Source organism: Chrysemys picta, chromosome 6, assembly GCF_011386835.1.
Source record: "Chrysemys picta bellii isolate R12L10 chromosome 6, ASM1138683v2, whole genome shotgun sequence".
NCBI classification, from domain to species: Eukaryota; Metazoa; Chordata; order Testudines; family Emydidae; genus Chrysemys; species Chrysemys picta.
The window spans coordinates 74,844,536-74,916,624 of record NC_088796.1 but is presented as its reverse complement, the minus strand read 5'-3'; positions in this window follow the sequence as shown (position 1 = coordinate 74,916,624).

Here is a 72,089-nt window from a genome sequence, read left to right as displayed (position 1 = left end):
GTCATCAGATCCCATATATAGTAATCAGTGCTCCAATCAGGTTTATCTTGTTAAGCCACTTACTGCAATTAGTTAAGGAACATTTTCTTTTGAAAATTAATGGTAACAGTCAGCAAATAAGTACCCTTGTACTTTACATTTACCAGAAAGCATCATAAAACTTCGATCTCACCTTGATTATCATTTTTCAACACTACTTCTGTTTTTCTTAGTGTAACATTAGCAAGTTTCCTTTTGTGCATCTTTAGAGAATTTACATTATGGCAGCCAGCACCTGTATCTGTTTCTATTCTCATGTGTACAGCATATTGTTCTCATATGAACATTGAGCAGATGAATCCCACTTACTGTGTACTATAAAGGTTTATAAAATCACTAGCCATCTTGAAATGAACAGTAGTGCTGGGCATTACAGAACCTTTGGGTCCAACAGAGATGCCATTAGGGTGATGTTTCCCCATGTTCCAGTTTCCTTATAAAACAGGCTGTGCACTCCAGAATGAGAGGAAATGTAGGATATATGTAGTTATCAAGGAGCAGGATGCTGCAACAATTGGTTTCAATCATTACGGAGTAGATAGAGAGGCAAATAGGATGGAAGGAGCCTGCTGCTTTAGGGAGAAACATCTTGCCACTACCTCCCAATCTGGAGAAGGCCAAACCATGTATTGTTTTGCTCTTGGTTTTCTGTGGCATTAGCCATGCCTTTTTAGACTAAGCAGCCCAAAGGGTTCCCTCCTCTCCCTTCTAACCCACAGCAGAGTGTTTCCTCGCTTGTGTGGGTGGGTTTCTGGATCGGAATCTCTACCACAGCAGGCATAGACTTATCTTTCACTGAACTCTATTCTCTGATGTGGTGCTTAACAAGCATAAGCCACATCTCCCCTCTTACCACAGCTCCTACACCTCAGTTAAATCAAACCCATTGTTTGTGAAAGTGGACACACTTTTGTTATGCCTGCAATCTTTTTATAATTGTATTTAATTAAGAGCTAGTTCACTCATAGAATGAAACTTTCATTCATGACTGGAACTACTTGAAACGAGAATCACTTTATAAGAAGTAAAATAAGCTGCCATCTTATGTACATTTTATTTGGGCAAGAGATGTCCACAGAGACCAAATTTGGTCCTAAGCAACTTGTTCAGCCACAGTTAAGTCCTGCATTGTACACAGTAAAGGAAACAGATGCCAAAGACTAAGACTGGTGCAGTCATACAGATTAATTGCATGGCAGAGCTACAGAGTCCTGAGTTACAAACAGAACTATAGAGACTTCTACAGGTTCTCCCTCGTGATGGGAAGGAGAGTGATAACTAATTAAAGAGGGCAGAGCTTCCACTATTTTAAATTGCCATAGCTCCATTAACCACTAGTACCCCTGAGTTGACTATTGATGTCCTAGTTCAGCAGACTTACAAAATTGCACCCCACAATCAAAAAAGATCATCCAGGAACTTTTTCAAAGAAAGGTTACCCAGCTAGAGAGACATTTACCCATCCATCTTCAAGATTATTTGTTAGTTAAATAATTTAGACTGTGTTTACAGTACCACTTATTGAGTAGAACATTCAACATCCAACTATGAAATAGTATTATTGAAGAATTTTATGCCATCTGACTGTAAAGGTTAAAAACTCAGCTCAGGAAGTTAGAGGAAACTGTAATGTATTTGAATGCAAAACAGAACTCCCCTAATACTGTTTCTCTGTATCAAACAAGTTACAGAATATTTGTGTGTACAGTTCTTCCTGCTTGTTATTGAAGTTCGTTCAAGACTGGCTAGGTATGGGCAGGTGCTACCCGAGAAACCTAGAGATACTACACAACTTTAGTGACATTTTTATTCTTTTTGTACTTACCCAAGATCAAATAACCTGTGACCGAACCAAAAGTGTTACTTGTTTTGGGTTCCTGTGAATCATTCTGCTTAAGTGGGTTCCTGTAAATCATCAGCTATCTCCAGAATGAGTCAGAAACCTTAATGGAGAGAAAAAGTCATATAGTTTTTCCTTCTTGTGCAATACACAAACTGAAGAGGAAAAATAGGGCCTACAGCTTGCATCAGGAGGGAGGTTTCAGTATTTTTGTTAAATTCGAGGGCATCTGAAATGCACATAAAGGACCTAATCTTGCAGGTCCTCTGTGTGCAGATTTTACTGTACCTGTAGGTCTTGTAGGACTGAGCCCCAAAACAACACACTTAAAAATAAATGAAAGCAAACTTAGAAATTCTACAGATGAGAGTAACATGAGTGCTAAAGGAAGACACTCTGCAATAGTAGAATAAGTAGAGTACTTTAAAAGTTGTTGACTATGGCACAACTAACCAGTTCTCTGCTTCTAACACAACTGCCTCCAAGCTTTCTTTTACAACACCCCCTTATGCATGGAAAGCCCTTCTTGTACTGGTCTGCAAAGCCATTTAACCTCACTTTAATCCCTCCTGAAGAACTACTTCTGTAATGTGGGCAGGAAGCTATCTGACTAAGTCACTTGCTTTATGTATCTTATGAGAAAAATTGCTCATCTATGCTGATGGAAGCCATTGAATGTAAATACACAGGGGCATGACGACACGGGAAATTAAGTTGGAGATTTCCCTAAGGAATACATGAGGGTTAAATGCTGGAGGGAGGATGGTCAGAGAAGAATTCAATGTAACTAACAAGACATGATTCTGTCATCACCCTGATATTTTTGTGCCTGACCCAATGCTTATTAAAGTACATGGAAAAACTCCAGTAGACTTAAATGTACATGGTACTGAGCCTTTTTTCTACATTTCTCTCCCCGCCCCCCCTGTTCCATTGTCTTCCTAAATGTTATACTCTTTGGGGCAGATTCTGCCTACCTCTGCATGTAGAGGTCTTTGCACAGTTTAGGCACTACCAAGATATAAAATAATAAATATTAATGAAGTATTTGTTTTAAGGTAACTGAAAAAGTCCTTGTTGATGCTCATGTTTCCATGTTCATGAGAAGAATGCCATAAATCTGCCTTTGCCAGCAACCACTCTTTCATATGTGTGTATTAAACTAACTTTATTAAACAATTCATCAATACTCCTATATTTTCCATGTCTGAATTATATTCAAGAAGTCTGGCATGTCTCTGGAGAGGAAGAAGCATATTTTTCTTAATCACAAATCAAAGTGCTTTGAATGCATATGTATCTTAAACTGTAACAGCCCACTGGCCCTAGAAGATGGAAATATATTTTCCTAATTTTAGACTAGAACTAAATTAGGAATGCCAGTGAAACACTAGAATTTAATGAGGATTTATTGAGGAATTTAATCTTGAATTAAAGATGAAATTGTCTAGAATTTAGTGAGAAACGTAGACAAGAGGCTGAAGACAAATCTAATCATCTCAGATTCAAGAATTTATGTGTACAATTTTAATTTTTGAAAAATGTGTTTTGGAATATTTTAGTGAGACAATGATTTATGAGTTAACTGCAAACTGTTATTGTCTACAGAGACAAGGTTGGTGAGGTAATATCTTTTATTGGACCAATTTCTGTAGGTGAGAGAGACAAGCTTTTGAACCACACACAGCTCTTCTTCAGGTCTGGGAAAGGTACCTCGCCCGCCTTGTCTCTCTAATATCTTGGGACTATCAGAGCTACAACTATACTGCATTGTCTCTACAGGCACATTCCACTATGTTTTGCACAACAGCAGTATGTTTAGCAGCAATTATTCAGTTTGCATGCTATAATCAGCTACAATTTGATCACTGCAATGGAAATTAATTCTTTAGGAAAGAACATGGGCTTTTTTCAAAAGGGATCTTTTGTGAAATTGTTCTATGTAATGTTAACTTGGTGTTATACTGAGACATACAATAGAATTGATTGTATACAATTCTTACCATAAAAAAAGTATAGCAATGCACTTTGCAAAGCTATGAGGTTGACACAGAACATGCAGGAATCAGCAGACGCATCATTTGGTTTGTAAGAGTAATTGCTATGTCAATGCAGCTCCAGGGATGCAGACATCCATAAGTAGTTTCTGTAACTTATATGATAAGTTAACTATTCAGAACGCTAGCTACCTAGGAAAATCTTTTTCTTACACAAGGTCCTTGTTTGTCAAGTTCTATCATTCTTTTTTCAGTTTACTAATTCCTGATATTCTTTATAGAGAAAGTCTTGTAATATTTGAAGTCCCTTATGGGAGTAATATTGTAAATTTCAATGAAATTCCAAAACCTTAACACTGAATCGCAGGGTGCTCAGGAAAAAGTGAATCTGAATTACACAGCCATTTGTAGCAATACTAAGGATGTTTTGAGATTTGCACTTAAAGGAGGACTAAAATCCATCTGTTTTACACTTTAATGCTAGATTGTAAGGTCTGAATTTAGTCTCAAAATTTGGCACAATAACTCTTCAGAGGACAATTGAATTTTTCAGATAGTTTTTTTAGACAAGTATTTACGGACTTTTGCAGCATCACTTTTTGAAATTTTGCTTTAACAATCTAACTTATTTGGGATTCTTCTAGCATAAACAAGTATAGTCCCAGGTTTCAGAGTAGCAGTCCCCAGCATCACTCACACTCAACTTTAGCTGTAGGCCACATTCAGCTAATTCAAGAAAAACAGATGGAACAGCTCAGACCTACCAGTACTTCCCATTTCCGAAGCTAAGCATGACGGTGGAGCTGCAAATTCACATAGTTCCGAACACATGGGAAGAAAAGCAAGATGCAAGTAGTGTGTTCAATTAGGCTGCAACTTTATTAGCTCATCTGGGAACTATCTGGCAATAACTCATACAGTGCAGGGCATGAATCTTCTTTAATCATTTCCACTTGGTTGAGGGCTGCCTTTAGCCCTCCCCAGCTCCACAGCTGGTCCCCAGACAATTGCTGGGACCCCACTAACTTCATATAAGGGTTAAGGAGTTAGGAAAAGAGGGTTGTCTCTTCACTGTATTAGACTTTAGGAACTCCAGCCTCATTCTGTATCATCTTTAGGGGATGTCTTCCCCTAAGTCTACTTTCAGTTCTAGTTTATCAGGGACCCAGACCCCCTATGGAATGAACACTGGTGACCAGCCACAGAGAGGCACCAGAAAACAGCTAGGCTGCTTCCCCACCAACCCCCAAACAGGTTCCAAATAATTAACAGTTCCTTCCTGAACACTGGTGAAAAATGTAGCAGGTTCCCAGTTGGAGAAGTGTGCCTCATTGTTCCTGGAGAACTCAGGTACCAAACAACATATTTTGGTGGGTAATTACCCTACTTTCCCATCCCCAATGATTCACACATCTTCTGGCTTTCTCAATCCCTGGAGGCCTGGGAGCTCCCCATCATACCCTCCGATGTAGAAGTTCAGACCAATCAGACCCCTAGGAAAAGATCCTGAATCTTCCCTAAATCTCTCTTCAACCCCCTTACAAAATCCCAAATCACTTTTGCCTCAGTGTACAATAATCATTTCAGGCGGCTGCTTTCTGGCTGTCAAAGAGTGTAAGAGTGGCATCATCAGGTCCCAGAACATGCCTATGCTAGCTCAGATTCACCTCACCACCAAGGCCTAGCTCTGAACCTCTAGGGAAACTGGCTGCCCCAATGTCCGATACTGTGCCTGTGGGTCCAAACAACAGCTCTTGTGACCTGTTCCCTTGCTTCAAAAAATGGATAAACATCAAAACTAGCACTGTTGGACTTTCATTTTCACCTGGAGGCCTCACATACATTTGTACACATTTGAATGCTAGCAACTGGTCACCTGTATCCTTCAAGCCCTATGTAATTTCACAATGGCCACAAGGTACAAGATTTGGTTTGCCTTTGAAAGGCAAGAGCTCAAAAAAAACCAACAAAACCCTAATCTTAAGAGTTATACTGAAGTATATGTAGCTGTAAAATTAAAAGAGATATAATTCCGTTTTGTGTGCTTTACCTTTAAATGTAAAGGAGTACCTCCCTGCTGCAGGAGAAGCAGCCATTTTATGTTTTGGTTCAAAAGCAGAGGATGCTTCTGAAGATTAATTTGACATAATCTCTAAATTGTACATATTTCTATAATAGGTTACATATTACATACCTTATGTCAAAATAGTGTGGGTCTAACAAAAGAAGTGGGAGTGATGGGATAAAAGAATTTGTGAATCAAGACTCCCACATTCTTGAGAATTCCTTTTAATAATCAGATGCTAACGTAACAAAGAATTGATCATGCTAGTCATAGACAACATCTTAAGGAAAATTCTAACAAACATATTAAGTGGTAAGGTTCCTTCAGTAGTGTTCAGTAAGGTACCTTCAGTAAGAATGTTAGAGCAGGCTATATGAGCCAACTGGCCTCATACCATTAGGTATTAATGAATAACTATGATGAGCTGGAGAACAATCAGAGGTGAATGAACCCTATTAAGGAGGTGAGATATTTAAGGATAACATCTTCATGTAATCTAGGCTATTGGGAGTATTAAATTCATTTTATATAACAGAGCTATGGCACCATTTTATAGAAGGCAAAATGAATGCAGCAGTGAAATATGGAATTGAATTTTATGTTTGTTCACTGTTAAATGAAAGCTCACTTTGGTGCAATATTGAACATATCTGCTAAAGTTAAATAGGTCAATTATTTGCCCAGGAGAGGAAACACCTGAAGAATCTATAGAATTCTTCACTGATTTTAAGGACACTGGGAATGTTAGCTGGGGAGTGAAATATCAGCTGCTGAGGAGGAAAGTGAATGAGAAAGGGCACGTAAAAGAAGAGGGTGGCATTAGATAGAATTAAGTTTAATAGATATCTGATATATTCTCTACTTAGACTTTGCAGTATAATATTTGGGTAGACAAAAACAAGAGATTACTTACTCAGGGATTAGAAAGCCTTTATGTAACAAAAATAAACATTCAGTGCAAACATTTTAAGACTTAAGAATTATATCTGATCTACATCAGGATCCTATGGGGAAGGCTAAACACGTGTTCAGGGCCGGCTCCAGGGTTTTGGCCACCCGAAGCAGCCAAACAAAAACAAAAACAAAAAAGTCGCGATCGCGATGGCGATCTGCAGCGGCAATTCGGCGAAAGGTCCTTCGCTCTGAGCAGGAGTGAGGGACCGTCTGCTGAATTGCCGCCGAACAGCTGGACGTCCCGCCCCTCTCCGAAGTGGCCGCCCCAAGCACCTGCTTGGTAAGCTGGTGCCTGGAGCCGGCCCTGCACGTGTTCCAGGGACAGCCATGGGGTAACAGGGAACCACATTATGAAGCACAATAGCGCTTCAACCACTTGTCAGTTATTTTCAATTCTCCTCCTGCATGTTTTGCTTTTGCCTTTCTACATCTTAATGTTGCAAATTGGTCACACTGTATTATACAGCATTATGAAGGGACAGACCATGTTTTCTCCCTGTTGTATATTTCTAGTCTGTAAAAAACACAGGGCTGAACAAATACAGAGGAGTGGTAATGGAGGAGTGAATTCAGCCTATAGCATAAGAGTGACCATTTCTCAATGGACTATTTCAATCCTATTCTGCTACATGGAGTGAAAATATCTGCCAATGGCACAGGGCTATTACCTGATGTTCAAAGATTTCTAGGGGATATATACATAGTTGAGATGGCATGTAATTTACCTTTTGGGACAACTGATCTTATATTGTTTTGTTCTGACTCATCCAGGTTGTGGATGGACTCCTTATTCAGAGTTTGACTGAAATATTATAGGGATCACAGACATCACTCCAGCAGCCAGTGCTGCTACTAGCAGCATTGATGGAACTGGAAACACCTTACACTCATTAAGAAATAGGTCACATGTATTTTTCTTGGTTAGAAGCATTTGTCCATAAAATAATAGAACAATATTCTGCCATCTTTGTGCAGAACTGACACACCAGCTAAATTTCACATTTAGGAAAGGACCCTATAGTACTGTATATTTTTGTGGTAAACTGGTTTGTGGTTTTGCTACAGATTGTATTATTTCAATAAAAGGGGACAACAAATACAAAAATAAATGAATGTGGTTTGCAGACAACAAAAAGCCAGTTTAGTCAATATGTGACACTGTGTTACTGGATGCTGTCCATTTAAAAATACTTTGTTTTTAAGTTTCCCACAAGCAGAAGGCAGTCTCTAGCGTGTGCCTACAGAACAGTCAATGTTCTATGTCTAATCAGATCTTTGCCTAGCCCCAATTTTGTTCTTATCGTTTAAATAATTCTAATTTCAGTTGCTGACATGCAATGAACTGAAGGACCACTACAGGAAAAGACTTGCTGCTGGTGCAAAAATTGCAGATAGTCTGGGAAGAAGACAGCCAGAAGCCAGATCTTCTGATTGCAGGAGAATTAAGGTTTCCCTCAAATTCAATAAGATACTGAAATTAGACTGTTGCATTAATATTACCTGGGAATTTCCCTGTTTTACCCCTCCCTAAGCGTACCATTGGCTAATACTAAAACAATTCAGCATGGTAAGAGATATACCTGTGTTTTAATGTCAGAATAGCAGTGACAGCTCTTGGCTGATAGCTTTTGATAGATCAGACTATTCTTATCCTTCAAGTTTCAATCCCAGGGGGAAGATTCATCTTAAACCTTGAATGAGCTGAGAAAAATGTTTTATCCTTACACTTACTTACTTAGCTCACATGCTGCTGAACAAAAGATCACAGCTTTTTCAAACTCTGTATACCATAGCTTATTACCGATATCTATTTCAGAAACCTCAGTTACTTCCAAACACGCTGTTTATAGTTTGAATACGCAGTCTGAACTAAAATCCAAGACTAAAGATGAGAGTGACCATGCTTTCAGCCAGTTGCAAAAACAAAATGTACATGATACCTTAAAACAGGCAATACCTGTAACAATACAAGCCAGATGCATGTTAAGTGTAACAGCACTTTACCTCTGCCAGGCATCAGGACATAGTGCTGCCTCCATTTCCCCTTGCTCTCTTGGTGCTTGGGGAATTTTAGTGCTTTGGGGTTTAGACCTTTAACCAAACCCAATTACAGTCCTCTCCTTTCGGTGTAAAAAGAAGTCCAAACACAAAACAGCCATCAGCCCTCTACATTAGTCTCTCTCTCTTGATCCTCCTCAGGCTTAGTTGTTTGTCCTTTCTCATCAGGATCTGTGCTGATCTCCCTCCTGTTAACAGGCTAAGTTTAAATTGGACACTGGTATTCAAATTAATGTAACACCAGCAAGAACTGTATTAGAACAGATTGGGCTCTGAAAACACCTCACAAACATCACCTGAAAATTGATGATGGAAGTGAGACAAAAAAACTGTGCTGCAGTGTATAAGCACAATGAGGATGCAAAGAGCTAGAATCTCCATTTTGTTTCATGGAGTTGAAACATCAGTTGTGGCGTAACAGAGTGGAGAATCAGGACCACATTTGTTAAACTTCACATTGTAAATAGAGCAACTTGAAATTTTGTTGACATATTTCCTGATTAAAAATGGCTTTTCAAATTATACAAAATGCTCATAAAAATGTACCTTGAAGTTTTCCAATTTTGTCAAAAAATAAAATAAAATAAAATAAAATAAAATAAAATTCATTTCAATTCAATTCAAAATGAAAAAAATCATTTTGATTCAATTTGATTTGAATCAAAATGAAAAAAAATGTTGGAGTTTTGGTTTTCATTTTTTACCCTCCCACCTTTTTCAGTAGAAAAAGGGAAAGGGGGACGAGAGAAAGGAGGAAAAGCACACAACCCCCACCCCCAAGGAACCCCAAAAGAAAGAAAGAACCTTCATGTTGATTCAAATCAAATTTATTTTCACTTTTAATCCAACCAAAACAACATTTTAAATTTTGAATCAAATTGAAATTAATAATTTGGTTTCAATGAAAAATTCCATGAAATTATTTGAAAACAAAAGTTGTTTGTTTCCTTTGTTTGTCTGTTGTTTTGTGGAAAATAAAATTGCCATTTTTGATCAGCTCTAATTGTAAATATAAAAGACCCACTAATGGTTGGTCTGAGAATAACCTGATCAAATTGGTAATGAGAATGGGAATCAGCCCAGCTCCAGGGCCATTACTAATACTAAACCAGATGATCTTAAAATAAATAGGCAAGATGCATTTAATGGATATAGGCAATTTCAAGATTAAAATGGATCTCTGTGGATCTCAAATGCTCAAACAAATTTTCCAGTTTCACTGCGAGACAGATTGTCTAAAGGTTTTGATCAGGGCCGGCTCCAGGGTTTTTGCGATCTGCAGCGGCAATTCAGCGGGAGGTCCTTCGCTCCGAGCGGGAGTGAGGGACCATCCGCCGAATTACTGCCGAATAGCTGGACCTGCCGTCCCTCTCCGGAGCAGCCGCCCCACGCACCTGCTTGGCAAACTGGTGCCTGGAGCCGGCCCTGGTTTTGATATTGGAAAATTGAGGAATGATTGTCAAATTAGATGATCCTACTAAACAGTGGATTACATACTGGTAGTGGAGAAACCAGGACCAACAGAGCTTAGATTTTGCTTAGATCCATGAAACCTGAACTATGAAACCTTGACTCAGGCAGTCAAGCATGAGCTGTAACCAATACCTACATTTGACGGTGCAATAAATAAAATGGCTGACATCCAGTTATTGAGTAACCTAGATGCTATATGTGGGTCCTGGCAGCTACATCTGGACAAAAAAGGTTCATTTCTGACTATATTTAATATACCCCCAAAGAAGAGGCAGATTCACCTGCTTATGCTTTGGTGTTCATTATGCCCATTAAAGTGTTCCAAAAGAAAGGGACTAAACAGATTCCAGGATCTGTGGGGTTGCAACCATTGTAGTTTGGAATTACCTTCAAAAGATCAGAATTGATGTGCCATGATCCAGAGATCTAGAGAAAATAGGGTCAAGTTAAATTTGGACAAATGTATCATGATAGCACTGAAGAAGAGTATGTTGGTCACATTCTTGCAGTGACAGCTATTAAGTGTGATCCAGCAAAAGTCTCAGCAATCATTGCAAAGATACCATTAGAGAATCTGGGGAAAAAAATGGAATGGTGCTGTGCTCTGCTAAGTTTATACAGCACCTTGCAGGAAGCTTGGGAATACTAAAACTTCTATTGAAAATTCAGAATAGCTGTTTCATTTGTGTACATAGAAATTGTATTTCAATATGTTGCATTCTTAAATGCTCTGAATACCCTCTATAAAAAAAGGAACTAAATTCTTTTCTAGTGATCTTGTTCTATAAATACAAATGTCAACTAGTCTAGCAAGGAGCAAAGGTTAATCTGTGGCTTCTGCCTCTGGAACTTCTATCTATTTTTCCAAAGTAAAATGAAGTCATTATTTGTTGTGTATATCTTTAAAGTTACCAGCCCTCAATCCTGCATATTTTCAGGCAAGTAAATGTGTCAATCATTCTGCAGTGACAGTGAGCAGAATAGTTTGCAAGGCAGTGGGAGAAGTCACCAAACCAACTTCTGTCTAAAACTACAGAAATTAATCCCAATTACTGCTTAAGTGACTGCAAATCAATTTTATATTTCTGTATTGGATAAACAGGACCATTTAAATATTTTTGCTCCTTTCTAAGAAGAGGTAAGTTATTTGGGTTGGGAGTGGATTTATCTACTTCTCATGATAAAAACTGCTAAATTGTTGATTTTTCCAAAAATCATGACAATTCTATTGCTGTCTTAGGTGTCAATTTACCAGAACCCATCGAAGAAATTCACCCCTATGCAGAAAGCCTACATATGTCTGAGATGGATGGGTTCCTATTTCCTAACATAAAAAGAAGAACCAATATTCTCTTTCTAATTGCATGAATCACTCAAATCCCCCACTGAGTACCAACCCGCTCCTCAAAGCGGTGAACCTCCTTTCCACATTAGGCCCTCATCCTTCATGAACGGGGTTATCCTAATTGCATCCCAACCCATGTACCATGGACGCTGGGTAAATTGGCATAATTTACCACAAAATAGAAAAGACCAACTTGTGACGTGTGGAAGACTGTATTAAAATTGTAGAGCTATCACTTTGAATGCACAAAGGCTTCCTAGTCTTGCTTGTGATCAGAGTCAGTTTGGAAAGAGCTCACCTAAAGTAAGGCAGGGTGAGTTGTGCCCACATTTTTTATTAAATAGAGCTGCCTGCTTTGCCTTTCTCTGTTTTGGGGTTCTTGTGTGGTACTGTTCTGAATTCTAAGAATTAAAGTAGTGCTACATTGCAACCTTCCAGCAAAAGTAATTTATGTTTTTTATTTTACTTCTCTGTGTGTATACCATGAACATAACACAATGATAGAGTAAGAAATAGTAAAATAACCCTGCTTACAGGAAACGGTCCTCCCAACCCCAGTAATTTATTAATAGTAGTATTGCTGTAGTGGTAATTTGTGCTAAGTACTATACAAACAAGAGACAGTCTCCCACAAAGAGCTTGCAGTCTTAAAGAGATCAGTAGCACAGCCACAATTAAAACACAGGTCTCCTGAATCCTAATCCACTACATTATTCCCCTGGATCACATTACCTCTCTGCTTCTTTCTCTATTTTCCTTCTCATACCCTGTTTTCTGACTCCAGGTAGAAATACTTCTCAGGCCCTTATAGTAGATAATCAGCATGAAAGCTGTTTTCTGTCTGGATTGCTCCTTATAACAAAGAATAATAATAATAATAAAAAACCTCACCATGTCTCTCCTAATGAGTGTGGCAGGAGAAGGGGGAAAGATAAGCAGTGGGTAGGAGGGAGGGGAAGAATTTCTTACATTACAGAAGCACTTTAACAAAGTGGCAGTGCTAAAGTGTATTTTATTAATTATGTGACATGCTGGAGCATCTTAATTACAAGCCCAACTCCTCACTATCTTTTATCAAATTTTATAGTGCAGTTTCTCTTATTTATTATAAAGCATTAATAGTAAAAAGCTGAAATCGTTTATAAAATTTGGGGAAATAGATTCCCAATTAGACGATCTAATGCTCAATGAGGTTTACATTGCTCTAGTTCACATTCATAATTTCTGTATGAAATATCTGATTTCATATTCTATAATGGGAACATTTTATAAAAAGACAGATTTTATAAACTGCTTTTGTGAAAGGGATAAAACTGTCAGAACGAAAGCATTGCTTGTCTCTTCCCTGTCATCTAGAACAAATAGTCCCTTATACCATGCATCAAAAAATCGGAGTAGCTTAGGCAAACCAGGTTGGATAAAATGAGAACCTGGTTCCATACTGAACTATTTGTGATGGTTAAAAAACTTCTGTTAATTTTTTGCTTGCTTTTTTTAAAATTCTCTCATGCTTCTGGCATTTTCTAGTAGTTCCAATGAGGACCAGAAATATCACACCTGACTTTTTTGTTTTATTTCTGGCCCTTCTGGCACCATGAAGAGTTCTTTTTTGAAACACTGTTTTTGCAAGATTCCCAGCAAGAGATTCGACTGAGCTCTACATGAGGGACTGGGGGATTATTTAAACCTCTTATTTCGATGTTTAGATATCCATCTATTGTTTTGTTGATAACCAGATCCCGCAGTCTTTTTTCAGGCAAAATAGCAACTGACATTGGTAAGTAAAGTAATTATTTGGCCCCAAACTAGTAAATTTTCAGGATAGCACTTGGAAATTTAACTGCACAAGTCTCATTATAACATGAAGCCAAATCAGCACGTGACCTCTGCCAACATTCAAGATCCCTTCAGAACTTGACATGTCATAGAGACAGCACTGGCAGCACCACTGGATTAGCTCTTTCTGGCCCTAGACAATTCTGTTAGACTTACTGGTATCTTTCAACAGCTGAGCATTAAGTCTTGCTCACTGGCAGCAGGTCATAGGAGGGTTAGATAATCATGATAAACTGTCTCCTCTGTGGTCATGATTACAGCTATGATTTAATCACGTATATTTTTAGTAAAAGTCATGGACAGGTCACAGGCAAGAAACAAAATATCACGGCCTGTGACCTGTCCATGACTTTTACTAAAAATATACATGATTAAATCATAGCTGTGGGAGCCCTGGGCCCAGTCACTGCTCTGCCCGCCCGCCTCAGGACCACTGCTGGAATCCGCCGAACTGCGGCTGCTCCCGCTGCCCTCAGGACTGCTGCTCAGGCGGTCCCCAGGGCCAGCTGCATCAGCTGCTGCTCGGGTGGTCCCCGGGGCCAGCTACCCTGGACCACCAGACCAACGGCCAATGTAGCTGGCCCCAGGGCCATGGCAGCTCCAGAAGTGGCTGGTTGCAGAGCTGCCACAGCAGCGGTGGGTGTGGCTGTCTCCAGGGCCGCCTGAGCAGCTGGCCCCGGAGCCCTGGCTGCTGCAGAAGTTACGGAAGTCGCAGGAAGTCACGGAATCCATGACTTCAATGACAAACACGGAGCCGTACTCATGAACAGTGGTGATGGCCAGCTGTTTGTCCTTCCTGAGGGTTTTTAATCCAGATTCCAATGAGAGACCTCTAAGAGAGATTGTAGCATGCCATGTGTTGCTGTGTCAGTATATGACACCAAATGATACCAAACTCATATGATTAGCAGAGGAAAACATTTTGAAGATCTGCCAAAAGCAGTAACTGCTCCCTGTTATTGAGGACATTTCCCAGTCATCCCCATTGTCAAAGTTGAGAGCAACCCTAAGATCCTACCAGACTCTCATCTGATCCTGGACTTACAGGTAACAGCAATACCCAAAAATGCCTTCCTTCCATCCGTGTTTAGTCAAGAGATTGTGCCCCCTCCTCTTAGAAAAGGAGTTAGTCAATATGATCCATGTCTCTGTTACCTCCAGGCTAGCCCATCTTAATGACATGGATTTACCAAAAACACTGCAGCCTGCATGCTAAGCAGAGTGCAACTCACCAGAGCTTCTCACACATCTTTTGTTGCCTTTCTAGTACAGAATCCATTTCAAGTTCAGATTCATCTACAAAGCCCTAAATGGCTTGGGTCTCAGAATAGGAATTGTGACCAGCAGGAATCGTTAAAGCTGACAGGACCCAGAGCATGCCTGGAAGGAGTCAGAGATAGAGTTTTCTGAATAAGAGCCCACAGTGGTGGAGCCAGCTTTTGCCAAATATATGCTGAAACTTGAGTCTTGCAACATCCAGAACATATGGGCATGTGTTGTTATAGCAACTGGACAGGGCTACTAGACTCCTCCGGAGTAGAAACCTAAAATCTAAGTTTGCAGAGTAATTAAAAAGGGAGGAGAACCTTGCTGATTCATATTCTTATTACTTTTATACAGCACATCAAGGTATTATACAATGATAGACAAATAAAAATAATGGATATCATGACCAAGAAAGCTGTCTTCGTCACTGTCTACCTGTGGCACTCTGTACCACAAAGCAGCACTCTGTAACCCCCATATTCATGCCTGTCATATAATTATGATATATTTAATGCAAAGCATGCCATGTAAGATATCATGTGAAAAGTCAAGATCTGCTGAAACCCATTGTTCCGTCAGAATATCATTAGTGCATATGAAGTTATGAGATTCTGCTGTATGATTGTTACTGAAATATGTTGTAAGTTTGAGAGTCTCCACTGCTAGTTCTCCAGTGACAACAAAGGAGGTAAACCACTCCTAGGAGGTGTTATATGACCATTAATCAGTAGGGGAGTTGTAATCAAGGGATTTACAATGCTGTAAGAGCGCTGTATAAGCATCACACAATGGGGGATTGCTCAACTCTGTGACTCAGCAAAGTCCACCAGGACATATCTGGGCTAGTGTTTTCCAGGCACACAGACTGAGGATAATAAATAGGGGACCGTGGCATCATGCTTTGACCTTTCTCCTCCCTCACCTACACTGGAAGCAACAAGAACGTTGGAAAGACAAAGACTTGAACTGAAGAGACTGGTCCCAGGCTTAAAGGGGAAGTCCATGTATTAAGAAATATAACCTACCTGCGACATCGACTGGTGTGAGAAAAACTGTTTGCTCTAAATACTGCCTAATCTAATAATGTTTAAGATTTAGACTATGTGCTTACCTTTTATTTTCTTTGGTAACTATCCCTGTCACTTATAATCACTTAAAATCTATCTGTAGTTAATACATTTGTTTTAGGTTTTAGGTAAAACAGTGTGTTTTGCTTTAAGTGCTTGGGAAACCTCAGCTGCGGGCAGGTGGTGGTGCCTGCGGATGGTCAGTGTAAACAAACTGTCTCATGGCCTGCCAGTGGATTACCCTGATGGGCCACAGGTTGCCCACCACTGGTTAAGAAGGTACCCCAGTCCCAGGTTGTATCCTGGGGATCCCATCATACCACTACTGAAAATTACTTCAAAATTGTTTTAAAAGATTCTCCTCCCATCCACTAACAAGTGGCTTCTGTTTTAAAAAAATGTCTTTTTATGCCCTTTTCCCAACCCGTAATTTTAAGATTTATGGAAGCTAATTTTCCAAGACTATATTTAGTGGCCTAGGCCATTCTTTATTAGGCCCTGGCAAATAAACCAAAAAAAACCAACAACCCCAAATGTTATTAAATGTGAAAATAGAACAGGAGGAGAGTAGGGCATGATAAGTTAGAGGAGTCAAATAAGATCTGGACAGCCTGTGGAGTAGAAGGATATTAGAAGTATGGCATGTTCTCTTAAAAATGGCTTTTTAAGGGATCCCAAAAAAGGAATTGTATGTTCAGTTGGAAATACAGTTTCAACCCACCTACAAACTCCTCTGTCCTACACCCAGCGTGTGTCACTTCACATGTTTTGCTTAAATGGTAAAGAAAAAAAAACGATTTTAGGAGATAACAATGCACCTAAGCTATAAATATCAAGTCTCTCGAGGACTAAGTTAGATAAAGTTGGGAAAGTTGACAAGTGATTAAAAATACAGTGTGTTAGAGCTTCTTTCAGTTAAAAGAAAACCAGACCTGCAAGCACAGATAGAGGGAAGGAAACCACTTCTAGGACTTAGACTTTGATTGGTTGTTCCATCTAAAACTGCAACTGAAATGATCATTAGCAGACAGGATAAATATCCATTAATATTTAAGCAGGTTTATTTAACTGCATACTGAAATTTGATACAGATGTTTCATGAATTCCAAAGCCTACAAAATATGAAAAAAATTAAAAGTTGTAAGAATCAAGCCGATGAATACTATGTAATTTTTACTTCCAAACACAAATACTGAAGAGCAGCTTGATATAAAAGGATCCTACATAAAAACTAGAAGATCCAGCTTCTTTATTACACCATTTGCCCAGCAGAACATACCAGCTTATGATTTATGATCATGATTAGCAAGCTAACTCATCCTTAAGAGGTGGATGATTAAGACGGATATTCCCTAGAATTCTATTAATTTTCTTTCATGCTATTATAAAATATTCTCTGATAAATAGCAAATACAATCTATATAGAAAGATTAAGGGCATCACCTCCAGAGGAAAGTGATTGTATGGAGTTAATACAACTGGATATTAAAGGATTGAATTAGAAGAACTCAGGTCTAATAGACATTATGGGAGCAGTGCAATAAAAAAAAACTCTAGCAAAGTCAACAGATGAGGAGAGTGAAGGAGCAAAGGTTTGCTCCTTCATTCTCCATTTTCTTATGGAGGTGTATTTGCTGTACTTGATGTTTATATTTCTGGTATTTAGGAGGAGGAGGAGGAGGAGGAGGAGAAAAAGATGTATGTCATGTCCTGCTTACGAATAGTATGAGCATGAACTAGGATACTACTCACCATTGCTTATACACTCTTATTCTCACTATAAAATTTAATAGGACAGTGTTTGAAAAGTTTGCTGGATACCTATTAGCCACAATGTACTGAAAGAGTATAGTGAGGGGGTATAGCAAAGTCTAGAGACAACACACTTATGAGAAGACCCTGAACCCTGAGGGTGAATGCATGTGTGGGGCAGACAGAAGTGGCTTCATCTTTTTTTATCAACTTTCTGTTAGTGGTATCTGAAAACAAGGTGTCTCTGTATTGTCCCCCCGCCCCCGAGTCATGTGGTTTGGAAGAAGTGATTTACAATACTACACCTGCCTCCACCAGTCTCATTGCTCCTGCCAGGGGGGTTCTGTTATCCTGTTTGACCCTCAGCCTTCCAAGTACTCTGGGATAGAGGTCTCAATTTATCTCTGTTCCTTGATTGGTTCTCCCTTGTAAATGACTCCAGTACATGTCTCTACTGCTCTCCAGAGCTTTCCCAATAAATATGGCATAACAACTGCAAAATTGAGTAGATTCTTGTTAACTTTGTTCTCCATATGTGTGAAAAAAACTGTGCTCAACAGTAAAACCAGTGTCTGCTTGCATACTCAGAGAGTGAGAAAAGGATCAGTACATATTCACTTCACATTCTGACTTGAAAAAAAATTATAAAGGTTAAAATAATTAAGTTTAAATTTTGCAGATGCTGATGGCTTGGGTGTACCAGCTCATTAAAGAACATTTTCCACCCATCACTGATGAGTGTTCAAGTATATTTTTCAAGCCCGATGGTAGGAGGTACTTACTCTGAAGAAGAACAGGCTATTTTGGCAGGTAGGAAAGATGCCTACCTACAATGCCATTTGCATTTACATAGAAGTTTTTAGGTAAGTATTAATTTGATGATAAATGTGGTATCAAACAGCTGCAAAGAAAATCCAAATTCTTACTTTTTGCACAAATGTATTTTAATACATAGCAAAAGAAAAAAATGCAAAAATTACCCTTTTCAATGTATAGTCACTATTCAGTTTGAAAATGATTCTTTGGATTGTAGTTAGTCTTAGACCTCACACATTCCAACTCCATAGTGTTGCCAAAAAGTAAAGTGAGCACCAAGATGCTTGCAAGAGGGCAAGCAATCATTTACCTGCCATTTGAATTATTGACCATGCCTGTCATGTGGAACAACAAGCATCAGTCAAAAGTCACCTTTTCTTACTTTATTACCACAACACAGGTCTTTTATGGTGGTGTGTTGGGAGCACACACTTTGAAGCTAACTTTGCCCCAGTTTTACAAAGAGCTCCATTGTCACTGTTCACTTAATTTTAAGAGGGTTTGTGGGAGTTTTGTTGTAGTTCAAGTTTTGTTTAAGGCTCTGAGTGGGGTTTGATACTAAATGTTTTTGACCTTGTCAAAATCCCTAGGCCCCAAGGAACTGATCCAGATTAATTCAGGAGCGTTCTTAAGCACGTACATAACTTCAAACACATGAGAGTGCCATTGAAGTCAATAGGACTAACCATGTGTTTAAGTACATTCCTAAATCAGGACCTTGAAGTGCTAGATATACTTTTATAAAGGAATAATAATAGTTTTCCTCCATTAATATTAGTAAGTAGGATTATATTATTTTATGTGCCACATTCCTATACAATATTTGTCTCATGCAGGCTTCCTGGTCCGCTTATAAGAGGAGTGGAAGACAGATAGAACTTCTCCCTCTTTTTTATCAGTTTTTAAAAAAAGAGACATTTCCCCCCAAACTTAGAACTTGCTCAGATGTTAGGAGATTGGTTCTATACCTGACTTTGCCATGGACTTCCTGTGTAACAAAGAGGAAATCACTCAAATTCTATACTTTCACCATTTGTAATATTGGAATAATATTATCTATTTCATAGGGTTTTGCAGTGCTCAGAAAATTAATGTTTGTAAGGCCCTTTGAAATCATCAGATGAAAACTAATATGTGGAAGCAAAGCATTATGATTAAAAGTTTTTATTAAAGCTGAGTTCTGTTGTAATAATTGGAACAACAAATTTACCCTAATTGTGAACTCAATTGTAACCATTTATAAGAGGATACAATAACCTATAACAACAAATGTTGATGAAAAATAGGTCAAGTTGCTTTCAATAATGAATGTTGTAAACAGGTACAAGAGAACCAGACAGACTAAATTAGTTCAGACAAAAAGGCCATGTTGATATAATTCAAGGACTATGTTGAAATCGTGCTTGGTAAAAACAGGAGATGTGAAACTGGAAATTCATGAACCAGAATTGGTTTGTTGGATATTATGCCTAACTTGTGGACAAAAGAATGACTGGGGCGGGGGGGGGGGGGGGGAGTGAGGGAGGTTAGTCCACCCATTACTCCCTTTGTGTGTCCTTAAAGAAGGAGACTTGGGGGTGGGGGGGAATACAGAAAGAACAAACAGAGGGGAAGAACAAATGGATGCTACCGGAGCGAGCTTCACCATCATGGCTGCCCCCACCCCGGCCATTTCTTGGGATTCTGAGCCTTCATCACCCTGACCCTGAGAGATGTCCTGACCAGACTGGGCCAGAGAGAGGGACCCAGATGATACCACCACCTCTACTGTCTCAAGCTGAATCCCAAACAGCACCTGGGATGAAATGGGAACAGACTTTAACCACCACCACCAGTAACAGGTCCAGTCCATCTCAACTAACCTTTCGTTTCCCCAAAAAGACAGTTATTACTATCTTTGATACCATCTAAAAGACTGTCAAACAGAAGGGAAAGAGAACACGGGATGTTGTTAAAATGAAAACTGTATTTAATGCTTTACATTTCAAATGCTTTTCTGTATCTTTAATAAAAGGGTAAAAAGGATTTTTAATGGTGTGTTTGCCAGGGTACTAAACAGGCTGAGTCCTGAATATACCAAATCCTGGACCTTGTTTCGCACTGTTTAATGTTGGGCAGTGACTAGGTTATGTTAACACCTTTATCCTATTTATTCCATCTAACTAAATACAACGGGTCCCACCTGGTCACTGAATATGGCAGGAATGAAGGAAACTGGCATATTTTAATAGTTGCTTATGTGACACTATGATCATCTTAAATGGGAACAAAAACTTAAGATAATGACATAAAGTAAGTACAAAAACTATCCTAAAACTTCTAAGTAATATTGTTGTTTGAAACTAATCTCTCAGTGCTGGTTTCCACATTATCAAGCATAATGAAATAAAGTCTGTGCCACCATGTGTTGTTTATCTGGTATTTAGTTTATATGCATTTAATATTTCCCTAGCCTATAAACACCACCCAATTTGTCTTTGTGGCATCCCTAAAATGATGCACTCTTTGAAAGATACATTGCAAAAACTTTATTCTCACAAAATTAAGTTCCATTGGGAAAGGTGTTTTGGGGTTAGTATAGATATAAAGACCTTCACATTTGAAGGTAAAAAACTACTGGAAATAGCCTACTGTTTACGTATGTTGAGATTAAGGGGATATGCCATCACTAATCCAGTTCTTGGTTGGATTCATTTATAAAAGCTTTGCTTCTACTCTCACAAAGAAATGTATTATCTTGCTGAACTGAAATGGGTGGTATACAGTGGGTTGACAAAGGTACACAGATTTTTCTCTGTGACATGTTCAACATTCTGCTGTATAAATCTGCAAGGTGTACAGTCATTTATTACTAAGAGAACGAATCAAGAACACAGTATGCAAGGATCTAGACCAGGGGTAGGCAACCTGCGGCACGCAAGCTGATTTTCAGTGGCACTCACACTGCCCAGATCCTGGCCACCAGTCCGGGGGGCTCTGCATTTTAATTTAATTTTAAATGAAGCTTTTTAAACGTTTTAAAAACCTTATTTACTTTACATATAACAATAGTTTAGTTATATATTATAGACTTCTAAAAACATTAAAATGTATTACTGGCACGTGAAACCTTAAATTAGAGTGCATAAATGAAGACTCAGCACACCACTTCTGAAAGGTTGCCGACCCCTGATCTAGACCAACAGCACAACCACCAGACTGTGCTAAAAAGAACAGTTTTGCTTTAACATTTAGCAATTTGCTTCACTTAATACGCAATTTAAATAGCCATATATTGTGCTTTCCATTTGAAGCACCATAATTTAAAATGATCTGGACAAATTGGAGAAATGGTCTGAGTTAAACAGGATGAAGTTTAACAAAGACAAATGCAAAGTGCTCCGCTTAGGAAGGAAAAATCAGTTTCACACATACAGAATGGGAAGAGACTGTCTAGGAAGGAGTACGGCAGAAAGGGATCTAGGGATTATAGTGGACCACAAGCTAAATATGAATCAACAGTGTGATGCTGTTGCAAAAAAAGCAAACATGATTCTGGGATGCATTAACAGGTGTGTTGTGAGCAAGACACGAGAAGTTATTCTTCTGCTCTACTCTGGACTGGTTAGGCCTCAACTGGAGTATTGTGTCCAGTTCTGGGCACCGCATTTCAAGAAAGATGTGGAGAAATTGGAGAGGGTCCAGAGAAGAGCAACAAGAATGATTAAAGGTCTTGAAAACATGACCTATGAAGGAAGGCTGAAAGAATTGGGTTTGTTTAGTTTGGAAAAGAGAAGACTGAGAGGGGACATGATAGCAGTTTTCAGGTATCTAAAAGGGTGTCATAAGGAGGAGGGAGAAAACTTGTTCACCTTAGCCTCTAAGGATAGAACAAGAAGCAGTGGGCTTAAACTGCAGCAAGGGAGATTTAGGTTGGACATTAGGAAAAAGTTCCTGTCAGGATGGTTAAACACTGGAATAAATTGCCTAGGGAGGTTGTGGAATAAATGTCTATCAGGGATGGTCTAGACAGTATTTGGTCCTGCCATGAGGGCAGGGGACTGGACTCGATGACCTCTCGAGGTCCCTTCCAATCCTAGAATCTATGAATCTATAAACCTGGTATTGGCCACTGTCAGAAGACAGTATACTGGGCTAGACTGACCTTTGGTCTGACCCAGTATGGCTGTTTTTATGCTTGTTCCATTAACAAACAGAATATCCACTTATCGACTGAAGGAACAATGACTCTTAATCCACAAACAACATTTAAATTAATCATATATTCAAGTGAATGCACAAAAAACCCTCTATCCAATGCAGCTTTTGATATTCGCTAGGGGACAGGTACTGATCCAATGACAATTGAAGTACCTTCATTGACTTCTGTGAGCACTGGATCAGGCCCTGTTTGTTCTGTGACCAATCTAAAAGGAGCTCTATGAACCATGGCATACAGTATAAGAAGTAAGCTTCCATGCATGACAAGCCTGATGCATTTTAAAATAAGAACACAATACCTACATGAAGAAGATGGTATTTCTAAATCTGTTACTTTGATGTGCAATGGTAGCACTCTTTTCTCTTTATTTAGGAATAATTGTACAGATAACAGACTTGCATTTCTTCCAGTGCTTCATTCGAAGAAAGGTTTCCTGGGCTGATTAAGAAGAGGGCTATCTAAAATGACATATTCAGGGACAGTTATACCAGGCAAGAGCAGCTGCTGCATTACAGATCTACTGAACAGTATTGTACTTAACAAAAATAAACTTGACATAGATCTGTACTTGGGAGACAGACAGCAAAACAAGCCTGATTTTTTCCTTCCGATAAATTGCTGCTGTAACTTTAATGGATTATTTCTTAAATAAAGAGGTTGGAGGAGGCATATCTAGATTTCAGTTTCAAAGGGTCATTCTCCCTTTGCTGGATGCATGTCATTCTTATTAATGTTAATGGGAGTTAGTCATATACAGCAAGTGAAGATAAGATTCCTAAAATTGCATGTGTATATAGTATAGTCTCACACTGAAACTATTACAGAGTGGAATATTTCCCCAAAGTAGGTGGTGGAGGCCTAGATATGACCAGATACTAGAAAAATATACTTTAAATTGTGTAATGGTTCTTTTCCATTTTTAATGTCACTGATCCAATACCTAGTAGAAGCTGTGCAGTTTGGAGAAGGGAATGGTATAATGAAAGGATTTCTGAGTATGTGGTGGCACCTGATGTTTTCTCACTGCCTCATTACTAGTATAAATCCTTCCTTATTTGGAGTGAAGGTCTAATGCTGCTTTGATATATAGTATGCGCTAATGAAAAAAAAATGATTGAACGTTGTGAACTTTCCAGTCTCAGTCCAAATGAATAATTAAAACTGTAAAAAGCTATGCAGCTACCTTTCATTCCTAAAACAAACCGAGAGGCATCATATTTTTCTTAATCTAGCCCCAGTGTTACTATACTACACATGAGGTTTGATTTTTCAGACCCCAGCATCTTAGACTGAAAACAGAGGCCCAAATTCTCCCCTACATTTTGGGAGCTTGTCTTGCATTGCCAGGTACTGTCATAACTGGAGCACATGGTCATAAGAGGGTTATTCCACTATATTGGATCCTTTAGCAGTGTTGCAGTTAGCATAGTGGCTCCTGCAGTACACTTTTGCCCGCTGCAAGCACAGCGGACATGGAAAAGGGTGCTAGGCTAAGATTGGTTAAACTAGTTTACAGTCCCATTGGGATGGCAAAGTACAGAATTTGGCCCAGAAAATGTACATTACTGTTATTTTTAAAGTTATTAAACAAGATCAGCAAACCATTGAGCACTTACAAGATTCATGGTAGGCAGCTTATGTATTTCCCCCCATTTGAACTAATCATCGCTGCACTGAATTACAGCAGAAACAAAGAAAGATAATTTTCAAAAGAGTTATCTTACCTGTTCAGGACTGGCATGGTGCTGCAGGCGAGCCTTGCCTCACTTCCCATCAGCTGGGTGATAAGTCCAGACAGTCCTTTTTATAAAAGAGCACCCCCTGTTGTTTGTTAATAACAGCCATAAACACAGGTAGGAGTTTACTCTGGGTTACTGCTTTTCACTCCTTCCTTAAGCTTTTCCCTCTAGAAGGGAGCTGCATTAGTTAGTCTCTCACTCTCTCCTTAAACAGGAGTCTCACCAGCTCTCCTGTCTAGAGGTGGGTTCTGTTAATCAGCGTCTCTGGTCCTTCTTAAGCAGGAACCCTTGGCTATCCTCTCTGAAGCTGGGTTCTGAGTTAGCCAACTGTAGGGTCTTTGCAGCTTCTCTCTCAGCTGACCCCTTTTCCTTAATTAGGCTTCGGGGAGCTCAGTAGACCAGCCTTTCCCTGCTGACGTCTCCTGGTGTCTGTAGGGTCTTTGCAGCTTCTCTCTCAGCTGACCCCTTTTCCTTAATTAGGCTTCGGGGAGCTCAGTAGACCAGCCTTTCCCTGCTGACGTCTCCTGGTGTCTGTTCTGCTATGGGACAAGTTATTGGTCCCCTTTTCCCAGCTTATCCCCAATTGGTTGGGCAAAAAGGAAATCTTGCCTCATCCTCTCTGCAAGGCTCCTGACCCACCACCTTAACGAAACAGTGATGAGATTTCCTCACAAACCCTTCTTACTCCCAGAACTGCTTCAAATTGCCCTATATCCCCCAGGTCATTTATATATGATCTGACTTTTCATATTCTTAAAGAGCTATGCCAAGTAACAGGATGGGCTTACCATTACACCCTACATCTCTTAAGGGACAGACTGTCCTATCCCACTAACTAATTCATGTAGCTTAGGAATATAAATTTTGCTATACTCAATCAGACTACTGGTCCATTAAGTCCAGTGACCTGAGTCAACTAGTATCCAATACCTGAAGAATGACAACCTCCCCAAACATATTTGATACCTAACCAATGGGAAACAATCTACTTTTTACCCTAAAATAGGGCATTTTAAGCTCTTTCTCACGTTGCATAATTACAAAACATGAAATGGTTGTGACAGAATTGAGCTGCTTTGTAATAATTTATGAGTACAGTATGTTAACCTGGTTACTGGGATGGGTGCTGTATGAGTTTGTTGGTTTAGTTTAACAGGGGGCTGCAGGAGAAAGCATGCAGGCAGGGGAAAGGATGGACCAAGGTAAGCCAAACCTCTGCAAACACTGGAGGGCTGTTTACAAGACAATGCCAGGGCCAGAAGGGTATGTCTGTGCTGCAGCTGGGAGTGGCCCCCAGCCCAGGTAGACAGACCCACGCTAGTAAGTCTAAAGTTAGCATGCTAAAAATCACAGCCTGGCCTTTGCAAGCTGGGCTTCAAGGCATGGCCAAACTGCAGAGCTTCTAATAGGTTTTGGATCAGTGGTATTAAAAAATGAAAAGAACCATTATATAATCTAAAGTATATTTTCTAGTGTCGTATGTCTCTCAAGCCCACGTGACCCCCTAGATATGGGAACCCAAGCTGCAGCCTGATCTGCAATGTCCACACTGCTATTTTTAGCACACTAGCTTGAGCCCCACTAGCACAAGTCTATCGACGTTGGCTTTTAGGCTCACTCCCAGCTGCAGTGTAGACATACCCAGAAAGACCGAGGAACCAGAGGCTAAAAAAAGGATTTTCTCTTTCCAAAGTGAAAGTAGTTGTGGGGAACTGTTTGGGAAAACCAGACACCAATACCCACTGGCCTGCCAAGGTCTCCATCACAGGGGAAATAGATGTGTGTAGAGTGTGGTTTTAAAATCTCTTTTTTCTAAATACTTTGTTTCTAATGTTAAAATAAACAACACTTTGGTTTAAGAAGGCATGGACATTGAGAAGATGGGGTAACCTGATACTGAGGCCCAAACGTTTAATGCTACATCAAAAATGCAACATTGTGACTACATAGAGTACACTTGAATATGCAATAATATGCATATTTACACACAAACAGGCATTTGTACCTGCAAATATAGAGTTTTGACCTCAAAGGGTATGCACCAGCAAATTAGATGCACTTTCAGAAATATCTTCAAAATGTGGCCCTAAAAGAGTACCTGGCACATTTGCTAGTGTATCAATACCTTCAATAATTCCTGCAGTCCTTTCATACAACCTGTGTTGTAAACTCATTAATTTGCCTGTCTAAGGAAACATGGAGTATTTACAAAGTAAAAAAAAAGTATTTTTGCATATTCAAATCAAATAACTAAAAGGATCTATCAGAGCAATCCCTCAGTTTAGAAATTGATATTAATTCAGAAAAGTTTCAATAAGCAAAGAAAGCCAACATAAATACCAGCCCAGATAACTGAACTTCACATAATATTGTACATTTATGTATACATTAGTTCTAAAGGACTCAGAATGCCCCTCAGTCCCACAGGTGCTGATAGGATTTGTATAGGAAAATCAAGGCCAGTATCTGGCTCACAATATTGGATTTAATTCTGAAGAATAATATCCGGTTTAAAATAACCATTGCACATGGAAATCCTTTGTTCTCTCAAATGAATACTATAAGTTCTTTTACTTCTAAAATCTTATGTATCAAGCAAATCCCAGACATTTACCTTGCAGCATAGATATTGCTAGTGTCTGGAATTGCTAGGTAAAACAAACTGAGCTTAATTCTGCCAGAGGTGACATTGACCTATGAATTAGGTATGCTACTTGTACATGACCTACCATAGTATTTAAATTATTAAAATGTGCCTTCTGTGGCCTTAGTCTCCAGCTGCCTGCGATGTTCAAGTAACTACTAGAGCTGTCCAAGGGACAACAGTTTTGTGGCAACATTTGAGGATTTGAAATTTGCTGTTTTTCCATATTGGAATGAAACCAAAAACTTTCTGAACGTTTTAACAAAACCAAATCATATCAAAATGTCCATTTTCAGACTGAAACCTGAGTTTTTTGATTCAGGAAGGTTTTTACATTCAGAACATTCTGATCACTTTTAGCGAGAGGGGGGAGACTGAGACCAACGCTAGTACTCTGTAGGCTGTGGGTTAGGGCATTGGGCTAGGAGAGACCCACATTAAAGTTCCAGCTTTACCTGATTCTGAGCAGGGACATGAACTAAGGACCCCCAAGGTTAGTTTAAATAATTTAAATACAAGGCCATGCATAGTTAGTATGCCTAAAACTCATTTTAATTGTGTCAAAAATGTTCTGATCAGCTCTAGCAAATACCTTGAAACATGGTCTCTCTGCAATTGTTTTCCCCAAAAATAGTGTGGTAATATTTTCAATTCACTCATGGTATTGGATCTGGAAATCTGACCCTGCATGAGCTTTTGATTTTTAAAAATGTTAACATTATAAAGTAGAAGGGGTTCTAACACAAATCAGAATGCCACCCCAACAGCTTGTATCACCAGTTTAACAGCAGCAATCCCTGAAAACGCAGGTAACAAATGGAGGGATCCATCTGATTCCCGGAGGGAGCAGTGTTGTGCATGGTGGAGATAGTACAAATCCCTGATTAGAAAGACACGTACACAGGGTGGGAGCCATTAAGGCTGGCTATATTGTAATGCAGAAGAAACATGGTAACCACTATGCAGCAACAGTGTCAACATACATGAATCTACTTAATAGTTCTTTGAAGGTTTAACACTCTGCTCAATACATTCAAAAATATCACATCTAACCTCCCCTTGAAATTAAATGCCTAAACCTTCAGAAGTACTTGAGGGCAAACAACAAAGGTCTAGTCATAAGTCAAGTGTTTCAGGCGGCTTCCGTTTTCTTTCTGGATAGCACCTGCCAACATTCTGAACACTTCACTGAGGAAGTGGCATGCCTGCAGCAATGTCTGACTCAGACGTTTCCTCAGATAATGCTGGTTGTTCAGCACACCTGCCTTCCGCTATAACATTATTGATTGTTGCTTCAAGCTGAGGCACCATTTTCAGAACAACTGGTGGCTCCCTGAATTTTACTTCTTTTGTCAGCCATGGAGTCACCCCTGCATCTTACAATTGGTCTTTGAGGCAGCACCAAAATGTATTGGGTCCGTTTATATTGTATAGGACAAAGGACCTGTTTGTGTGCTAAAAATTGCTGGAAGCCATGTCCTGAGTCCCCAGTAATCATTCCCCAACACTGTTTGACTCACTTATAGCTGACGAGGTGCACTGGTCCCTCTTACCATAGCTTGACTCATTAGACATTTTCTGACTTGTAGATGTAGATTGGGCTTTAATAAGTCCAAGCATGACTTGAGATTTCAGCCCATAAACAGCATTGCAGGAGTTTGGTTATTTGGGGCATGTATTGCATTTCAATATGCAAGACACATGCCAGTTTCTGCTGTAATGACCCCTTCTCATCTATCTTGGATCACAGGTTTTGTTTAAAAGTTTGTACAGACCTTTCAACCAAGCCATTTGCGAGTGGATGGTATGGTGCGCAGGTGCTATGTCTAATACAGTTTTTCTTCATGAACCACTGAAAATCTTCTGAACTAAACTGAGGACTGTTGTTACTCACAGCTTCTTCTGGAAGTCCAGTTCTTGCAAACAAACTTCAAAGTTTTTTTTTTACGTCCTGTGCAGCTTTGGTGATTTTCATTCAAAAAACTCTTCTGGCCTTTTGGAATGGGCTTCCACTACTACTAGATACATCATTCCCCAAAATGGTACTGCAAAATCAACAGGCAGACATTGATACGGAGCTGATGGCCATTCCCAGGGGTATAATGGCACTGGTTTAGGTATGCACTGTACCTGTTGGCATCCCAAACTATCCTTAGCAAGTTGCTTTATGTGTTGGTCAATGCCTAGCTACCATACAAAATTTCTGGCGAGTGCCTTCATTTTTACTACCCCTCAGTGACATATGTGGAGCTCTAAGAGTCTTGGGCACAGTTTAGGCATAACAATACAAATTCCCCACATGACTCATTCTTGATGTATGGTGAGCTCACCTTTGTGTGTGTGTAAATGGTGTCAGACTAGGGCTGCCAGTGAATATCCAGCTCTTCAGAGTGACTTCATAAACCTGAGCAAGTGAGGGATCCCTCTTGTTTTCTTGTTCAATCAAAACTAGTCACCAGTCATATCAGAAACAAGTTGACAGATTTAATAGCTTCTGTCTCTATTACAGATTGCCCTTCAATTAGCACAGGCAGGTGGGAAAGCTGGTCTGCATCTGTATGCACGTCAGTTCTTTTCAATTCAATGTCATAGATGTAATCAGCTAAAAAGAGATCCCAGCATTGCATATGTGCTGCAGTTGTCACAGAAACTCCCTTCCTGGGATGAAGAGATTGGGGTTGGTGGTCTGTGACAAGGGTGAATTTCCTCCCACATAGCTACTGATTTAATTTCTTCACTCCTCATACCAGACTTAAGGCCTCCTTATCTACTTGTGCACAGTTACATTTGGCTGTTGAGAGAGATCTGGAGGCAAATGCTATGGATCTCTCACTGCCATCTGGCATGGTGTGCAATATAACTGTCCCAATTCCATGTGAGGAAGCATTACATGCTACCTTGATAGGCAAAGATGGGTTAAAATGTGTAAGCACACACTCTAATGTGACAAAATTGTTTTGCTTCCAGGAAAGCTTCAACACTCATGTCACCATATCTACTTTTGACCAGTCTGCAGCAAACAGTTCAGTGGATGCAGTACAGTTGCTAGGTTTGGTACAAATCAGCTATACTAGTTAATAAATCCTAGAAATGATCTAAGTTGTGAAACATCCTTTGGCAGTGGGGCTTCTCCTAAGATTTATGTAGGCCTTATGCATCAATAATGTGCCCACAATAAACTATCAAGTCCTTGAAAAATTTGCATTGTATGCCATTGGCTCATAACCCATATTCTTCTAGACATTTTAATATCCTTTTCAGGGTTTCCAGATGTTCTTCATCACTTCTGCCAGTCACAATATTGTCATTCAAATAACACTGTGTTCTGGGAATACCTTGCAAAACTTGGTCAATTGCCTGTTTCCGTATAGCAAGAGTTGAAGCAACCCCAAAAACTATTCTGTTGTACTGGTACAGACACTTTTTTGTGTTGATTGTGAAGTATGCCTTAGACGCTTCTTCAGTTTCCATCTGTAGGTAGGCCTATGACAAATCAGTTTTGCTGAATTATTGTCCCCCTGCCAGTGTAGCAAAAAATATCTTTAATTTTAGCCAGAGAGTATTTTTTAGCTTTCAGTACCGAGTTTATGGTGACCTAAAAATCTCCCCATACCTTTACTGCACCACATTTTTTTTAAACTGATAGGATTTTCCCACTCACTCCAGGCTACTTTTGAAAGTAAGTATGCCCTCTTTTTCTAGATGTTGCAATTCACTAACTATCTTCAAGTGAATACTGTAAGGGACAGGTAGAGCTTTGTGGAATTTGGGTTGAGCCTTCTTTGCTCAGCATATTTTAGTCTTCATGTGTTTTAGAGTTCCTGTCCCCTCCTTGAATACTCCCCGTGTCTGACTTAGTATCCATTCCAGCTGCAGCTCAACTGTTATAGTGGGGTCTGCTGAAAGTGACTGCAGCATCTTTATAGATTTCCAATCCAGAGGAACCTTATGTAACCATTCACAGTCCCACAGGGCGAGTCCTCACTTCTCAATGACATACAACTCTAATAGACATTGCTTATTGTTATATTCCACATTCACTTGCATCGCTCCAAAGGACACTTTTTTTTCTCCCTTATATGTTTTTAGCAATATTGATCTCTGTTTGGTATTTTTTAAAGTTTTCTCATAGTCCAAAGGTGACATAATGGACACTGTGGAGCCTGGGTCCAGTTCCATTTTGAGCATTTTTCCCACCATTTTTGCTCATGATATATATCCATCCATCCATCCAGGCTGGCTACTCTACTCTCACAGTCTGTGTCACTACTGCCTCTTTCTACAAAGCATACATTGATATTCCTTTTTCTACGTCCTGACTTGATCTCGTCCTCATTTCTCTGTGATAGACTGCTTGGATATGCCCTTTTGTATTACAGCTTCTGCAATATGCATAGTTAATCTAGCGATGAGAGGGAGCATGGAACCCTTTTCCACACTGATAACATATGCCTGTCTGCTGAGTGGACTAGCTCTGGCCTTGGGTTACAGATGGTTTATACCTTCTTACTCCTGCTTTAGCTCCAGTAGGCAATTCCATGTCATCCCTTGCTGCAGTTTGCATTGCTATGCCAATTTCTGTGTGTATAAAGGCAAGATTTTCCTCAGATAAGAGCCTCTACTGTATGTTTTACTTAACAGTCCACACATAAATCTGTCTCTTGGTACCTTGTTGAGCCCATCCTTAAAAGAACAGTGTTCTGACAACCTTTTTAACTCTGTTGCAAACGAGGACATATAAGCCAAATCAACTGGAAGGAGAATCTGAAATCTGAACCTTTTTTCTATAATCAGGGGGTTGGAGGCCAAGTGTTCTCGAACAATTTGCATGCTCTCTTTAAAGGTTTTCCTAGTTGGCTTCTCTGGAGTGATCAGATTGTATACTAAACTATATTTTTCCACACATCACACTCAGTAATGCTGCTAAATGTTTTTTCTGGGGGAATCTCATTTACTTCAAAATACTGCTCCAGCCACACTATATATGAGGGCCAGTCCTCTGTGGCATGGTTGAAGGCCTCCATTTTTCCAATATAGCCTCCCATTTCACCTCGCTGCTGTCAGTTCAGTAGTTTGGAGTCCTCACAGTTGTAGCAGACTCCCCTCCCTCTCTTCTCCACCTACCCCCGGGCTGCAAACAATGTTGTAGATTGGCTTTCTACTCTTATGTATAGGAGGTTCTTGAAATCCTTATCCCCATTTGTTGTGTATGGTGGATGTAGCACAACTCCCTGATCAGAAACACAGATGCGTACACAAAGTTGGAGCCATGATGACTGACTTTGTCTTGCAGAAGAAGAGAGAAACATGGCGTGTACACTGTATAACACAGTCAACATAAGCAACTGCTTAAAGAACTATAATTGCAAAGTCACATAAACAGATTCAACTCTCTGCTCAGTACATTCAAATATATCACAGGGAGTCCCTTTAGAAATATTCTAAAGTAAAGTGGGGGATAGAGAGAATCTAGTGTCTACATGGAGGGAAAGGGTATTGGACAGAAGTTTACCTTTGCAAATATACTAAATCATCCATGATTTCAGTGGATTGTGTTTAAAGGCCAATTTTTCCTACAGCCCTACTACTAAACATCCAACTTGTATTTTTCTGGTACTGTGAATAACGCAGATTGATCAGGTTACTAAGTGTATTTAGAGCAGCACTTCAGCACCCACTTAGTTCTGTGCCAGCAAAGCCCACATATATTGCTCTGGACAGACAAAAGGAAATATCTCCCCTGAAATTATTTGCTTTCTTTGCTAAAATCCATACTAGTCTGAACCTTTTACAGCTGGTGAGCTGTGTCAGAATGAAACTAATATTATGAATTGTTTAAAGAACTCAGACATTCTGAAGTACAGACACACTGCAATGAATATGCACAATGCAACTTATACATTATTTATGGGTTTAGTTTAATAATATTTCAAATGCTGCATTATAGGTTTTCCCCTATAAGCATGAAACCCTACTTTTGCAATCAGCATGGAAAATAAATTTGCTTTTATTTATGACACACATTTGCAGCATAATTGGCATCTCTGTTTCTATTTTCCACTATGTTTTAAAAAGCAGTCAAAGCTGTGTTCATTTCGTTTTAGTGTCACAGACAAATAACAGTCAGTAAATTAGAATGTTGAACTTTATATGAAATAATGGTCCTGATTTTATTTTCAGTAATTGTATGTCCCTGATTACCATAGTATCTAAGCACTTCAGAGTCTTTAATTTATTTATCCTCATAGCACTCCTGTGCGGTAGGGAAGTGTTATTATGGGGAAATGAGGTACAAAGAGACTAGGCCACACAGGAAGTCTGTGGCAGAATACGGAATTGCACTGTGTCCCGAACCAGTGCCTAACCACCAGTGCCTAACACTTCCTCACACTTCCCGCTTTGCTGGTTTCACTGACAGAGTTGGATTTTCCAGTCCATTAAGGCAACTTTGTGCTAGTTATGCCCAACTCAACCAGCGTGACGAGTGGCAGCTGCCTACAGCCCCCTTATTCAGGGCCACTCACCTCTGGTATAAGTTAAAGCAGGAGGGGTTATGATCTAAAGAACACTGCAGGTGCTGCTGACATAAGGTTCCTTATGCCAACAGAGGATTGATCATAACTCTGACATCCACCCCCATCCTACCTCCAGAATGCACCCTCTTCCCTCTTACATCAGGAGTGAGTGAGGGCAGGGCCTGCTCTGGCTTTTTTGCCGCCCCAGGCAAAAAAGCCTCCCGCCACCCCCCGCCTCCCAGCGCGGCAGGGGAGGGCGCCGAGCCTGGCCGCGGCCCCGCTCTCCCCGGCCGGCCGGAGTGCCAGGAGGAGGACAGCCCTGCTCTTCCTGGCCGGCGGGAGCGCCAGGGGGAGGGCGGCGAGCCCGGCCGTGGCCCCGCTCTCCCCAGCCGGCCGGAGCACCGGGGGGAGAGCGGAGAGCCCGGCCGGGGCCCCGCTCTCCCTGGCCATCCGGAGCGCCGGGGGGAGGGCGGAGAGCCCGGCCGGGGCCCCGTTCTCCCCGACCAGCCGGCGCGCCGGGAGGAGGATGGCCCCGCTCTTCCTGGCTGGCCGGAGCACCGGGGGGAGGGCGGCAAGCCCGGCCGGGGCCCCACTCTCCCCGACCGGCCGGAGCACTGGGAGGAGGGCGGCGAGCCCGACCGCGACCCCGCTCTCCCCGACCGGCCAGAGCGCCTGGAGAAGGACGGCCCCGCTCTCCCCGGCCGTCCGGAGTGCCGGGGAAGGGCGGTGAGCTCGCTGCGGCTCCGCTCTCCCTGGGTGAGTGCCGCCCCCCTCCAGGTGCCGCCCCAGGCACATGCTTGGTAGGCTGGGTCCCTGTAGCCGGCCCTGAGTGAGGGTATGTGATCTGTGAATTACAAACAGGGGTCAATGGGGATGGCTATCCACCGGTGCCTTTGCTGAGGTGTTTACCCCATCTTTCTTTACAGAATGCAATATATTCCACCATTTATGTTTCATTTACTGCACCCAACAGCAGTAAACTCAGCTAAAATACACCCCTAAATCTCGCTTTCCTGTATTCTTTATTTTATTGGGCAATTTCATCATGCTCTGGTGTTAATAAGGGAACTGATTCAGTTGCTTCTGGGGCACTGATAGCATTCCACACAAAGCGGAGAGAAATGATGAACAAGCTTTCAATGTGCTTCCTCATTTTACTTATTGTCTCCCTGCAAGTAAATGCCACAAATTGTATGTGGTGCACAGTTGGTGCCTAGAGGGCTTTGACTTTTTTGGCTGGGTAGAATCTAAGTACTGTGATAAGGAGGGCTAGCTGTCTCTATGAGCAGACTGTTTCATCATACCATGAGTGCCTATGACAGCCATTTACAGAATAGTTATGTCATCTTGTATGTATGAGGATTACACAAGTTTCATGAATACCTGTAATGCTTGGCTCTAAAGTGATCATAGATATTCACATGCTTAAAATGTGGAGATTATCCCTATCTTTCGCCACCATTTGTCTCTTACATGCATTCATTTGTAACTGACTGCTTCTGGACACTCACTCAACATCACAAAAGACACTTGAGGAACTGGTGCTGTTGACATTTTGGGCTGTTTAGTGGTGAAGGGGACAAGACTCTTCCTGGGAGATGAGACATACATCTATCAACTGTACATCCCAGCACTGAGGATGGCAGATGAACAGTATGTTACCAGACTCAGGGAAGTATAATCCTGGTTTAGTGTCACTTGATCTAGAAAAGTGCTTCAATCAACATTAGGCTCTCCTTTGTCTGTAGAGACTAGTATGGATTTCTGTCTGTTATAACAGGTGAATCTTCTCATTGAGCTATAGGGAATATGTCACATGTCAGAGTCATCTATATCCAGAACACTTATCAGATTTTGATTGGCACTGTTGAAGTACAGGAGGGAGTTCATACACTTCCCAAGAACTTCTGTCAAACAGAAACATAAGACAGTTTTCAGTGTCATTGCTGAGTTCTCTAATATACTAGTACCCCCCATTGATGATAATGTGGTAATACAGGCTAAGTAGTCGGTATTTATTTTGCTGGCTAGTAAGCTTCCAGATCCCATTCTGTATGTTCCATTATTGAAAGTGGCAGTACATATCCATTGGTGCCATATTTATGATTTACAGAGCACAAACAATGTGTTAGGTGCTTTGAAGACAAAGCCCCTGACCCAGGGAGTTTACAATCCCACTTCCTTAATTGCACCCAAAGTATGATTCTGAAGTGGCATGCAATTTATCATGCAAAAGGACTAATAAATGTTAGCGACTTAACTTTGGTGGCCTTAAAAGGAGACATGTTTGTTTACAGCCTGTGGCCCTTGATATAGTGTGCCAGCCGCCTCACCCACCATGCAAACTCCAGCTGAAGAATGTTGGGAGTTCACCTGGGGAGAGCCCACTGAGACTTTCATCTTGCAGGCTTCTGTGTAGTTACTGCAACAGCTGAGGAAGCTCTTAGAAGGAAGGTAATATGGATGGTGAGCGATCAGCTGTTGTGACCTGCAAAGGATGTGCCATGTTTGTTTTTCTTCCACATGACAGAACTGACTTTGTCTGTACACAGTGCAAGCTGGTCTCCATATTGGAAGAGAAGGTCTGGAGAAACAAGTATCAACCCTGCGTTGCATAAGAGAAAATGAAGATTTCCTGGACAGACGTCACGATATGCTTCTACGGGCACAACATTCTGAAGAATCTGAGCAGGCTGCGCCGCAGGGACAGAAGGATGGTGAAGAAAATTGGCAGCATGTGACCTCCAGAAGAAGAAAGAGGAGCATCCATGTACCAGCAATGCAGATACAGGTGAGCAACCATTTTCATGTTCTCTCCACAGGTACTAATGCGGAGAGTGGACTAGATGATACATTTGAGGGAAGGGAGCAGAAGGAGACTCCACCAATTGGAAGGCATGAGATGCACTGTCCTAGGGATGGGGATTCTATGACCACCGCTCCCAAGAGAAGGAGGTGGATTGTGGTGGTCGGGGACTCCCTCCTAAGGGGGACTGAGTCTATCTATCTGCCATCTGGACTGGGAAAACCGAGAAGTGTGCTGCTTGCCAGGAGCTAGGATTCACAATGTGACAGAGAGACTTCCAAGACTCATCAAGACCTCGGATCGCTACCCCTTCCTGCTTCTCCATGTGGGCACCAATGATACTGCCAAGAATGACCTTGAGCCGATCACTGCAGACTACGTGGCTCTGGGAAGAAGGATAAAGGAGTTTGAGGCACAAGTGGTGTTTTCGTCCATCCTCTCTGTGGAAGGAAAAGGCCTGGATAGAGACCATTGAATCCGGGAAGTCAACGAATGGCTATGCAGGTGGTGTCAAAGAGAAGGCTTTGAATTCTTTGACCATGGGATGGTGTTCCAAGAAGGAGGACTGCAAGGTAGAGATGGCCTCCACCTAACGAAGAGAGAGAAGAGCATCTTTGCAAGCAGGCCGGCTAACCTAGTGAGGGCTTTAAACTAGGTTCACCCGGGAAGGAGACCAAAGCCCTGAGGTAAGTGGGGAAGTGGGATACCAGGAGGAAGCACGAGTAGGAGAGCGCAAGAGGGAAGGACTCCTGCCTCATACTGAGAAAACAGGATGATCAGCGAGTTATCTTAAGTGCCTATACACAAATGCAAGAAGTCTGGGAAACAAGCAGGGAGAACTGGAAGTCCTGGCACAGTCAAGGAATTATGATGTGATTGGAATAACAGAGACATGGTGGGTTAACTCACATGACTGGAGTACTGCCATGGATGGATATAAACTGTTTAGGAAGGACAGGCAGGGCAGAAAAGGTGGGGGAGTTGCATTGTATGCAGGGCCGGCTCCAGGCACCAACCCAGCAAGCAGGTGCTTGGGGTGGCCAAGGGAGAGGTGTGGCACATCTGGCTCTTCGGCAGCAATTTGGCGACGGGTCCCTCGCTCCGTCTCGGAGCAAAGGACCAGCCGCCGAATTGCCGCAGAATGCGATCGCTTTTTTTTTTTTTGTGCTGCTTGGGGCGGCAAAAACCCTGGAGCCAGCCCTGATTGTATGTAAGAGAGCAGTATGACTGCTCAGAGCTCCAGTATGAAACTGTAGAAAAACCTGAGAGTCTCTGGATTAAGTTTAGAAGTGTGAGCAACAAGGGTGATGTCATGGTGGGAGTCTTTTATAGACCACCAGAACAGGGGGATGAGGTGGACGAGGCTTTCTTCCGGCAACTAACAGAAGTTACTAGATCACAGGCCCTGGTTCTCATGGGGGACTTTAATCACCCCGATATTTCCTGGGAGAGCAATACCGCAGGGCACATACAATCCAGGAAGTTTTTGGAAAGTATAGGGGACAATTTCCTGGTGCAAGTGCTGGAGGAACCAACTAGGGGCAGAGCTCTTCTAGACCTGCTGCTCAAAGAAGGGAAGAATTAGTAGGGGAAGCAAAAGTGGATGGGAACCTGGGAGGCAGTGACCATGAGATGGTCAAGTTCAGGATCCTGACACAAGGAAGAAAGGAGAGCAGCAGAATACAGACCCTGGTCTTCAGAAAAGCAGATTTTGACACCCTCAGGGAACTGATGGGCAGGATCTCCTGGGAGAGTAACTTGAGGGGGAAAGGAGTCCAGGAGAGCTGGCTGTATTTTAAAGAATCCTTGCTGATCTTAAACACAAAAGAGAAGCTTACAAGAACTGGATGCTTGGACAAAAGACCAGGGACGAGTATAAAAATATTGCTCAGGCATGCAGGAGTGAAATCAGGAAGGCCAAATCACACTTGGAGTTGCACCTAGCAACGGATGTTAAAAGTAACAAGAAGGGTTTCTTCAGGTATGTTAGCAACAAAAAGAAGGTTAGGGAAAGTGTGGGCCCCTTACTGAATTGCGGAGGCAACCTAGTGACAGAGGATGTGGAAAAAGCTAATGTACTCAATGCTTTTTTTACCTCTGTCTTCACGAACAAGGTCAGCTCCCAGACTACTGCACTGAGCAGCACAGTATGGGGAGGAGGTGACCAGCCCTCTATGGAGAAAGAAGTGGCTCAGGACTATTTAGAAAAGCTGGACGCACACAAGCTCATGGGGTCAGATGCGCTGCATCCGAGGGTGCTAAAGGAGTTGGCGCATGTAATTGCAGAGCGATTGGCCATTATCTTTGAAAACTCATGGCGATTGGGGGAAGTCCCGGATGACTGGAAAAAGACTAATGTAGTGCCCATCTTTAAAAAAGGGAAGGAGGAGGATCCGGGGAACTACAGGCCAGTTAGCCTCACCTCAGTCCCTGGAAAAATCATGGAGCAGGTCCTCAAGGAATCAATTTTGAAGCAATTAGAGGAGATCAGGGTCAATCAGCATGAATTCACCAAAGGCAGGTCATGCCTGACTAAACTAATTGCCTTCTATGATGAGATAATTGGCTCTGTTGATGAGGGGAAAGCAGTGGGCATGTTATTCGTAGACTTTAGCAAAGCTTTTGATATGGTCTCCCACAGTATTCTTGCCGGCAAGTTAAAGAAGTATGGGCTGGATGAATGGATTATAAGGTGAATAGAAAGCTGGCTAGATCGTCGGGCTCAACGGGTAGCGATCAATGACTCCGTGTCTAGTTGGCAGCTGGTATCAAGCGGAGTGCCCCATGATTTGGTTCTGGGGCTGGTTTTGTTCAATATTTTCATTAATGATCTGGAGGATGGCATGGACTGCACCCTCAGCAAGTTTGCAGATGACACTAAACTGGGAGGAGTGGTAGATACGCTGGAGAGTAGGGATAGGATACAGAGGGACCTAGACAGATTAGAGGATTGGGCCAAAAGAAATCTGATGAGGTTCAACAAGGACAAGTGCAGAGTCCTGTACTTAGGACGGAAGAATCCCATGCACTGCTACAGACTAGGGACCAAGTGGCTAGGCAGCAGTTCTGCAGAAAAGGACATAGGGGTTACGTGGATGAGAATCTGGATATGAGTCAACAGTGTGCCCTTGTTGCCAAGAAAGCTAACAGCATTTTGGGCTGTATAAGTAGGAGTAATGGTCTTAAGTTGCAGTGTGGGAGGTTTAGGTTGGATATTAGGAAAAACTTTTTCACTAGGCAGGTGGTGAAGCACTGGAATGGGTTACCTAGGGAGGTGGTGGAATCTCCTTCCTTAGAGGTTTTTATGGTCAGGCTTGACAAAGCCCTGACTGGGATGATGTAGTTGGGGATTTGTCTTGCTTTGAGCAGGAGGTTGGACTAGATGACCTCCTGAGGTCCCTTCCAACCCTGATATTCTATGAGAAGAGAGAGAAGGATCTGACCATGAAGAGAGAGAGAGAGAGAGGGTGTGTGTGTGTGTGTGTGTGTGTGTGTGAGTGAGAGAGAGAGAGAGTGAGTGAAAGTGTAAAAAGAGAGAAAAATGGTCTGGAATGAAGTGGTTGTGAAAGCCATGCTCATCAGACTAGGCTGGTTAATTTATTATGAACATCCTTGGCATATGCTTTAGATACAAGGGACAACTGACAGCCCCATGCTTGGATGCCTTGTACCACCCCTTAAGGGGAAAATGTGAATAAACTTGAAAACATTGATGTGATATTTAGCAATGTCGTGAGTAATTACACACTCCCACCATAATCTCAGTTTTATTTACCTGTGATGGACAACTCTGTAGAGGAAAGGACATAATTTTCACTCCATGCATCTGAAGAAGTGGGTTTTTTACCCACAAAAGCTTATGCCCAAATAAATCTGTTAGTCTTTAAGGTGCCACCGGACTCCTTGTTGTTTTTAATCAATATATTAGTGGCTTCATTTGTTCCAGTAAATGTCCTTACTCTGTCATTCTTCCACTTAATCTTCTTGCAGCAAAGGTTTCAAACTGAAAGAGATGAATCATTTAATAATTCAGTTTTATGTATGTTTATAGTTTATGTATGTTTTTAAAGAGTATACACACACACACACACACACACACACACACACACACACACACACACACACACACACACACACACACACACACACACACAATAATGGTGTCCCAAATTCTGACTGGAGATATATTCTCATGGTTGGATTGATTATCCATGGAAGGTGAGACTGAAATATCTGTTGTTTCCTCACTTGCTTCCCTCATCTACCTGGTGCTGAAGTGTATTCTCCATCACTGGCAATTTTAAAATCAAGTTTTCCTTAGAGACATGCTCTATTTCAAACAGGAATTAATTTTGGGGACAATTGTAGGGCCTGTGTTATGCAGGAGGCCAGAGTGGAGGATCACTGTGGTTCCCTTCTGCCCTTAGAATCTATTAATCTATGAAACCTGGAACATTAGTCAAACAACTCAGTGAAGTGGAACCTCTGCTGATAAATCTGTATGATTTCCAAAAGACTGAAGGCTCTGCCATCCACCAGTGATTCCATCACAATTGGCCTCCCACCAAGCCTTAGCTAGCATCTCCACCAACTGGTCAGCAAGGCTGGAGAACTGCCGGAGTATAGACTGTGTGGTAGCTTTTCCCCCTTTTTAAATGGAAGGTTATTTATGGAAAGAGTTTACATGTTATGTGGTTTGAAGTAGTAGTCAGCATAGGTAGAACTCTGCTGTGGCATAACACATCCACTTTGGCTAGACGCATAGCCTCTTTCTGACTTGAGCAACTGGATCACTAAAAATAGATGGAACTGTCAATTCACTTGTTTTCCAGCTATGAGAGATTTCTATGGAAGTTAACAAGGGTTCAGTGTTAGAGCTGTGCTATAATCTCAGGTGAATTTTGTGTTTTCTTTCTCTTCTTCTAAATCTGGCCACTTTAGCTCAGAGAAAATATAATTTCATTACTAGGTGTTGATTCCTCAGATTCCCCCCTCAAGTTTATCTCATGCCTGAATCAAGTCTTAGAGTTCTACTGAGAATCTAGGAGAGAAATATCAATACATTTGCATTGAGTTCATTTTGTATAGCAATGATAGTACTCTTTCTAATTTGGCCCTGAGTCTCTAATATGAACCAAAATATATTGCTACACACATGCACAAACACGCTTTCACAATTACCCCATGCCCTGGAGAATACTGTATTACATTCCACTGGATGATGACATTCAAAACTGCAGTGCAGTTTCAAAGCAGAATGGGTGCTACATGCCACCTTAAAAATAAAGTGATATTAAGACTTATCACCCTATATTTAAGATGGCAAAAAAACGGTCGACCTGGCCTGGTGGCTTCTCTGTTTGGCTCCCTGCATCATTAATATCAAATTCCACATGTTTTGCAATATAGAGTTAACTGGGTACCAACTTCTGTGGATATTATGGTGCATGCTCACTGTTGGAATGCTTCTTCATGCTAGGATTTGCCATTGCAGAGGTTCTTTGATCCTTATGCCTTTGTTGTCTGGTGTTCTAGCCTTATTGCAGCCTGCAGCTTCTGTGTCCTGGTCCTCCAGCCAGGTCACCTTTGAAAACCAGTCCCCTTCTGGGGTAACAGAGGAGTCTAAACAGGACAAGTTCAAAACCCTATGACCTTTATGTCAAGCTCTTGGTCCCCTTTTGAGACTTTGTCAGTATTTGCCTCTCATTCCTGAGGATCATACTGTCTCTTCTGTTGAGGAAGAGGTGGGGGTACCAAGGCTCACCTTCTCCTCTGGATTCCAGCCCAGGGACCTTTTTTAGGCAGTTGAGGACAGCTTCTTTCAAACCCTGCTGCCCCTACTTTTCCTTGTTCATCATCTCTGGACAGATTCCATTGTTCCTGTGCTGGTTGACTCATATGGCTCCTTCTCAATCACCTACTGAGGCACTTCTTCAAATCCACTCCCAGCCTTTTTAGCCACTAGGTTGTGCTTCATGAAGTTACCACATCTCTCTCTAGAGCAGGAGTCCTCAGCCCTGACTCCTAGAACTGGGCTGCAACTCAGGCGGTGACTCCATCTCTCCTTAAGGCAGGAGATTCCCCCAGCATCTTTCCTGTAGCCCATTCAGGCCCACAGCCAGTTCCTCCTCTAGCTGTCCCTTTTTCTATCATTCAGTCCTTCAACTTTTAGGCTTGGAGAATTTAGCAGGTAGTTCATCTCTTACTGTTGCATATCCCTACTATGAGGGACAAGGCAGCATATTTGTAAGGCCCTTAATTTTCAGTTTACCAATTTTTACCTAAAATTTCCTTGGTTTCAAAAAAAGCTTTTAGGCACTTTGTACCAATTTTCACCTGAATCTTGGTTCACTCAAGTACATCAAAATACAGATTATGTGAAGAAAATCCTGTACATGAACCATGCTGCTTCCCACATCCCTAGTGCCCTGCCTGGCTCAGCTGATGTTAAGAGTATATTTTCTAAATTCAACTACATCCAAGACTTCAGAAGAACAAGCCTTGGAAAAGACACTTTGAAAAAATTGCTGAGAGCCTATTCTACCCAAGACTTTTGAAATTTCCACTATAGCCCATTATATCAACTGTAACAGTAAACTATTTTAAAGCTATTTTTAAAAGAAAATAAAAACAAACAAACCACGGTATTAAATTGCTTTTATTTTCAGTGCTCTTGCTTTTCTCTCTTTGATTTTTTTTTCTGTCCTTCTGTCCCCCAATATTAACCCCGAAAACTGGGAAGTTTATTTTTTGCACTGATGATTTACTTTTTTAAAATTTTGCTACAGAAACTGATACATTCCTGGGACATTTTAAGCAAAATAAAAACTGGAAATGAAGAGCTTTACATATACGCTAGTCCCCTTTCCCAGCTCAACCCCAATTGGCTGGGTGAGAGGGGAACCTTGCCCAACCCATTTTGCAAGGCTCCCGCATCCCAAGTCCAAGGAACAGCAACAAGTTCTCCCCCAAGTACTACTTACCCCCAGGACCACTTCCTCTCTACCCATATCTCCTGTTTTCTAGTTTCTGATCTACATCAGACTTACAACTCTTAAAGGGCCATGACCGTGAGACAGGGGTGAGCTGACCCCTGCACCTTAATGTCCTTAATGAGCAGACTAACCCTATCACATTGGAGTACAGGGCTATGTAGTTCATGTGGATGAAGAGTTGCCTGAGTCTTAATTTGTTTTTGACAAATGCGCATTGGGCTGCAGGCACACCGGTAACACTGATTTTAGTGGGAATTTTATATGCAATCCAGAGCAAAATTTCTCCCTTTTTATTCCAATAACTGTGGATGTTGTCCTTGGATTAACCAGTCCATATGGTATACGTGTTGGGTCTGCCTTGGAAATCCCATGTACATCAATTCTGAAAATAAGTTTATCATCCTTTGCTGGCTGCAATTGGTCTCTGGAACACTACCAAAGCATTTACTTTACCAATTATTCAGATGCCCTTCCAAATTGTATGATGACTGGGGAAACTGATTTCCATTAATTTAGGACAAAATATATTTTCAAATTCAGAATATATTTGTTTTAAACTGATTTGGTTTCTATTTTACTAAAACAAGATGAGAAGTCTCAAGATCACACATATTGCAGTATGTTTAGTTTAGTTTTCCATTGCTTAAATCTAGTTACAAATCCTCCAGTGTTACTTATTACAACTTCTTCAATGTGCATTGCAAGAAAAGTAATCCTCCTCCAATGTCTGTATTTTCATATCAGTGTTCAAGTCATACTGCAGTGTTTAAGCTCTGCACTTGTTTGCACTCATTAAGTAAGGTAAGAAAACTGTTTAAAAAGTCACATTCTGATAGGGAGGTAGTGTGTGTAGCAATCAGAGTAGGGAACTGGAAGCTGTGTTCTGTTTATGCCTCTGCCACTGATTCACTGTCACTTAACCTTAGTATGCCTAGGTTTTCCATGTTTAAAATTAGGATAATACGTTCAGATACTCACATAAAAGATACTACTACCTTTTATCCATATTATTTATTACAATAGTCAGCAAAAGTTTAGAATAGGCAAATATAGTGACCACTAAGACATGTCAAAGTTAGACTCAGGACTCATAGTTTGTCAGACCACTCTGTTTTATTAGCACAGCGCTCTGCTAATACATTCAGATAATGTGAGCCCCCATGCAAGATTCAAACAGTCTTATTTATACAGATAAAAGGGTGCGAACTAAACAAAGGGACAGAGAGAGCAAAATTGTAAAATTTGCATAGGGCACAATATGCATATCCTGCTTCCTTATTAATGCTTATTGATCTAATGCTTCACCAATTGCCCTTAAGTGAGGCAATTCATTAAGCAGTTAATGTCTGCTTTCCTGCCCCCTGACTTGCAGCATTTCTTATTTCTACTTAAAGGTACATACAGCATTCTTTAATTCATTCTATTTCTTTAATATAATTCATTTCACTTTCACAGACACTAAGGGCTGGTCTACACTGGGGGGGGGGAATCGATCTAAGATACGCAACTTCAGCTACGCGAATAGAGTAGTTGAAGTCGAAGTATCTTAGATCGAATTACCTGGGGTCCACAGGGCGTGGGATCGATGGTCGCGGCTCCCCCGTCGACTGCACTACCGCTGTTCGCTCTGGTGGAGTTCCGGAGTCGACAGTAAGCGCGTTCGGGAATCGATATACGCATCTTAACGAGACGCGATATATCGATCCCAGATAAATCGATTGCTACCCCGCCGATACGGCAGGTAGTGAAGACGTACCCTAAGTCAGTTTAGTTCCTGCATACATAATTCTAAAATTTAGTCTCCTGATTCATTGGCCTTATTTACTAAATGTCATCTTAAAATTGAACTTTGATGTACCAATGACACAATTGTGAAACACATCAGTGACTAGTAACACAGATTTGCACAGCTGGGAGTGTAATATACAAAAAGTTTGCTGTTACTTTGATGGTCCAAACCTTCATGGATTGCAGCCTTTCTTGTATTAATTTTAGAGGCTTACTTACAGCTAGTGGTGCAGAGTATCTTTTGCAGCACTTTGAGGTTTCTAGCTTTTTTGTGTGATGATTTTGCTACAGATTCAATTAAAAGGAAAAACTCTAAATCAGAGCCTCCTTAATGCTATTATCTCTTGAGAAATGGCCCTAATTTACTTAAATAATGCTTTCATCTTTCCAGGTTTACAGAACAGGTCTGTATGGCTAAAAACCTGAAATACATACTCATATAAACCAAGCATCCCAAGTAGCTGTCTCTTGAGGTAAGAGTGTTTTGTCACCTGCTTTTACTTTTTGTTGACACTTGACAAATGATCTTGCTTATGTTAAATTCATTACATTTGCTCAAATGTACAGTATGGAAGCAATGGAGATTATAGTCAAACAGTCAAAAAGTAATAACTTTTGATAAATACAAAGTAATGCACGTTGGAAAACATAATCCTGACTACATACAAAATGTGGGAGACTAAATTGGTTGTTACCACCCAAGAAAGAGATCTTGGAGTCATTGTGTATAGTTCTCTGAAAATATCTATTTAATGTGCACTGGCAGTCAAAATAGCTAACAGAATGTTAGGAACAATCAGGAAAGGAATAAATAATAAGACAGTAAATATAATAATGCCTCCATATAAATCCATGGTATGCCCATACCTTGAATACTGCATACAGTTCTGGTCAACCTCTCTCAAATTATATTAGAAATAGAAAAGGTACAGGAAAAAGGCAACAAAAATGATTAGTGGTATGGAACAGCTTCCATATGAGGAGAGATTAAAAACAGTGGGACTGTTCATTTTAGAAAAGAGGCAACTAAGGGGGGATATGATAGAGGACTATAAATTCATGAGTGGTGTGGAGAAAATAAATAAGGAAGTGTTGCTTACCCCTTCATATAACACAAGAACCAGGGTAATCCAACTAAATAAATAGGCAACAGGTTGAAAACAAACATAAGGAAGTACTTCTTCACACAATGCACAGTCAGCCTATGGAACTCATTGCCAGGGGATGTTGTGAAGGCCAAAAATATAACTGGGTTAAAAAAAGAATTAGATAAGTTCATGGATGATAGGTCCATCAATGGCTATTAGTCAAGATGGTTAAGGACACAGCCCCATGCTCTGGCTGTCCCTAAACCTCTGACTGCTAGATGCTGGGACTGGATGACAGGGGATGGATCACTTGATAAGTTGCCCTGTTTTGTTCATTCTCTCTGAAACATCTGGCACCGGCCACTGTCAGAAGACAGGATACTGGGCTAGATGGTGTGACCCAGTCTTGCCATTCTTACGTTCTTAACTTGTTTACTCTAAAAGTTTTTAAGGTAATTTAAATGTGAGTTTATATACAATTTATATTAAGAACAAAAGTATTTCGGAAAAAAAAATCTTCTTTATAAATTTTTGCAGCTTTAAAAGTCTGTCTGTGGGAAGGAGATATCATCCCTTTTCTTAACCCTGTACCAGATAGAGTTCTTCTCCTGAACTTTATTAGCAGTATGGACAACGCTGTTATTCCTAATGTTAAAGATCAGCAGCAGAGCTGGTTAAAAAATAAGTTTTGCTATATTGCTAGGTTTTTTTGTTTTGTTTTTTAATATTTCATGTCTTCTTTCTCAAGGTTAAATTCCAGTTATTTATTTCCACAGTTTAATTTCTATTGCTATATTTCTGATTACAACAGCAATTCTGTAATAAAGATTAAACATTTCTTATACAATGTTGTGGTATTCTGCTCAGGACACCCAGAACTGTGATCCACTCTGTTACCCCACTGACTCAGCCAGAGTGAACTTTGCTGGAGATTAGACTGTGTGTCAGCTCTCTGCCACACCAATCTGCCTGCTTCACCAGCAAACTCCTCAAGACTCTGCCAGTCAAACCTTCCCAGTAACAATAGGTGAATCCCAGGTCTCAAATTCCCTGAGACGTCTATCTGCAGTGTCCAGTCCCTCTCACTGGACACTCACAAAAATTAAGTTTACTGCCTCCAAAGAACAGGCCACATACCAGCCTGTTAGTTTAGATGTGGACTCCCACTTTAATTCAGTAAAATAGTACTGAAATTAGTAAAACTAAGAATAAGTTTTAAAACAAAGAACAAAAATTTAAAGTTATACTAAGCAAAAAAAAAAGAGAGAGAGAGAGAGAGAGAGAGAAAGGAATGGTTACAAACAAACAAAACATTCTTTCTAGTGACTAAAACTTAACTTTAGAAGGTTACAATCCTTGCCTAAGCAGTTTTCTATCTTACACCAAGTTACCAGCATCTCTAGCCCACCAGGCTAGGAGATCCAACTTTCACAGGTTCAGAGGGTTCTGTATCCAATGTTTCCTATGTGATGGATAACTCAGTTTTTTTGCTCCCCTCATATTACCCAAAGTCCATAGTCTCAAGAGCCCGGAAGGATTCCTGGGATGCAGACAGTGTTCCCCAGCATATGTACTAAGTTGTCTCCTCTGCCATTTGTTAGCTTGATGGCTTTGTTTACCTTCTATGTAAATGTACTTTCATTGTCCTCTGCCTGTAATCAAGCCAGTCAGAGATAAATCCACACTTCTTGTCAGACTTGGTGTATGCCCTGCCTCCCAAAGATGTTTTAAAGAACTTATTTCCAGTATACACATATTACTCTTTGTACACAACCTACACATAGATCCCACAATGATTTTTGTGACTTGCTTGTCCCCACTTACATACGATACCTAGTATGACACCTTTTAGATACATTATGACAACAGTGTATTGGAGGCAGTGAATGTGTCAGGTCTGATAGGAATTACAGTATGCTGGGCCCTCTGCCATTTGGCATTGAGGGGCTCTGAGGGTCATACATGTTAAGCCTATTGAAGGAAAAACCCTCTGAACTGCTCAAAGGCAAGCTTTTCTTCAGAGCTCATTATAAAATAGGAAAGCTTTGTTCCCTTTACAGAGGCAGTGTTGCTGAAACATTTTAGTGGAATGACAGCGAACAAAGGAAGACCTTTTTATGCAGTGTGAGAGCAGTGACACAAAGAGAAATAGTTCAGTGTTCGGTGTATGGTGCTGGCATGTGGTAAAATAGCTTTTCACTTTGTTAACAGAAAGGGCAGCATAAAGCAGTGATATCCCAATACAGGAGCAAATCTGCTGTGTGCTTTTATTAATGGAGTATTTTTTTTACTACCTAAGATAAAAAGAGACAACATAATTGCTAACATTCTGCTTGTTTTGTTTTATTTTTAATCCAACCTTTCTTCTACATTAAACTGTCCCTCAACATGATTATTGCCGTAACATGCCAATAACTCACCAGCAGTGCTGAAAATGTAATAGCTTTGCAGATAAGAGATAAAGAACAGTTTAGCCATCTTGATAGAAAGCAAAATGTACCTCTAGTATGTTACCAACACACCATTTACTCACCACTAGTATATTTAGCCTACCTAAATTTCCCCAGCAATTTCAAATGCATACATTATTTTCAATGTCTGTATTAAACTGATGCATACATTTAGGTATACACGTTTTCCCCTTTTTTTCAGTGAAGAGTTTTGACTGGGAAATACATCAAAGTATAATGACTGCATTTACGGAGGTGATGGTAAACTTGCTACATTCATTGAATTCACATTAGGGGAAATGGGAGATGCCCCTCCCATTGAGATTATAAAATGATTGCTCTTTAGTTGTTACTGTACGTTAAATGCATTATTTTTAGATGTGTAGAATTTCAAACCTACTGTACCTTTCATCTCTCATGGCCCAATGTAGAACATGATGTGGGAGTAAAGATGCCAAAATGAGAGACACCAGAAAAGTAGTAGTGCAGGAAGCTTAAAATAATGTGGGATTCATTTCTTTAGCATAAATGACACTTTTATAATTCTTATTTCATCATTCAGCAATTACAATATATAAAGAATTTACAACAGTGCACGTAAAATAGTAGTAGGTATATTTGTGAAGGAAATACACTGAAGTCTGTCTGAAGATTGTAATGAGGGATGGGTGAATACAAGAACTAGAATATTTTTTTCTTTGAAGTACATTAAGACTTTAACTAGACTGATTTTCTTCTCTACAGTCTCCCCATAGGCCTCTACTTTCCTGTCTTCCTCCCCTCCTCCTGACAACTCTCAGTTCTTTCCCCAAAGCTGATCTCTCCATACAAATCTTATGTTTTATTACTGCCACAAGAATGTGGCTGTCCACTGCCCAGTCCTTCAATTTTTTCCTTTTCCTCCTTTTAAAGATGTGTCCTGGGTGCCATTTGTTTCTCATGTACAATTTGGTTTGAGGTTTTTCACACATCGGTGTGTGCCAGAACTGTGTGTAGAGATGCCAGAGTCTAGGAAATAAACCACTGGGCTTCACAGTGCATCTTTAAATTATATATTACTCAGAATCTGATCACAGGGGGATCAGTGGATTACATGGGCGAGGCTGAGAATTCTGTAGGTTTGGTAATTAATATTACAATCATCTGAAACTTTAGACATTTGTTTATGGAATTTGCCATTCACTGTTTGAGAGGTATACTTCATTGTATTACAATACTGAGATATACACAGTGTGCATATACATGCCATTTTTAAAGGAAACTATCAAACCCCAGAAAGTGTATTAAATGAAGAATTACTATTTTATTGAGTTGTCAACATCTTACAGTTAGTTCATAAATGGCAAAAGCAAAAATGCTTTCCCCACACACACACACACACACACTTTTATTTACAGTGTATGTAATTTAAGGTAATGTGAATTGAACCTCAGCAGGAGATTCATAATAGCACTGTGGTGGGGGAAATGAAAGGGAGAGGGGTCAGGGGTCTACATACAAAAGAATGCTGCCCTTGAGATAAAAGTATGTATTCTTCAGAGATCCAAGTTAGGATTCGGAAACAAAAAAAAACAAACACTTTTGTCTGAGTTGATCTGGTTTTGTTTCACCAGTGCTTTACCTAAAGTTTGTTAAATTGAATAAATGCAAGGTAGGGTGGATTTGTATAAAGAAATGAAAAGTTATAGATAATTAAACACATGCATGTGTGTGGGGATGTGCACAGGTGCATGTATCTTTAATACATTAAAAACTTTATTAAAATGTTAAGCTTACAGAGACAAGCCTTCAGAAGTTAGGAAAGGACAGAATTAAGCTTGCCAATGCAACCTTCATTTAGCCCTATTCCACATATGCATCATGATTATCTTGCCCAACATCACATAGCAATTAGATAGCAGAGTCAAGGACAGAATCCATCTCTTATGGGACACAGTCCAGTGCTTTAAACACAACAGAACGCCCTCTCTCTTATTTCAACCCTGTCCCTTATTCACCATCCATCCTGTGCACTGAATAATGCAGGAATCCTATATGAAAAATAATATGTGATCCTGTAACCAAAAATTATTTAATATATAAAGTCAGAATTAAGGTTGTCTGGGCAAAAGGTCCACGGTTATAATTTCTATTAATTGTGAGTGAAGGAAATGTGCTTCCACTCATTGGCAGAAAAAGATTGAACTAGTTTAAATTGCATTGGTGTGTGGTGCATCATGTGTTGAATCCACTGGGGAAATTAAAAGCAAAATACACATCTTAATTTAAACCATACATGGGTGTGGTAAAGGTGCATTGGCAATACTGCATATAACTGAAAATGCTATTCCAATTTTTTAAAGACATCTTGTCCCTTCTGCTGGTGGATTTTTGTTTGTTTTGGATTTTTTGTTTTTATTTTTTGTTATTGTTTTGTTCCTTCAAAGGGAAATTGTGGTTTTTATTTAAATGAATGTTTGCAGCATTCACCCAAATGTAACTGCAGTACAAGTGATCACATTATGCAGTAAGTAAGATCAATATCCAAGAGTAGAAAGGTGTTCAATTTCAGGTATTGAGGGCACAGATTGTCAAAGATGCTTTGGCAAATGTTACTGCTTCTCTAATACAGTCAATAGGCTATAGGAAATTTCCAATGTGCACATAGCATAATGTTAGGTTGTCAAATGACACAGGTCAGGAGGAAGGAATATAGCTGCCTTTTACTGAAGTGGACTTAAAGGAAAACAATTTCCAGTATGTCATTTTCCTACCCTTGGACCTTGCTGATTTAGGGAGACATGTACAATTCTGGAATGATCTGGTGGAGAATTACATACTGCTAGGTATCTGCTATTTTAGTTGTTCCATGTTCCAAAAAGGGGATAGCAGAAGAAAACCTTGTTGTGGAGCCCTTGCTGCAGTGAGCATTTCATGGAGTGTGATTTTCCCCAGTCATGGTTTCCAGTTTGCCTACTAATCGTAATCTGCTTAGGGTGGCACAGGCCCAGCTAGCTGACACACCCAAATTGCCCACTTCTGGGAGGAGGCAGAAAGGACCAGCACAGGCTTTTGTGCTATGAACTGCATATGAAACATTACTTAAACTGGAACAGACCCCTCTCTTCGAATGATGGACTCACAATTTTTGGACCTTCGTATACAAGATAGATTTGCTGTTTGGAACAAACTCACCCTGAATACCATTGGTGTCCTGTCACATTAATTGAACCAATACAACATTTCCATGGCAGGATTCTGCTAGACCTGTTGGAGCAGCACGGGCAAGATGGTTATTAACTGCTATCATTGTCTATGGTCAGGTCCCTGTGTTGAGGACGGCAGCTATGTCAGCATTTACAGTGTTGCCTTGGCCTTGTCAAGGAATGCTTGTAAAGCCCTGATAAAATGGTCTTCCATCTCTGAACATATTGTGGTCACAAGACTTTCTCATAGGCATCCTTGCTTATGCACTCACTAACCTCACCAATGAGGAACAACATGCATGAGCCATGTATGACATCAGCAGTGTATCTGCTCACATTATCTTTGTGCTATGCAATACCAATGGCGTGCTGAGAGATGATGCTAGAATAGCTTGATCAGAAATAATTGTACACATTAAAAGCCGGTTTATGGAACAAATCTTTGTTTGCCAAAGAGGGACGTGGTTACATATTGAATATTGAGGCAGAATGTTCTTACCACCTACTCAGACACTTTCAGGAGCTTCTTAACAGCCCCATCTGAGCTGCAGATCTGCAGCTCCAGCAGGATGCAGAGATTCCAGGGACCACACCTCCACATAACATAGAGGATGTCACTTTTGGAGGCTTGAAGCACAGCCTGTAATCTCAAGAATGGCCTTGCTGCTAGTATTTGTGGTACAGATGCTGAGCTGGACCCAGGATGATGGTCATTCCATCTTGAAGTAGATGACCCATATTATCAACCAAGTATGGCTTCATGGGAAACTACCTGATGACTGGTGACATGGGATTATTTTCCCATTTTGGAAAGGGAAAGGCAATGCTCTGGTGTGTTGCAATCATTGCAACATCTCTTTTGTTTCCATTACAAGCAAACTATTCACACTGGTTCTTCATGAGCAGGGGCGGGCAAACTTTCTGGCCTGAGGGCCGCATTGGGTTTCAGAAATTGTATGGAGGGCCCGTTTGGGGAGGCTGTGCCTCCCCAAACAGCCAGGCATGGCCCGGCCCCTGCCCCCTATCCGGCTCACCCCCTGACGGCCCCCTGGGACTCCTGCCCCATCCACCCCCCCTGCTGTCTGTCCCCTGACTGCCCCCGGACCTCCCGCCTCTAACTGACCCCCGCTGCCCCATTCAACCCCCCTCTCCTTCCTGACTGCCCCCTGGGATCCCTGCCCCATCCAACAACCTCTTCTCCCTGACTGCCCCCAGACTCCCTGCCCCTAACTGCCTCCCACCTCTGCCCCCCACTGCCCTATCCAACCCCCCCTCTCCTTCCTGACTGCCCCCCCTCCGGGACCCCTGCTCCATCCAACCACCCCTTCTCCCTGACCACCCCCAAAATCTCTTGCCCTCTATCCAACCCCCCTGTTCCCCTGTGCCTGCCCCCTTACCATGCTGCCTGGAGCACTGGTGGCTGGCGGCGTGGCTGCACCAGGACAGACAGCTGCGCCGCCCAGCTGGAGCCAGCCATGCACCGTGCAACACAGGGCACCGGGTCAGACCGGGCTCTGCAGCTGCCCTACCCCAGGAGCTTGCAGCCCCGCTGCCCAGAGCATTGCACCAGTGACGCAGAGAGCTGAGGCTGCGGGGGAGGGGAACAGCAGGGGAGGGGCCAGAGGCTAGCCTCCTGGGCCAGGAGCTCATGGGCCTGGCAGAATGTCGTTTACCCACCTCTGTTCATGAGCATATTAAGACCACCTAAAGGAATCTATGCCATCTACAGCAAGCTGTATTTATGCCCAGCCAATCAACCATAGAGAAGATTTTTACCATTAGACAAGTTATTTAAAAAAGCCCAACAGTTTCAGGAAAAATGACGTGTATAGAACCTTTATTGATTTAAAAGTTGCCTTTGACTATATTGATCATTACTCCCCTTTGGCTCTGCCTGAAACCTTCTCATAGAAATGCATCACTGAAGTGAGAGCTTTCTCTACTTAGGTACTAGAATGTCCAACTGGTTTGAGTGCAACAGCAGCATCTGTCAAGGGTGCATGGCTGCCCCTGATCTGTACAACACTGTTATTGATTGAAAGATGGAAGCTGTCACTAGCTTCATAGCATGGGAGCAGTACTTCATTACTTCTGCATAACAGACCTGGAATATGCATATAACAGGTATATTCGCATACTCACAAACTAATCTCATCAATGCCTTGAATATATTTATGAAAGAAGCAAGTAAACTTCAAGTCAATTTGAAGAAGACTAAATTGATGAAAGTGACTGATGAGCCTCTTCTCCTACCCATCATAAATCAATGGACAAGAAGTTTAAATTCATCATCTCAGTTGAATATCTTGGCTCTGTTGTCACCAAGGAGGGAGGTGACATGAAACATCAAATCAGCAAGGCCATGGATGTTAAGCACACTCTTTGGAAGCCTCTGTGAGGTCAACTTCACATACTTACTCAAACTAAGATGCATATCTATCAAGTAGTAGTGACTTGGGTCTTCTTGTATGGCTCTGAAACCTGGGCCACCACAGAGATGCAAATGCACCAGCTGGATGCTTTTGACATGAAAATAGCAATGACATAATGAAGGCATATGGTGGGTTCATCATGTTACAAATGAGGTCAGACTTTGGACCAATCACCCTCCAATATCTTCCCAAATGGTTCAGGTGCCTGGCCATCTGCTCCATATGCTGGAATCCATACCAGCCTGCCAGCTTTATGCATTCAATCCAATAAAAGCTGATTGGAGAAGACTACACAGACAGCCTCACAGATGTTGGAAGGATGTCATGGCTTCCAACCTGTCTCGCCTCAGCCTTCATATAAAGCAGAATATGAAGCCAAAATATTCCAGAGAGCCGGTCTCCTGTCATATGGGTGATTCAAAGTGTGCACGCTATCCTCCATGAGTAGGAGAATTAACTAATGAATTAATAGTCCAGAAAACCAAGAATGGTTCATGCCACACACCCAACCTCCTTGACCTATTCGTAACTGAGAATGAACTCTTCCTTGTGACCTTTCTCTTATGTACTACTGGAGTCTGTTGCACACGGAACAGCTGTTTCTCCCACTCTGTTGCACTGTTATTTTAAGTCTCTGTCTTTGAGCAGATGTTCTTGCGCATAAAAACTAGAGGATGTAAAATACACAAACAACAGGCTGTCTTGGATATAGACAGAAGGCAAATGCCACACAATTGTGGTCAGGGCCGGTGCAAGGATATTTTGCACCCTAGGCAAAACTTCCACCTTGCACGCCCCACCCCACAATAAATCACATACATTATACACAATACACGGTCCCAGAGTAACATGTTATAATTTAGAATTTATGTTTCCATGCTTTAAGTTTAGTAAATTTAGAAACAAGTTCCTCCAAGTCAATGCTGTGAGCAATGTCATGTTCCAGGGCCGCCCAGAGGATTCAGGGGGCCTAGGGCAAAGCAATTTTGGGGGCCCCTTCCATAAAAAAAAAGTTGCAATACTATAGTAACATGCATTTGGAAATGTAAAAAATAACTAGTGAAATACATTCAAAAATTAATTTGTAATAATTTGAAAATACACTAAATACATTATTTAAAAACATTAAAAGCTGTAATGGTATGTATACATTTGCAATTACACAATGGGCTGTTGCTGGGTGATGGTGACTGTTGGTACCAATGGGCTGTCGCTGCCTGGGGGTGGTGCTGCTGTTGCCCAGGGCTGGGTGGGGAGCTCGGCTCTGGATTCGGGGGTGCCCCGCTCACAGAGGCTGGGCTCAGAGATTTGGGGAGATGGGGTCAGGGGGGTGTCTGCTCAGAGGGGCTGGGCTCGGAGCTGGGGGGGATGGGGTCAGGGGTGCCCGACTCAGAGGGGCTGGGCTCAGAGCTGGGGGTCAGGGCTGTGGGGGGGATGGGGTCGGGGGGTGCCCGGCCCCTTACCAGGCCACTTACCCCCTCTCCCAGGAGCCTCCGACATACTCGTGGGGGCCCCTGCGGGGCCCGGGGCCTGGGGCAAATTGCCCCACTTCCCCCCCCCGCCCCGGGAGGCCCTGAACTCAGATACTGGGCATGACAGAGGCTGGAGCAGGGAGAGGGGGGCACTGGGGCAGCTCAGCTCTGCAGGCTGCTGTCCTCTCCAGCTGCCCATGCACAAGGGGAGCAGGAGCAGGGACCAGCCAAGGACCAAGGGGGAAGGAGCACAGGCGCCTGAGGCCGAGCTGTGGGGAAGAGCTTACCTTGCCCAAGGCATGGGCGTCGGGGTCCTCTTTCTTCCTTCACTCCACCAGATGGCCGTCTGAGGTTCTTTTCTTCTCCGTGCCCCCCGCTGAGGCTGATCGTGGATGCTGAGCCAGGAGGCAGCCACCCCTTTCCTCCAGAAGCCCTGCTGTCCCGCCCATCACCAGGCTTGTGCCAAGTGCGCTAAGCAGAGCTGCGGAGCTCTTCCCAGCCGCCGACGCCCACGCCAGCAATAAGAAGAATCGCATGGGGTGGAGTGGACACTGTGCTGGGAGGGAGAGGGAGTCTGAGCTGCCGGCAGGCAGCCCAGGGGTTCCCCTGTGTCCGCGCGCCACCGGCAGCCCAGCGGTTCCCCTGCGGACACAGGGGAACCCCTGGGCTGCCGGCGGCACGTGGACACAGGGAAACCCCTGGGCTGCCTGTTGGCGGCTCAGACTCCCTCTCCCTCCCAGTGCAGCGGCCGCTGGAATGATGTAAATAAAAATTGGGGGCGCTGCTTTTTGGCGCCCCCAAATCTTGGCACCTTAGGCAACCGCCTAGTTGGCCTAAATGGTAGCACCAGCCCTGATTGTGGTTAATCTCTTATGGGGAAAAAGTTATTTAGGAATAGAAGGCCAGATTCACCAGTGTACTTGGGCCAATTAGCACTACTCTAATGTGAAGCAGCCCTAAGGCCAGTTTAACTGGCCAGGGGCAATTTGTCTCATCCCATTCCCACTTCTGGCAGTCAGAGGTTTAGGGATACCCAGAGCAGGGATTTGTGTCCCTGACCATCTTGCCTAATAGCCATCGATGGACCTATCCTCCATGAATTATTTTTTTAATCCATTTATACATTTGGCATTCACAGCATCCCCTAGCAATGAGTTTGTGTGAAGAAGTAATTCCTTTTGTTTGTTTTAAACCTGCTGCCTATTAATTTCATTGGGTGACCCTTGGTTCTTGTGTTATGGAAAGGGGGTAAACAACTCTTCCTTATTCACTTTCTCCACACCATTCATGATTATATAAACCCCTATCCTAGTCCTCCTTAATTATCTTTTTTCTAAAATGAACAGTCCCACTCCCTTTAATCTCTGCTCATCAGGAAACTGATCCATACCCTTAATCATTCCTGTTGCCCTGTTCCCTATTTTTTCCAATTCTGATATCTCAGGCACAACCAGAACTGCACCCGCGCTTCCTTCTAGCAGTAGGTTAGGATAGCATCTCGTCTCCCAGAATTTCTCCCCTCTGTTTATAGTTGGCAGGGAAATTCGGTCTCCAAGCCACCTTACTAGCTCTGGGCCTGCTAGGCCCTCTGGCCTCCTCGGTGGACATCCAGTGAGAGGAAATAGAGGTGGAGGGGACCCAGTCCCACCCTCTACTCTGGGCCCAACCCAGGGACCTTACAAGTAGCAGCCTCAAGCTGCCAGTTCCCAAGAAAGCTACTAGCTTCCCTAGGTTACTTCCCCAAGCCCCTTGGCTTATTGTCCCCCACTTTGCTTGGGCAGGGTTCCTCACAACCCTCCTGCCAGGAGAGGGAGAACCCCTGGGATCTGGTAGCCCTTCCTGGCATGGCAGCACCATAGCAAACACACGGCTCAGTCTCTCCCCTCTAGCAGGGTCCTTTTCTTCAGGTCTTTGGACCTGGAAGGGTCCTTAGCTCCAGTTTAGGGTAGGGTTTCTCCCCAATCTCTATACCTGTGGGGTTTTTCTCTGGTCCTTATCAGCTTCCACACCACTCAGCTCTCCAACAGCTCACCTCCACGCTCACAACGCCTATCACCCACCCTGACTGGCTGGGGGGAAGGCTTTTAACCCATTCTGGCAGGTTCTTAATTGGCTCCAGGTGTCCTAATTAACCTTGAGTAGCCCCTGCTCAGTTACCAGGGGAAGAGTGACCTGCTTATCCTGAGAATAATATATCTTCCTTCATGCACTCTCCTGTTGCTGTCTGGTCTGACTCTCTCTCTCTCTCTCTCTCTCTCTCTCTCTATATATATATATATATATATACACACACACACACACACGATCATTATGATATTTTCTGTCTTATCTATTCCTTTCCTAATGCTTCCTAACATTGTTAGCTTTTTTGACTGCTGCTGCACACTGAGCAGATGTTTTCAGAAAACTATCCAAAATGACTTCAAGATCTGTTTCTTGAGTGATAACAGCTAATTTAGACCCCATCATTTTATATGTATAGTTCAGATTGTGTTTACCAATGCACATTACTTTGTATTAATCAACATTGAATTTAATCTGCCATTTCATTTCAAAATTTCATTTCAATTTTGTGAGATCCCTTTGGTGAGAAGATTCAGCAATGGGGTACGGGAGACCACCCTAGTCTTACCACCTACTGTCACACATTATGCCACAGTGTACCTCTACAAATTTTGTGCTTGGATGTACTGAAGCTGCTTCATCTTTTTGATTAGTTCAATAGATTAGTAAATACTGAAAAAGCATGTTGCTCCTCTTAATGTCAGACAATTTATTAAAATTATACACTAAATCAATGATCATTTTGCTACACCCTATAAACTAACAGATATTAATTTCTTAAGAATTTTTTTGTATTCCTGTAGTGCTTAGAAGCCCTAGTCATGGATCAAGACCCTCATGATGGGCGCTGTACAAACACAGAACTAAGATTGTCCCTGCCCCAAACTGCTCACAGATGTAGTACAAGACAAGAGATAACAAATGGATATAGAAGACACAGATGGGAGAGTACAATGGAGTGAGACAATACTGGTCAGCATGACAGGAGGTAATATCAGCACACCAGCAACATAACCATTGTCAAGTTTTTTGCAGACATCACAGCAAAAGAGTTTTAAGAAAGGATTTGAAGTAGGATCATGAGGCAGTCCAAAGAGCTCCTCCTAGACTTGAGGGACAGCATGGCAGAAAGCATAAGGTACTAGTTTGAAAATTTAACTAGTGGGCAATTGGAGATAGCCTCTGACATTTTGATAGTGAATGAGATTTGATAGGTAGTGTGGGGATAAGCCATGAAGGTCTTTGGAAGTGAAGACAAACAACTTATGTTTGGTGTGATAGAAAGGGGGAAACCAGTGGAAGGATACTAAGAGAACAGTGACATGGTCAAAGCGACAGGCTAGGAGAATGATCTTTGCAGCCGCATTATGAATGTCAAGGCCAGAGAAAAGATAATAAAAGCCTGGATGAGAGTTTTAGCTGTGTGGATGGGTAGGAAAGGCTGTATCTTACAGATATTATTCAGAAAGAATTCACAAGATTTAGACATAGCCTGGATGTGAAGGCCTAGAGAGATCTGAATTGAAGGTAACACCCAAGTTACAGGCCTGAGTGACAGACAGGATGAAAGCAACAGAGGGTCCTGTGGCACCTTTGAAACTAACAGAAGTACTGGGAGCATAAGCTTTCGTGGGTAAGAACCTCACTTGCATCTGAAGAAGTGAGGTTCTTACCCACGAAAGCTTATGCTCCCAGTACTTCTGTTAGTCTCATAGGTGCCACGGGACCCTCTGTTGCTTTTTACAGATTCAGACTAACACGGCTACCCCTCTGATACTAGACAGGATGAAAAAAATCCAGATCCACCACAGAAGGTTTGAAGGTATGCACCCGGCCCTACATATTGAGCTCCTTTAGTCTGGGAAGCATTTACTGCTACAGGCAGACCTCCCCAGTCACAGTTCCTGCTGGTGGCACTGGTGAACATGCTACCTTTGTCAAATTCCAGAAAAGGTTTGATATTTCAGTTTCCTTAAGAAAGCCTTTATAAATATATACTATAGAGACCAGCAAGGGGTGGAACAGTCTTGCAACAAATGTTTAATATACTCCAGACTGTTGACATTTTTGATCAGAGGTGACACAATTTCTGTCAAGGTTTGCTGGCCCACTTTGGTCACATGGTGTGGCCAGGCCTCCACCCTACATGGCAGCTGCCAGAGAGGCAAGAGCCATAGCTGGGATCTGCAGGGAGGGATTGCTGCTTTCTGAGAGGGGAGACTGAGGGGATGGGGGAAATCCTGACTCAAGCAGTTCTGGGGGCAGCCAAAGCTTTAAAATTGTGCCCCCTGCACTATCAGCAGATATGTGTTGTCTGTTCTGGATGTCTTATGAGAAGCTGTTAGTACTAACGTATAAATACAGTGGAAGGGACCTGACATATATTTATGGGATTTACAAGATAAGGGATCCCAATAAAGAAACACTGTCATGCAGCTAGCACGAATGTTGCCTTGGTACTTTGGGTCAGTGAACACATTTTGCCTAATTTTGTACTCATTTGAACCTCTTGGGCTTCAAACTGGGCTGCAGACTTGAACTCTTTAAGCTATGCTTAACAAATGCAGGCTTCCTTCCTAGTTAAAAACTCCAGTTTCTGAAGTCCAGAGGCACCTTCCTCCTCCTTCATGGTTTGGAAATAAGGATGGAAATAAGGCTTAATAAGTTGGAAATAACTGCGGTCTCAAGAGTTTTCAACCTTTATGTTGGCTGTTGAATGGTTGGGGCCATTGTGTAGAAGAGGGCTACAGGAAGAAATGGAGAAAAATAGAAGACAAAATACAGAAAGGGCCTTTCAAACTCACATACAACCTCTATAAAAGCAGCAGAGAGAAAAGGAGTGCTTCTATTCAACTCCAAGGCTCTGTAAAAGATGGAACTTAAACATAAGGAGCTCTGTCAAATGAGCAGAGGTGAGAAGTATTCTTTATTAGAAAACACTTTCTGAAAAAGATCAGAGAAAGGAGGAAAAAAATACATACATTCAATCCAAAACTGAGAGTAAAAGGAAATAACACACACACACACACCCCTACCTGCCTGGTATAAAATTTTTCAATAAAAAGATTATAGAGGGTATGGAAAATAGGTAGTTCTAGAGAAATTTAAAAGCCTTTTGAAAATTAAGAGCATCACACAGGACATTATTTCTGCCACCCTCAGTTTTAGAGGAAGATAATACTCCTGGTTATAATGTCCTGTCAATAGGTGATTCTATAGACAGATTCTATGAAGTGATAGATTTAATTAATCGTGGCCCACAATGCCAAAGTAACAGAAGGCAGGAGCTGTGCTACCAGTTATACTGTCTTGCAGCTCTCCATGTAACTGCTGCCTCATAGCACAGTAGCAAAGTGCTAACATGAAATATTAGAGTTTAAGGCATCCACATATATCTGTGATTCAACATCTTTGAAACAGGTCATTCAGCTTCATTTGGTGGGTGATAACATGCTGTGCCACTTGTTGTACATTTCCCCTCAGTTGTTGCTCTGCTGTGGCACAGAGCTGCTGCTAGCAAGTTATACAGTGGATCAAACACTAGGGTCACCATTGCTTTGGGTTAAGTGTGAGTATAGTCGTCTGTCTCTCCTTAAATTGGGTTACCTATTCTACTGCCACGTGGCTACTGCAAAGTTAGAGACTTACTCAATAATAATAGCACCCATTTTTGCCATTAGGGTATCTTCTCTTCAATAAGCGGTCTACTACATTGCCATGTGTGAGAGATGCTCATAAACTCACTACTCCGTAGACCCAAACATCAAGGCCTAATCAGTTAGTTAGGAAACTGGTTGGCTGAGGTGGTAGCAGGAAAGGTAACGTGCTAGCAGAAGTAATCGCACTACATCTCATGAAAAGCAACATCAATCCAAGAAAACAAAAACAAAAATCCAACAAGCTGGATCACAAGAAAGCAGCAAATAGTGTGCTGCTCCATAAGCCCCAAACATCAGCCTGCATGTAATTTGTTCATGGTTGGCACATTGGGCCTTCTTTTTAAGAAGAACAAAATCCAACACCCTCCCTGCCCCCCGCCTTCTCCTTATGAAGCTCGTTTAGGTAGTGCACTGTAGTAAGTCTCTCCGTGACCTGAATATGAGCAGCAGCAGAATACTACACATTTTTTCTTGTTTGTCTTCAATGTTTGCATAGCAGAGGCTTCCCTTTAGGTAGGAAAGTATATTTCTGATTGGACTGCCATACAAACAAACAGGTTTAATTTATGGGGAGAGATTTCATAAAACTCACTCATTAAATCTAAAAGATGAACAAAAACAATGGAAAAGATTCTCTCTTCCAGTCTGGCCCTTTCATGCACTGCTCTGGCAACAGTTGGCTAAATCTCTCCCACCCAAAAATTCCCTCAGCATGGGACAATCCTCAGATGTGCATAGGCTGATGCTACCAGTTGGGTGATGCTTTAGATGGCCATTACCAGCTGGTGCAATTCAAAGACATTTTGAGGCTACTCTAAATTATGTTGAGACCAAATCATTGCAAGCCTGGCCAGAGTGTAATGGAGCTGCAACTTGTTCCTTTGTGCATCTCATGCTGCCTATTAGGGAATGGTTACAGCACAGAATCTGTCCCAAAATCTCCATAAGAGAGAGAACACAGTAACGTTCTGCATCTGAAATGAAACACAAAATGCTATCTCCCTCACAACTGATCCTTCAATTGCCAGGAACACTCATCTATATTTAAAAGTACAGTCACAGAGAATTGTATCTCTTTACAGCTGCATAGCAACACACATTGAAGTGACAGTTAGACGTATTGTAATATACAGTTTAATCTCTCTCCTTTTTGGAGTATAGGATGCATCTGGAAAACAAAGATTAGAAAAGAAACCAAGATGTTACTTACAATATTTAAAAATGTAAACTATTCCCTCCACCTATCAAGCGAATTCCACATGATACCAATATACCTAGTAAGGTATTACATTAAGGTTGCCAGAACCAGACACACACTATTCAGATCAGAGCTTTTTTTGTTGTCTAAACAAGGTTCTCCTTTGCAAATCTTGAAATACTTAATTTGGGCTATACATTTATATAGATTCTTAATCTCTTTTCACTTATGCAGCTAGAACATATGATCTTTCCTTTCTGTAGACACATTTCTAAATAAAGTTAATTTTGATTAAACAGATCTGGAATGATTTTGACTGCACAAAGCAAAAACAGGTGTACAGTTAGGGACAATTGTTAAAACCTGACCTATTTCTTTCAAGTCGAGGGAATTTTTTTTTAGAAGTCAGAAAAAAAAATCACCCACCTATTTCATTGTAAAGATACAGCACTTGTTTTCTCCTTTTCACAATGGACTAAATATGGCTTTCTAGTCTGTCATTGTACTGAATGTGTGGCATTGGTTACTGCTATCTCTGTTCCCTCAATCTCAGTCTCTTCTCTATTACCTCTCTAATCACAACTGGGAGTCACTTTTTCTGCTTCAATTGACTGTTTACCTTGTGCTTCCAAACACCCCCTTTCAGTCCTGTAAATCATTTCATCTCTTTAAATCTCACCTAAATCCTTCCTCATTCTGTAACTTATGGTAGAGTATCTCTAAGCATTTTCTGATTTTGCACAGGTATGGACACTACCGTATATTTGCTAAACATGTTCAGACATATAGAAGATACAGAAGAAAACAGTCCCTGTTTCAAAGATGTTACAGCCCAGATACAAATAAAAAGCATTAAATTGCTTCTGCCTGCCAATTGGCAGATACAACAAGAGTATATTTAACTAATTAATGGACTATCACTCCCCACCTACTAGCTGAATACATTGCATATGTCTCATTCAAGTTATCCCAGCCACAATTTCAAACTACAAGCTTCTTGGCAGGGTCATGATCCAGAACTAGTGAAGTCAATGGGAATTCTACCTGGAGACTTATTCAAAGCACACTGAAGTCATTGGTTTCAGAGTAGCAGCCGTGTTAGTCTGTATCCGCAAAAAGAAGAACAGGAGTACTTGTGGCACCTTAGAGACTAACAAATTTATTAGAGCATAAGCTTTCGTGGACTACAGCCCACTTCTTCGAATGCATATAGAATGGAACATATATTGAGGAGATATATATACACACATACAGAGAGCATAAACAGGTGGGAGTTGTCTTACCAACTCTGATTAATTGGCCTCTCAGAGTTGGTAAGACAACTCCCACCTGTTTATGCTCTCTGTATGTGTGTATATATATCTCCTCAATATATGTTCCATTCTATATGCATTCGAAGAAGTGGGCTGTAGTCCACGAAAGCTTATGCTCTAATAAATTTGTTAGTCTCTAAGGTGCCACAAGTACTCCTGTTCTTTTTTTGAAGTCATTGGGAGTCTTTCAATGGATTTCAATGGGTTTTGACTCAGATGCTAGAGGAGACAGTAGTTGCAGTGCTAACCTTCTTTGAGCTGCCACCCACCAGTTGCATTTACCCCATTTACTCACATTAACGTGTCATTCTGCATCTACAGATTATCCAAACAATTATCATGGATGGCTCTTAAAAGGATTTTTGCTTTAGACCCCAAATCATGAAACATTGAGACACTGGAATGTAGTTAATATATAGAAGCTGGATACACTACTTCTCTAAATGAGCGCGAACAAGTTATCAGACTAATTGATTGACATGTTAATATCAATTATAGCAGTCTTAACTCATGGCTGAAGATTTTAAAACAAGAAAAGCCAGAGCTGAAGCAGTGAGCCTTCTGAACGATCTTGGAATCAGTCCACCCACTAAGCATATGCCTTTGCTTTGCATTATGAACATGCTTTTACACTACATTACCAACATGTCTACCCTATGGAAAGTTTTCAGAAATATCACCACTGTTGCCAACACCAACTTAGCTCCACTGGAAATGGCCACTTGGGGAGCCTAAGGTTGACAGTCTGCCAGCCAGTGTTTTAAGCACGTCTAACCAACAGAATGCTTAGAATACTGGCAACAGTTCTATACTTGAGCTTCAAGCATTGCTAACTGAATCAGCGTTAGCAACAGTGAGAAGTTTTTGCAAATAGCTGGTGAATATACATACAATGTAAGTTGGTCCATTCATTTTTCAACCTTGAATTAAGTGTCTTAAATAACTATTTAATTTGCATTTTAAAAAGCAGCTGTATTGTGAGTTAATTAAATATTGATTGCTCAAAGAGCACTTACTGAAATTTAGTATTAATACAAGAGATATGCAAAGTTGCTAACTCATTTATGCAAAATTACCTCTGCAATACACATATAATTATAGTCTTATTGTTTGAATGACTCCCATTGTTGCTTGAAAATGGTGTTTAGATATTTAATTGGTATATAATAAGGCCAACAAGAATTTGTTACTTCTTAGTTAATGAAGACACTTCTGATTCTGGATCCTTGCTCTAGTTCATGTCACGAGTCTCAACAGGGTAGGAATTGGAGAACAAAAAGGATTTTAACTGTATATTTGAAAGTGTGTTACTTGTAACTCTTGTGTTGGGGTCTCCTAAGGCCTGATCCAAAGCCCACTAAAATCAGTGGGAGTCTTTTCAGTGACTTCGGTGGGTTTTGTATCAGAGCTTTATACTTCTCCTGGGGAAAAAAAAGGACAGGAAGCAAATTATTGCATTTATAAAATACATTTTTTCCTATAGCCATTGAATTCTTTTTGCAATTACATGTTTTCACTGGCTCACTTTTACTAACATAATCACATTTGAACTTTGGGGAAGGAGCAACTTGGCCTTGGCAACAGGACTAGAAACAGACATCTGGATCTAAAGGGTCCTGTGGCACCTTTGAGACTAACAGAAGTATTGGGAGCATAAGCTTTCGTCGGTAAGAAAGACTTGCATCTGAAGAAGTGAGATTCTTACCCAGGAAAGCTTATGCTCCCGATACTTCTGTTAGTCTCAAAGGTGCCACAGGACCCTCTGTTGCTTTTTACAGATTCAGACTAACACGGCTACCCCTCTGATACCTGGATCTAAAGCCACTCTATATTAGCAATATTTGACATCTCCGGATCTAAAATTCATAGCGAAGATCATAATGAGACCATACCAGAATCCAGCATACAAATACCTCAGAACTCTGTGAATGTTCAGATTTGGAATTGCCTATGAACTTCACACCTTTGCCACAATCTTTACTAGTCGGAGAAAAATCACAACATGCATTGAGGTTCAGATTTGCAAAGAGAATCCTAGGAGTGGCCTCATGCACTTCACAGAGCCTCACTTAAGTCAATGGGGTGCTGCACAGGCAGAGTTGCCTACACAGTTTCCTGTACAGAGACAGGACCAATTTATATAGTGGAAGTCACACATGTTTTTCTTTCTGATTTCCTGACTGACAGACTACCCCTGTGTTCCTCTAATGGTAGGTAGATGCTCATTTTCTTAAGTGGATATTCCCTATGCACCCAGATACAAACCAAATCAAGAATTTTTTTCTTAATGCTTGTCTATATGGGGAACTGACCAAAATAGCTATTCTGGAATATGCTAAAACCAGGAAAAGGAACCCTTATTCCCCCTCTTGCCCCCCCCCCCCAAAAAATGTGTCCACACAGGGCACTATTCTGCAATATCTTATTGCAATTTAAATTTACAACTTATCTTATTCCAGTATAATTTAATGGTGTAGACAAGCCCTAGGAAAGATCTACCAAAAACAATCAAAATTCACAGGTATTTTACATTATAGTGCACACCATCAGTGATGCTTCTTTACAATTAATTTTAACATATACTCATGAAGACATTTACAGTAAGATGTTATAAGTAGCAGAACATATTCCATAGGCACTTAAATACTAAAATATATACTTCGCTGTTCTGTAACCATGGTCCGAAGAGACATTGCTGATGGTCTGTAGATTCAAATATTTTGAAAGCCAGACCGTTGGGGCTGGCCTTTGAGCAGAGGTAGTTGGGTTATGGGAAGATATTTCTCTTATGAAGTGGTTCACAGAATGAAAAGGTTTAAGAACCACTTTAGAAACACTCCTGCACAGTAGTAAACAATTCTAAACAAAATGTAAAATAAACAATCTAAAAGGAAATAAGGGAATTTATATATATATCAGCTAGAAAGCTTTTTGGTTCTCCTAAAGATGCCTTATGAAAAGACAATGGAAAGAAGTGCCCTTAAAATACACACTAACGCAAAGGCATAGTGTAAAAGCATGGGTGTGTGTGTGTGTGTGTGTGTGTGTGAGAGAGTGAGAGAGAGAGAGAGAGACACACACACACACACACACACACACACACACACAGAGCACCATGTTTTTACACTATGCCTTTGTGTTAGTGTGTATTTTAGGGGCATTTCTTCCCAATGCCTTTTCGTAAGGCATCTTTGGGAGAACCAAAAACCTTTTTAGCTGCAATCCCATTATTTTTCTTCAGCTGGGTTCCAGTGGATCCTCTATTTCCTGTGGATCTGATTCTTTAAAATATTGAGTACACTAGAGCTGATGCAAAACAAAAATACCCTATTTCACTTGTCTGCAAGCTGAAAAATGAGGCGATGAGGCAGTCTACATTCCAGAAGATGTCTCATCTGCGATTTGGTGGAGAGGAAAGTCTCATCTGCACCTGAAGTTCTAATGGCTGGAGAATAGGCTAGCGGGCTTCTCAGCAAAAACCCTAAATAGCAGTGTGGTTTCCAAAGAGGAGAGCACAAGGTATGGGAATAGAGAGGAGAGGATTTAATGGAGAAATACATCAATAGGAGGTGGGAGCCCACGTTTATTATGCTTATATAAACCCAATCCATAATCAGCACCTTTGGATGTTCTCCAATCTCCAGTATTAGTTTAGGGAAGAAGAAATGTAATGACTCCTAAGGCAGTGCTTCTCAATAAGGGGTATGCATACGCCTGGGTGTACGCAGAGGTCTTCCAGGGGGTACATCAACTCATCTAAATATTTGCCTAGTTTTACAACAGGCTACGTAAAAAGGACTAGTGAAGTCAGTAGAAATGAAAATTTCATACAATGACTTGTTTATGCTGCTTTATATATTATACACTGAAGTATAAGTACATTTATATTCCAATTGATTTATTTTATAATTATATAGTAAAAATGAGAAAGTAAGCAATTTTTCAGTAATAGTATGCTGTGACACTTTTGTATTTTTATGTCTGATTTTGTAAAAAAAGTACTTTTTAAGTGAGGTGAAACTTGGGGGTACGCAAGACAAATCAGACTCCTGAAAGGAGTACAGTAGTCTGGAATGGTTGAGAGCCACTGTGCTAAAGGATCTATTCTTGACACAACCTTATTTAACATCTTACCTCACAAGAGTAAGATGTTAAATAAATATTTGAATAGCTGCAAGCCTAAAGAAAGTACTCATGGTAATAACAAATAGGAAATTATTCTATGATGTTTGCCATACAATATGGCCAGAAAATAAAAACAAGCAAACAAAAGTCAGTGAATGCAATTTCAGGTGGCATACACTGAGGCCACTCCATGGACCAAAGAAGTGATTGACTTCCTCTGTACATCACTGGTAAGACGGTACCTGTCTGAGGACTTCTATATTGTGGGACAACAGCAGAAGAGGAAAACAAATCAGTCCCTCCAATCCTTCTTTATGAGGAAAGCTTAAAATATATAGTTTAACTAAATTACAGCTATGTAAAACATGATCAGCTAAGTAAATGAAGGTTAAGACTCAAGGATGAAGAAATTATTGCAGATGGTCAGAAATGTGTAATTAGGAATGAATGGGCTAAAACTGAACAAAAGAAAACAGGCTATAAAATCAGGAACAAATTCTTAGCAGTAAAATCTATTACTGTACAGAATATTCTTGCCTAGAGAAGCCCCACAACATGAAAATTAAATCTGAACTAAGACACATAGATACCATGGTGATGATCATGTTAGTATAAAAACAGGACAAAATACTTGAGAACACACCATACTCTTTCACTGACAGGAAAGAGGATATGATTTCACAGGGGTTTTGTACATTTGTTTTCTGATTCTATTCAATGACCACAGGTTATATATAAATTTCCATGTCACATATGCTTATGGATAGTATTTGGGTGTGCTAATAAGTCTGAAAAGTCTTTACTGGGTTTAGGCTTTTACAAGGATTCAGGAGTGATTCTCCTGAATCCATTACTAATAGGATTAGTAATGAAGGAGTCAATTCCCTTTTCATTCTTGAGCCTTGTTTCTCCCCTATGTTATGCTGTACACATTCAAATGTCTTACCAAAATTTACTTCCATTATAACTCATTTATTGGGAGCACACAGGAGGGCTAGGGAAAAAAGTCACAAGTGGCTGTATTATCTATATCTGAATATACTATTAAAGTGAGCAAATGGTCTGTAAAAGACTGCATTTGATTATGTAATGGAGCACTAGAGAAAGTCTACTCTGTGTTGATTTGAACAGTGACTTATTATAGAACCAGAGAACTGCACATAAAGAGGAAGCATGAGCCCTATTCTGAAGCTTGGAAATACTGTACCTTGTTTCTAAGGTTATAACAAGAAACCGGTTACATTTCCTATGATTTTGTTTCATTTAGTTACAAGGCAACTGGATGCACTGAACCACAACCGACACCAATGTCAGAATTGTTTAACTAACTGCCTGATTAAACCTAATTACCATCTTATCTCAGGCATTCACTGCTCACTGTTACCATTTTGCAACATTAGTTAATGTGATTACTTAACAGATCATCTGTTACTGTAGGTGTTATATTTTTTAGTTTTACTTTGACTACATTCCTATTGAGAACACTGGCCCTGGATATCAGGACTGGGCAAGTTCCATACAGGATAGGATGCAAGAGTATGGGGCAAAAAGGTATGCCTCTGTGCTTCCCAAACCCCAAGGCTATCATGCACCAGTTTAACCTCCAATGCAAGGTAAAGCTAGGGATCAACAGAGCATGGCAGTGCTTGGGCCACTTCCCCTCTCCTTAGCCCCGCCTTTATCATGTTGAGGGACAGGGAGATGATGGAGTAAATTCTGCTCCCAGAATTGTGTTGGAGTAACTTAATCCATGCACTGACATACATCCTCTTTGGCCTTGAACAAGCCATTTACTCACTATCTCTGTCCTCCTAGAAATACTAGTATAACATTCACGTACCTCACAGAAACATTGTGAGAATTAATGAGTTAGTGTTTGTAAAACACTTAAGGAGTAAGCTCCTGATATCACCTGCTGAGGAAAGAAGATGGTACAAAGAGCCATATCCTCCCATCTCCTGCAATTCTAGGCATAAAATTCGGGCAGGAAGCACCAAGTACTCTTTGAATTCTCCCATATCATCAGTGGAGGCACCTGCATTCTGAATCAGTGATTCTGCTAACTTGTTTGCAGTGTTATTATAGCTGTGTTGGACCCAGGATATTAGAGAAACACAGTAGGTGAGGTAATATTTTATTGGACTTCTCCCAAACCCAAACAGCAGCTCTGAGTAAGCTCAAATGCTTGTCTCTTTTACCAACGAAGTTGTTCCAGAAAAAGATATTGCCTCACCCACCTTGATTCTGCTAATAATTCTCATCTCATGAATTCAATAAGCAGTTTAGCATCATTGAAAAGACTTTGTGCCCACCAGAATCTTGATAAATACATGTTCTAGTTATTGTGAGTTCTCTCTTCTCTTGTTAAGGATTGCAAAGGAGTTACTAAGGCTGAATGCATGATGAAACAGATGCTATGCCATATTTTAGATACTGGGTGTAGTACACTGACTAGCTATCTGATTATTCTTGTTTTCCTTTAAAAGTGGAAGTTACAAAACAATACAATATACACCTCTGTATATTAGAAAGAGCTCAGAATTCATAGCAATATTTAGTAGTTTATCACAGACCAGGAATTAGATAGTAAAACCTTCCACCAGAAACACAAAATAGAATCTCTCAGGGATTCCTCAGTAAATGCACACTAAGGAAGTGAAGCCCCATAACCCCCTAGCAGTTCCCAGCTACTGCACTATGGATTATGTGGCACTAACTGCCTATGCCTTAATCTAGCAGTGATTGCTCTATGGCATTGGGAGTTTCCCCTCTCCCTGTGATCTAAGCGTAGAGAGAGTCTGCTGCATTCCTCTATCCTCCAGTGACCTGGCTATGTTACTCCCCACTAGGGTGACCAGACAGCAAATGTGAAAAATCAGGACAGGGGGTGGGGGGTAATAGGAGCCTATATAAGAAAAAGACCTAAAAATCAGGACCGTCCCTATAAAATCGGGACATCTGGTCACCCTACTCCCCACTTAGTATCCTCCCTGAAGTTGAGGAAGAGGGGTGTAGTTGTCACTTGGTGCCATTGAAGATACCAAGAAAGCAATCTACCGAATCAGGACCCAGGACAGATCTTGGAAACCACTAGTTCCACAGAAGTGTTAAGAGGCTTGGGAGGGGAAGTTTCTTGGAGGCCTGGATTCAATATCCATCTTCCAAGTGAACCATCATAAGATTGTTACAAGCCAACTTCTGTAAACTCATTCTGTGGGGTCTGTTACATATAGCTCACAGAAACCAAAACCCACAGGGCTTATTCTCCCTGTTTTCAAACTATAAGCATTTGGAAGTCAGCCACCTCTCCCAAGGCAGATCAGTTTCTCAAATCTATACTCAGGATAAATTATCAATATGAGTTCCACCATCAACAGAAACTAACAAGAGAATCTCTGATGCCACCTGTCTTGAGTCTTATAGTTCTGTCATTGTTTCTTACTATTTGGCCTAAATTTTCCATTGGAAGCTGGTGGCTTCTGAAAGCATGTAGGCAAATTTGAGAATAATTAGGATTATTCAAAAAACATGCAAGGCCAATTCATTTTGCCCCCACCCTTCAAGAATCCTTAATTTCTACTCCCATATCCAACATCTAAAAATTAAACATTAAAAGAAATTCTTCTTGTGACTGGCCATCATCTTCCATGGGCTGTTCATTGATATTGCTGTGCCATTGGCCTATCAAGCAGCTAGTTACTCAAACTGTGTCAAAGAGATTGCGTAAGATGAGGGTGTGCAACACATTTTATGTATTTAGATAACCACTTTCTTGTCATTACTATTACATGACTATGAATACAAATGTGTGTCATGCTTCACCTGCCCACGTGACTGCTAGATTAAGTAAATGATGAATGGCTTTAGTATGTCTTGTCATCACTGATTACTAATCAAAAAGTACATT